The sequence below is a fragment of the Erinaceus europaeus genome, chromosome 1, assembly GCF_950295315.1.
Source record: "Erinaceus europaeus chromosome 1, mEriEur2.1, whole genome shotgun sequence".
Lineage (NCBI taxonomy): Eukaryota > Metazoa > Chordata > Mammalia > Eulipotyphla > Erinaceidae > Erinaceus > Erinaceus europaeus.
Window position 1 is genome coordinate 9,911,058 of NC_080162.1, and position 63,414 is coordinate 9,974,471.

Sequence of the window (63,414 nt, forward strand, 5' to 3'; positions counted from 1 at the left end):
TTATTATTATTTTTTACTATGATTTTTTTTATTGGGGAACTAATGTTTTACATTCAACAGTAAGTACAATAGTTTGTACATGCATAACATTCCCCAGTTTCCCATATAACAATACAACCCCCACTAGGTCCTCTGAATCCTTCTTGGACCTGTATTCTCCCCACCCACCCACCTCAGTATTATTATTATTTTTAATGGAGGGCAGGGAGATTCTTTATTTATGTTAAGGGGGTACAGGCTGATTCTTACCAGACCTGCACCCCTACTTATTTTTTTTATTATCTTTATTTATTTATTGGATAGAGACAGCCAGAAACTGAAAGGAAGGGGGAGATAGTGTATGAGAGAGACAGAGAGACACCTGCAGCTCTGTTTCACCACTTGCAAAGCTTTCCCCCTGAAGGTGGGCCTACTTATTTTTTTATTGGATAGAGACAGATAAAAACCGTGAAGGAGGGAGTCGGGCGGTAGCGCAGTGGGTTAAGCGCACGTTGCCCGAAGCTCAAGGACTGGCTCAAGGATCCTGGTTCGAGCCCCCGGCTCCCCACCTGTAGGGGGGGTCGCTTCACAGGTGGTGAAGCAGGTCTGCAGGGGTCTGTCTCTCCCCCTTTCTGTCTTCCCCTCCTCTCTCCATTTCTCTCTGTCCTATCCAACAACGACAACATCAATTACAACAATAACTACAACAACAAGAGCAACAAAAAGGGCAACTAAAATAAATAAATATAAAAAATTTAAAGATAAACAGAAACCTCGAAGGAAGGGAGAGAGTGAGAGAGAGGTGTGCACCTGCAGCCCTGCCCCGCCACTTGTAAAAAAAAAAAAAAAAGCTGACACTAGGAATTCCTCTAAGTGCCTTAGAAGCTCATTTGTTCCCCTCCACTCGGCACATTGGGAACCCTGATTTCAGCAACTGGATCCAAGACCCAACAGCTGCACATACCCAGTCCGGATCCCAGCCGCCGAAGACCAAGCTGCCCCGGCGGAGGTCAGCGGTCCTGTCTGTCTGTCCGCGGGGTCCCGGGAGGGTGGCGAGGAGGGGCTGGGACTACACTTCCCAGTGTGCCAGGCGGGCGAGGAGGGCGCAGGCTCCTTCCCAGAAGCAAAAGCGGAAACAAAAGAGCCTCGACGGCGTCCCCGCCCGCACACTCGCGCTCGCTCGGGCGCACTCGGAGCAGCCAGCGGCGCCGGGAGCAGCCAGCGGGCGGGGGGCGAGGCGCGGCCCCGCCGTGTCCACCGGGCGGAGCAGCCAGCCAGCCAGCCAGACAGACAGACAGACAGCCGGCCGGCCGGCCGCGCCCGGACCACCCCGCGCACCGCGCCCGCAGCCCGCAGCCCGCAGCCCCGCGCCGGCCTCTGTCCCCGCCGCCCTCCCTACCCCATGGCGCTGAAGCGGATCCAGAAAGTGAGTGCCGGGACCGGGCCTGGGGAGGTCGGGGGAGACCCGGCGAGGGAGCCGGGACCGGGACCGGGACCGGGAGGGCGGGGCCCCGGGGCCGGAGGGGGGACCCCGTGCAGGTGAGATCGGCGCTGGGGCCCCGATGCCCGGCTGCCCGGGAGGCTGGGGCCCCGCTGCGCCCCTAGTGCCCGGCTGCAGGGGTGAATCCTCCTCCTCGGCGCGCACACATCCTTGAAAGCCCTGCTTCATGCAGAACGTGCTCAGGGCTGCGTTTTTGCCTTGCCCGGGGCTGCTGTTGGCCCTGTCATGCGGTGGTGCCTCCACACTGATCTTTATACGCCCCCTTTTATGTCCTGGCTTCCCCCGGGAGGGCGACGAAGGTGGGGTGGGCCTGCAGCCTTCTCTCTCTCTCTCTCTCTCTCTCTCTCTCTCTCTCTCTCTCTCTGTCTCTCTCTCAGCAGTTGGGCTGGTTCTTTCTCTCTTTCTCACCCCTCTGTGCTGCGCTCTCACTTAGTTACCCAGAAGGGCTGGAAAAGCCTATTTGGGGCCGAGAAGCCTCCTGCCCCTTCTATTTTGGTGTCTCTGCTGCTGCCACTTCGGGTCACATAGCTGTAGTGAAAACATAGTTGCTGATACACAAGATGACCTCCTGGCTGTGATTCATGGTGAGTCAAGCCAAGCAGGTTTTGTTTTTTTTTTCCCTCTACCCCCCCCCTCCTTCCCATGATAAACTTCTATGTAAAGTTGGAGGAACAACAGAAACTACCACACATTAGATTGTTTGATGCTTTGACACATGGATTTAGAATGAGGAAACAAAATATATCTACTCAGGAAAACAATGTAGCCTCCCAATTCTGTGAGGAATTGACTTGTGTGTTTATTGCTACTGTTTCATATTGCAAACACTTGTGTGTTTATTGCTACTGTTTCATATTGCAAATTTGGGATCCAGACGTTTTCTTTCTGTTCATTTTAATTTCTTCCTTTTTTTTTTTAAAAAAAAAGATTTTATTTATTTATTAATGAGAAAGATAAGAGGAGAGAGAAAGAACCAGCCATCACTCTGATACATGTGCTGCCAGGGATTGAACTCAGGATCTCACGCTTGAGAGTCTAACTCATTATCCACTGCACCACCTCCTGGACCACTCACTTTAATTTCTTACTAAATTATTCTGATCACTGACAGAAGTGTTTGGTTTCACAGAGTTCAAGTTGGAGGGTTTTTTTTTTTTTTTTTAAGGGAAGGACATTTTGCAACAAGTTAAACCAATAATGATCATTGTAGTTTCTAAATGACTTCAGAATATATTGATGGCTACTGAAAATGTCTGTCAGCTCTTCTTAAGTTGTGAGTCAAAAGAGCAGTGATAAAGATATATACAGATATATACACACACACATATATATAATATTCTCAGTCACACTGGTGGCATCTTCTGGTACAAAGGACAGCAATTTTCATATCCAGTTCAATTTTTTGTTAGTGTTCAAATATTAAATTTGTACATAAATGTTATTTTTGTGCCACTTAAGTTCTCTTTCACTACAAGACACAGGTAACAATCAGCATTTATCAGTTTGTTTTTAGTTTTTAAAATAATGTAATCATGCCTTTTTTAAAAAATTTTTTTATTTATAAAAAGGAAACACTAAACGATAGGATAAGAGGGGCACAACTTCACACAATTATGCCTTTCTTAATATAGCTAAAATCCTGATTTTGAAACCTCAACCTGCATCTCCGCCATGCCTTGTATACACGTTAATGATAACACACTGCTGGCTCACATTTTTACTTTTCAGATTTGATTTACTTATTAATGGAGTAAAATAGGAGGAAAGACAGAAAGAACCAGACGTCACTCTGATTCATGTGCTTCTGGGACTTGAACTCAGGCCCTCACGCTTGAGAGTCCAGTGCTTTATCCACTGTGCCATCTCCCAGACCACTTGGCTTACATTTTTCCAAGGGAGTTTTGTAATAGTGTTTCTTTTCTACTGATGAGAGTTCTCCCCAAGACTTTGCACATACAATGGTTTTAAATAGTATAGAACTTGTCCACAGCAATCATCATGCCAAGGCAGTGTTATTTTTAGTAAGCAGATATTATTAGTTTCTAGTAACAGAGTAGTTCTGTAAAAAAAAAAAAGGAATAGAATTAATGTCAGATCTGTACTGTGTTGATTTTGTGTGTGTGTGTGTGTGTGAGTGGAAAAGTTGGGAATCATACTAGCACCTTTTCTGTGTCAGTCTTTGTCATTCTTTTCAACAGTAAAGTGGACTTTCATGCGTGCTCTCCGTTAGCTGTACTCCATGCTTCCATGCTATGGGAGGTGTTATTTACTTTGATCTCTTACTTTTTTTTTTTGGACAGAGAGAAATTGAGAGAGGAGGGGAAGATAGAGAGGCAGAGAGAAAGATAGACACCTGTAGACCTGCTTCACCGCTTGTATGGTGATTCCCCCCTGTAGGTGGGGAGCCATGTCTTGAACTGGGATCCTTGCACTTCATACTATGAGTGCTTGGCCCAGTGGAGATCCCTTACTTTTCCAGCTCCTTTACCCACTTCCCTGATTGGAAGCCAGCTCCAGATGAGGTATATTGTTTGCCTTCCGGGTCTTCATAGTCAGAACCCTCTTTGGTGTCATCTGTATACAGTGTGTGTGTGTGTCTGTCCCCATCCCCAATCTCATGCTATCTATTCTATCATGCCATCTAATCTATTTGCTTGCCAAGGCCTCTTACATGCACCATTTTTCCTGGGCTACTTTTTGTTATTTAGATAGAGAGACAGGACAGACAGACAGACAAGCATAGAAAGAGCGAGATACCACCACAGTGCTGCAGTTTCCCTGGATGACACAGCCCTTCCAAGTGGTGCTGACACCAGGGCTGTGTGTGTACCATGCCCCCAACTTGGTGAGCTCTCTCTACCCCAGTCTGCAAATTCTGATTTGAATCTGTACTGCTTCGATACAAAAAGATACAGGTTAATTTATGGCCTATACAAATATATACTAAGGCAACACTCAAGATTCCTTTCAGATCACTCACTGGGTGATGAGCTCCTCACAGTGCCCTACCTGGGAGCTGAGCAGAATCTCACAGAGCCCTGCAGGAGTAGAGTGGCATGGTCCAGAGGGCAGAACAACTCTAGGGGACTGCACCAGACTCACTTGTGGGACATTTCAGACTGCCCCCACAGCTGTAACTGGAGATAGGTTGACTCTCCCTCAGAAGGAACCTGGGGCCTGGAGGGAAGGGATATTTGGTCCAAGATAATCTCTTCAGGAGTGATTTGACATGTTTAAGGATGTCAAGTTTCTTCACTCCATAGGAAAAGATTAAAGGGAGTGGAATGAAAATTGTATGTGTATGCAAAGTCTGTGGGTATCATGCGTAAACATGCTTCTGTATCAGAGTGTGCTCAGTGATTTAATACTCCAGTTTCGACACCTAGTGCCAGGTTTGCATTTCAGCTCATAAATTTACACACCCAGGCCCTATTTTTAGATATGATAGAAGGTGTAATCATAGTCACCTAAATGACTGAAGGGGGAAAAAAATTGGATAGTCACGAGTAAGGATACCTGAAACGTTGCTGAAGAGGGCAGTTAGTTTTTCAGCTCAGCTATCTGTCATCCTTTCAAATTTATTTCAGAGCATTTCTTTCACCTGCACTATTTTTAATTCTTGACACATGTTTTGGAAATTTTTTTTTAAGTTTTTGCTTTAATTTATTTTCCCTTTTGTTGCCCTTGTTTTTCATTGTTGTAGTTGTTGTTGTTATTGATGTTATCATTGTTATATAAGACAGAAAGAAATGGAGAGAGGAGGGTAAGACAGAAGGGGGAGAGAAAGACAGACACCTGCAGACCTGCTTCATCGCTTGTGAAGCGACTCCCCTGCAGGTGGGGAGCTGGAGGCTCAAACCGGGATCCTTTCGCTGGTCCTTGCACTTTGTGCCATGTGCGCTTAACCTGCTGCGCTACCGCCCGACTCCTGGAAATTATTTTTTTATATTTATGTATTTAGTTGTCACCAAGGCTGACTTTTTTTGGTAGAGGTGGGAGACACTACAGCACTGAAGTGCCTCCCCCCACGTGCTGTACCGTTTCCACATAGAGTCCCAGGGACTCACATCTGCTTCCTCCTCATGACAGTGCAGACACTTGACCCAGTGAACTATTTGTCTGACCCCTAGAAATTATCTTAAAATAATAAGCTGTTATATTACAGTGCCAAATGTTCGGGAAAACTAGAAGGAAATTCTAATATGGTCAGGTGCTTTAAAAGTAAACAAAAACACTACTCAGTGTGGTCTGGGAGATGGCACAGCGGATAAAGCATCGGATTCTCAAGCATGAGGTCCTGAGTTCAGTCCCCTGCAGCACATGTACCAGAGTGATGTCTGGTTCTTTTTCTCTCCTTCTATCTTCATGAATAAATAAATAAATTAAAAAAAAAAAAACAGACACACACAGGGAGTCAGGCGGTAGCACAGTGGGTTAAGTGCAAGTGGCACAAAGCGCAAGGACCGGAATAAGGATCCTGGTTCGAGCCCCCAGCTCCTCACCTGCAGGGGAGTCGTTTCAAAAGCTGTGAAGCATGTCTGCAGGTGTCTGTCTTTCTCCCTCTCTGTCTTCCCCTCCTCTCTCCATTTCTCTCTGTCCTGTCCGACAACAACAATAACTACAACAATAAAACAAGGGCAACAAAAAGGGAATAAATAAATAAATATATTTTTAAAAACAACAACAACAACAACACTCCCCAACCCTCTGTGGGGGAAGCATCATTTAAATGGGAGAAGATCTGGTTTCTGCTCCTGGTCCTGTGAATTACTAACTTATTTCCTTATCCTCATAATGATACTCTTGAGAACTACAATCCATGTGCATAATATAGAGTAGTTAATCTGTGCTAGACATCGTCCTAAGTGTCTAATGTATGTCAACTGACTTAGTCCTTATTAAACTCAAGAGGTAGACATGGATATCCCTATTTTACAGCAGAGGCACAAAGTGTTGAGAAATGTATTCAGAATCACTAAGCTAGTAAGGGAATAGGCTATATGAAATCAGACGGCTGTATGAAATCAGACGGCTATATGAAGTCAGACAGCTATATGAAGTCAGACGGCTCTATGAAATCAGACTTTCAAACCAGATAGTTGGCTCCAGGCCAAACTTTAACAACCACTCCAGGACATTGCTTCCGTTACCCACATGGGCTCACAGATTCATTTCTGTTGAACTTAAAGGACATGAGGGAATCCAATGAGTTTATGGATGTAAGTGCTTTGAAACTGGAATGTTCTATACAAGTGTATTGTAATTAAGACCTTGGCATATCTAGACATTTTCCCTGCTGTAACACTCGGTGTGTTGGTTATGCGTTGTAAATTTCTGCTTTTAAGTGGTACATATTGGATTGCTTAGGGTGGTAAATGAATAATACAGTTTTGTTTCTCCTTATTCCAGCATGGACATTTTTTTCTATCTTCCAGAAGGAATCAGGAAAGAAATTGGTTGTACTTCAAAAACATTCTTTTTAAACTATTTTTTGGTTGTGGAGTTTTTGAAAAAAATGTTTTATGAATTGATATGACAACTTAGTTCCTATAGAAGTTTTGAATAGTTCAGATTAAAATCATTAGCACAGTTAGAAAGGCATTATGAGATGAAATCCAGGATTTCAGGTTCTTTAATAAAAGAAGATAAAAAATTTACAGATATATATTTAATGCAGTATTGTATTTCTTGGTAGGTAAATGGTTTGCCTTGAGATGAAAGGAAAGGGGAAAAAGTTGTTTTTTTTTCTTTATTGATATAATAATGGTAGACAAGACCATAGGATAAGAAGGATACAATTGGGGGGTCAGGCGGTAGCGCAGCAGGTTAAGCATACATGACGCAAAGCACAAGGACCAGAGTAAGGATCCTGGTTTGAGCCCCCGGCTCCCCACTTGCGGGGGGGGGTGTCGATTTACAAGTAGTGAAGGAGGTCTGCAGGTGTCTTTCTCTCCCCCCTCTGTCTTACTCTCCTCTCTAGATTTCTCTCTGTACTAGACAATAATAATGACATCAGTAACAACAATAAACACAACAACGATAAAAAACAAAAAAACAACCAGGGCAACATAAGGGGAAAAAAATAACCTCCAGAAGCAGTGGATTCATAGTACAAGCACTGAGCTTCAGCAATAACCCTGGAGGCAAAAAAAGGAAAAAAGGGTGGGGCCAAGTGGTGGCACACCTGGCTAAGTGCACAAATTACAGTGTGCAAGGTCCCGGGTTCAAGCCCCTGGTCCCCACCTTCAGGGGGAAAGCTTTACGAGTGTGAAGCAGGGCTGCAGGTGTCTCTGTCTCTCCCCTTTCTATCTCTCTCCCCTCTCAATTTCTCTGTATCAAATAAATAAATGAAAATAATTTTTAAAAAAAAGAGTAGCCCAGGAGGTGGCAGAGTGAATAAAGCATTGGATTTTCTTTTTTTTTTAAATTAATTAATTTTTTTTTATTTAAGAAAGGATTAATTAACAAAACCATAGGGTAGGAGGGGTACAACTCCACACAATTCCCACCGCCCAATCTCCATATCCCACCCCCTCCCCAGTAGCTTTCCCATTCTCTATCCCTCTGGGAGCATGGACCCAGGGTCATTGAGGGTTGCAGAAGGTAGAAGGTCTGGTTTCTGTAATTGCTTCCCAACTGAACATGGGCGTTGACTGGTCGGTCCATACTCCCAGTCTGCCTCTCTCTTTCCCTAGTAGGGTGGGTCTCTGGGGAAGCTGAGCTCCAGGACACATTGGTGGGGTCTTCAATCCAGGGAAGCCTGGCTAGCATCCTGATGACATCTGGAACCTGGTGACTGAAAAGAGAGTTAACATACAAAGCCAAACAAATTGTTGAGCAATCATGGACCCAAAGCTTGGAATAGTGGAGAGGAAGTGTTAGGGAGGGTACTCACTGCAAACTCTAGTATACTTCTGCTTTCTTACTTTGGTGCCATACTCCAAACTCAGTCAATTTCTGCTTAAGCATTGGATTTTCAACCATGAGATCCTGAGTTCGATCCCCGGCAGCACGTGTACCAGAGTGATGTCTGGTTATTTCTCTCCTCCTATTTTTCTCATGAATAAATAAATAGATAGCATAATGGTTAGATAGCATAATGGTTATGCAAACAGACTCTCATGCCTGAGGCTCCAAAGTCCCAGGTTCAATCCCCTACACCACCATAAGCCAGAGCTGAACAGTGCTCTGGTTAAAAAATTTTAAAAAATTAAAAATAAAAAAATAAACTTTTTTTTTTTTTTTTAAAAGGGTACAATTCCACACAATTCCCACCACCAGAGTTCCATATCCCATCCTCTCCAATGGAAGCTTTCCTATTCTTTATCCTCCTGAGAGCATGGACCCAGGACCATTATGGAGTGCGTAAGGTGGAGGCTCTGGCTTCTGTAATTGCTGGACATGGACATTGGCAGGTAGATCCATACCCTCAGCCTGTTTCTGTCTTTCCCTAGCGGGGCAGGGCTCTGGAGAGATGGGGTTTCAGATGGTGAGGTCATCTGGCCGGGGAAGTCAGGTTGGCATCATGGTAGTATCTGCAACTTGGTGGCTGAGAAGTATTAAGATATAAAGCAGAACAAATTGTTTAATAAAAAGTATTTTTAGAAAAAAAAAATAAATAAATAAAATTTTTAAAAAGTATTTTTAGGAGCCGGGCGGTGGCTCAGAGGGTTAAGCGCACATGGTGCAAAGGGCAAGGACCAGTATAGGAATCCTGGTTCGAGCCCCCGGCTCCCTACCTGCAGGGGAGTTGCTTCACTAGCAATGAAGCAGGTCTGCAGGTGTCTGTCTTTCTCTCCTCCTCTCTGTCTTCCCCATCTCTCTCCATTTCTCTCTGTCCTATCCAACAACGACAACAATAATAATAATAATAATAACAACGATGATGATAAGCAAGGGCAACAAAAGGGGGGTTGTTTTGGGGGGGTGGCCAGGATGGTGGCACATCAGGTTAAGCACACGTGACACAAAGCGCAAGGACCGGCGTAAGGATCCCGGTTTGAGCCCCCGGCTTCCCACCTGCAGAGGAGTCGCTTCACAGGCGGTGAAGCAGGTCTGCAGGTGTCTGTCTTTCTCTCCCCCTCTCTGTCTTCCCCTCCTCTCTCCATTTCTCTCTCTGTCCTATCCAGCAACAACAACAATGGAAGAATAATTGCCTCCAGGAGCAGTGGATTCATAGTGCAGGCACCTAACCTGCTTCAGGAATAACCCTGGAGGCAAGAAAAAGTTTTTTTCTTTTTTTTTTTTTTTAAATATTTATTCCCTTTTGTTGCCCTTGTTGTTTTATTGTTGTAGTTATTATTGTTGTTGTTGTTGTTGGATAGGACAGAGAGAAATGGAGAGAGGAGGGGAAGACAGAGGAGGAGAGAAAGACAGACAACTGCAGACCTGCTTCACCGCCTGTGAAGCGACGCCCCTGCAGCTGGGGAGCTGGGGTTTGAACCAGGATCCTTATGCCGGTCCTTGTGCTTTGCGCCACCTGCGCTTAACCCGCTGCGCTACAGCCCGACTCCCTTTCTTTTTTCTAAAAAGCCACCATGTGAAGTTTTTTGCCTTTAGATCATTGTGCTTAAGCTCAGCCTTTCTCTTGACCCAGCATCTTTCTTCATCACAATGGAAGTGTAAAAGATGAGATAGCCTGTAATAGCTAAAAAGTTCTGCTGTTACTTTCCTGAAGACATGAGTAGCCACATCTAAATAAAGCTCTTATTTTTTTTTAAGTTTATTTCTTTATTGGGGAATTAATGTTTTACATTCGACAGTAAATACAATAGTTTGTACATGCATAACATTCCCCAGTTTCCCATTTAACAATACAACTCCCACTATGTCATTTATCATCCTTCATGGACCTGTATTCTCCCCACCCACCCACCCCAGAGTCTTTTACTTGGGTGCAGTACTCCAATTCCACTTCAGGTTCTACTTGTGTTTTTTTTTCTGATCTTGGTTTTCAACTTCTGCCTGAGAGTGAGATCATCCCATATTCATCCTTCTGTTTCTGACTTAGTTCACTCAACATGATTTTTTCAAGGTCCATCCAAGATCGGCTGGAAACGGTGAAGTCACCATTTTTTTACAGCTGAGTAGTATTCCATTGTGTATATATACCACAACTTGTTCAGCCACTCATCTGTTGTTGGACACCTGGGTTGCTTCCAGGTTTTGGCTATTACAAATTGTGCTGCCAAGAACATGTGTACACAGATCTTTTTGGATGGATGTGTTGAGTTCCTTAAGATATATCCCAGGAGAGGAATTGCAGGATCATAGGGTAGGTCCATTTCTAGCCTTCTGAGAAAACTCCTATCTGATGTATGACGTGTAAAGATCTTCTCCTATTCTGTGAGGGGTCTCTTGGTTTGGGTAGTGGTTTCTTTTGCTTTGAAGAAGCTTTTTAATTTGATGTAGTCCCATAGGTTTATACTTGCCTCAGTCTTCTTTGTAATTGGATTCGTTTCATTGAAAATGTCTTTAAAATTTATGCAGAAAAGAGTTCTGTCAATATTTTCCTCTAAGTATCTGATAGTTTGTGGTCTAACATCCAAGTCCTTGATCCACTTGGAATTTACTTTTGTATTCGGTGAAATACAGTGGTTCAGTTTCATTCTTCTGCATGTTTCAACCCATTGTTTCCAACACCATTTGTTGAAGAGACTCTGCTTTCCCCATGTAATAGTCTGGGCCCCTTTGTCAAAGATTAGATGTCCGTAGGTGTGGGGCTCTTATTTTTTTATATTTACCCTTTTGTTGCCCTTGCTTTATTGTTGTTATTATTGTTGTCTTTGTTAGATAGGACAGAGAGAAATGGAGAGAGAAGGGGAAAACAGAAGGAGAGAGAAAGACAGACACCTGCAGACCTGCCTGTGAAGCGACTCCTCTGCAGGTGGAGAGCCAGGGGCTGGAACTGGGATCCTTACTCCTGTGCTTGGGCTCTGCGCCACGTGCACTTAACCCTCTGCGCTACCGCCCGACTCCCGGCTCTTCTTCTTCTTCTAGCGTTTGCCCTTCTTCCGTAGCCAGTCAACAGTGTCAGGTTGAAAGCTGTCAGGAGCTGCTTGTTGCTGGCTCTGAAAGTGACTGGGATCCATGTGGATTCAGTCGGCTAGGAAGGATCGTCAGTTTCCCCAATGAATGGGTACTCACGGGATGCACCACGAGAAGGTCGATCCAATGCACCACACTCCCGGCTCTTATACTTATCATAAGAAGGAAGGCACATATGAGCATCAAGCTAGCAGGATACAGAGTTGCCTCCAGTAAGTTGGCAGTCAGCTGAGGTAAAGCACAAACACCTCATCACAGACCCCTGCAAGCGTCAACCCGGCTTTGACCTGGCACGTTATGATTGGGCCCTCCTCAATCGCTATCGAACAGGCCATGGCCGGTGCGCCGCTATGTTCCATCGCTGGGGAGCCAGAGACGACCCGAACTGCCCCTGCGGCTCCAGACAGACTAGGACCCACATAGTCAACGACTGCCACCTCTCCAGATTCAAAGGAGGTCTCGAAACTTTACATCGGGCTCAACCTGACGCTGTTGACTGGCTACGGAAGAAGGGCAAACGCTAGAAGAAGAAGCCGAAGATCGAACAGCATCCTTGCTACACACAGAAGACGCTTAGCAACTGCTACTAACCTAAATACTCCATCATACTGAGTTAATGCCTACTCACAGTGTAATAGCTCCCCAACCCTGATTTTACATGGGATTAAAAGCAGGGACTGGGTGGTAGCACAGCGGATTAAGCGCACATGGTACCAAGCTCAAGGATGGGCTGAAGGATCCCAGTTCCGGCCCCGGCTCCCCACCTGCAGAGGAGAGGGGGAGGGAGGGTCACTTAGCAAGCAGTGAAGCAGGCTGCAGATGTCTGCCTTTGTCCTTTGTCTCCCCCTCCCTGCCTTCCCCTCCCTCCTCTCTCAGTTTCTCTCAGTCCTATCCAACAGCAACAGCAGCAGCAGTAACAATGAGGGGGAAAAAGGAGAGGAAAAAAAAAGGAAAAGCAGGTATTCAGATCCATGTCCTCTTTGTACTTACCTGAAATGCTAGTCTGAAAAGCTGTAGACTGTATAATACAACTCAGGTGCACACGGGTGGAGGGGTCCGCAGATCACCACACAACATCTGTCTGAAGGCAAGACAGTTTCTCTCTCTGGTCTTGGTTTAGATCGCCTCTGGAAAGCTGAATGAAGCTTTTCTGCATTTGGTTGTTGGCTGGACCTGGGAAGATTCAGTACACACAGCCGACAGTTTCAGGAGACTACTGCATGCTCGGAGTTTTCCTTAGTTTATGCAAGAAGCTGCCATCAAGCAGTAGTCCGCTGCTGCCTGTCCCATCACCACCATGCTCTGCGTTTCCTGTCTTTGTGGCTATTTCTCCCTCTGGTTATTCTTATTCTGTTGGCATGATCTCCTCCAGAGCCACCAAATTGCTTATTAGATTTTGGTTCTCCTGACAGACTTAAGAAAGTGTCTCCAACAGGAGGAAGGTAGGGGGTTGGTTTCTTCACCTTAATTTTTCTTAGTAGTAAAAATAATCTTGATTGTTTTCACTCCAGGTGGTTACACTCCTAGTGTGAGCAGAATTTGGATAGCGTCGAATAACTTGGGCTCCTTGTTCTCTAATCCATTAAAATTCTGCTCCTCCCAAATTTGGATGAATTTTCCAAAAATTTCACTAAGATATTTTCTGATTTTCTTTTTGAGTTATTCTTTAATCCTTGAGTTATTTCAAGAGAGATTTAAAAAAAAAACTTATTTCTTATTTAATTGTATAGTGACCAGAAAGCATGCATTATTATAATGACATCTTTGGTAATTTTGAAACTTGTTCTGTGACTCAGACTATAGTTTGTGTTTTTTGATTTTTTTATGTTTGTTTATTTTCCCTTTTGTTGTCCCTTTTTTATTGTTGTTGTAGTTATTGTTGTTGTCATCATTGTTAGATAGGACAGAGAGAAATGGAGAGAGGAGGGGAAGACAGAGGGGGAGAGAAAGATGGACACCCGCAGACCTGCTTCACCGCCTGTGGAGTGACTTGCCTCCAGGGTTATTGCTGGGGCTCAGTGTCTGTACCATGCATGAATTCACTGCTCCTGGAGGCCATTTTTCCCTTTTGTTGCCCTTGTTACTGTAGCCTTGTTGTGGTTATTATTGTTATTGTTGATGTCGTTCATTGTTAGATAGGACAGAGAGTAACGGAGAGAGGAGGGGAAGACAGAGGGGGAGAGAAAGATAGACACCTGCAGACCTGCCTCACCACCTGTGAAGTGACTCCCCTGCAGGTGGGGAGCCAGGGGCTCTAACCAGGATCCTTAGTCGGGTCCTTGGCGCTTTGTGCCATGTGTGGTTAACCCACTGTGCTACCGCCCGGCCCGCTAGTCTGTGTTATTTTAAGTACACAGTAATAAAGCTCTCTAGGTGTGCTGCATAGCTCCTGAATGAGCCGTGTTTGGTGATGTCTTGACTTCATTCTCGAACTAGACTTCCAATTTCTGGTAGGTGTCTGTTGAACTTAGGCAGTTTGTAAGGAATGAGTACCAAAGGAAAGTTTTTATCATTTCATTGTCTTCTTGCATTTAAAAAATTTTTTTAAGCTCATTTATTGGATAGAGACAGCGAGAAATCAAGAGGGGAAGAGACAGCTGCAGCCCTACCTACTTCACTGTTTGAGAAGCTTTCCTCCTACAGGTGAGGACTGAGGGGAGATAGCATAATGGTTATGCAAAGAGTCTAATGCCTGAGGCTCCAAAGACCCACGTTCAGTCCCCCACACCACCATAAACCAGAGCTGAGTAGTGCTCTGGTAAAAAAAAAAAAAAAAGTTTTAGGGGCCGGGTGGTGTACCTGGTTGAGTGCACAAGTTACAGTGTGTAAGAACTCAGGTTTGAGCCCCCAATCCCCATCTGCAGGGGGAAAGGAAAGCTTTGTGAGTGGTGAAGCAGTATTGCAGGTGTCTCTTTGTCTCTCCCCCTCTTTATCACTCCCTTCCCTCTTGATTTCTGGCTGTCTCCATCCAATAAATAGATAATGAATTAAAAAAAAAAATTTAAAGTACAGATAGCCTTAATTCAGTACTGGAGCATTTCAAGTCAAAGTTAATTAAGAATGATATCTTCCAGTTAGTGCAACCTGGAGTTGAGTATTATTGGGGATGAGGAAGCAGGAAGAATGCAGCAGTGGAAGTCAGCTGATCTGAGTCTTTGCCTAGCTTTGGCTTTGTGACATTGGCTTAAAAAAAACACACTCTTTATTAGATGTAAGAATGTTACGGATTAAACTAGGTGATTTATTTCCCTAACACTTATTTTATTTCATAGGAGATAGACTTTCATATGAGATTGAGAGAGAGAGAGTAAGATAGAAGCCAAAGGGAGTCAGGCGGTAGTGCTGCGGGTTAAGCGCACGTGGCACAAGGACCGGCATAAGGATCCCGGTTCGAGCCCCCGGCTCCCTGCCTGCAGGAGAGTCACTTCACAGGTGGTGAGGCAGGTCTGCAGGTGTCTGTCTTTCTCTCCTCCTCTGCCTTCCCCTCGTCTCTCCATTTCTCTCTGTCCTGTCGAACAACAACAACAATAACTACAACAATAAAACAACAAGGGCAAGAAAAAGGAAAATAAATAACAAAATCTTTAAAAATAAAAAATAAAAAAAGATAGAAGCCAAAGCACCCCTCTGGCACATGGCAGTGGCGTGGAACTCAGAGCTGCTGGCATGCAAGGCCTGTGCTCTACCCACTTGAGCTGTTTCCTTATCTGTAAGTTAGATACATTTAAAAAATATATATTTTATTCACTTCTATATTTACTTTGGACAGTGAAATTGTGCAGGCAGGGGAATTAGAGAGAGACAGAGAGAGAGACCTGCAGCTCAGCTTCATTACTTGTGAAGCTTTCCCCCCTCCCCAGCAGATAGGGAGGGGCCAGGGGCTTGAACCCAGGTCCTTGAACATTGTAATATGTGAGTTCTACTCAGTCTGTCACCACCCAGCTCCTAAGCTAGATAATTTCTAGGGTTATTTCAGGTTTATAATTTTTTTTCAGGTTTATAATTTTTAGTACACCTAAAGAATGTTATTTTGTTTGCTCTTGTTAAGCAAATAGGAAAAAAAAGAGGGCACAAAAATAAAGATTGTGCAGTGATAACTGTATTCTGCTGCTATGTGATATAACTTGCATTCTGTTTATGCTGGGGTTACCAGAATCAAAATAAACGGTGACATCTTAATACACGATGTAAAATCGGTGAGCCTCCAAGGGTCTGTCATTCTTTGATTAACGAGCAATTATTTATGATGCAGATGAGATATATTTCTGTCATTGTACTGGTAGCATAGATTGTTTTTTAAATTTCCATTTCCCTTCTATTTAACAGGTGTCTTTTGTAATTTAAAGACGACTTTATCCACATATTTAGACAGTGCCTTACACAACAGCCCTAACAGATTCTTTTAGACAGACAGGTAAATCTAATTTTTTTTTTTTTTTTAACCAGAGCACTGCTCAGCTTTGGTTTATGGTGGTGCAGGGGATTGAACCTGGGACTTTGGAGCCTCAGGCAAGAGAGTCTCTTTGCAACCATTATGCTATCTACCCTCCACCCCAGGTTAAAATATTTTTGGATCACCTCTCTCTATGACAGCACCTACATAAGAAGATATATAGAGAAATGAAGTACAACCACATTATCTAGAAACTTAAAACTAATAGAGGTTAGAAAAAAAAAATCCCATAACATCTAAATAGATGGGAAGCAGCCTAAAGAAGATCGGGGATGTTTGAGCAAGAAGGTGACCAAAAGCATGAGAAGTCATACTGTTGTTAAAATTCGGAGGCTCCAGCTGGCTGGGCTAGCTTCACGGTGGGTAACAGAGACGCAGAGACAACGGCTGGGCAGGGAAGCTGTATTTCTTTATTCAGGAACAACGATTAGTAAACTAAACCAAACTAATCACCAAACAGAACTCCGCTGTCTCTTTGCGGTGGCGCAAGCACTCTCTCCTACTCTGCCCCTCTGGAACTCTCGCCCTCTCTCGGGGTTCTTTGGGGCGGGGCCAAGCGGGCCCACAAAACTAACTGGACTGATCCAATTCTCTTGGCGGGGGAGAACTAGAACAACCCAGTGTAAAGCATACAATTCCCCCTTTTCTTTTTAACTAAATGACTACAGTATCAAGGGTGTGGGGTGAACAGAAACATATATCATACAGGCATTTTTAAAAAAGAAACTGGCACAAACATGGAGAAACATGTAAGCAAGTAACAAGAACCAGTGTGCTGCCAAGGGAAGGCCTGAGGGGGCCTTTTTTGTTTCTGTGGGCAAAACTTTATCAGCTTAAAAAAAAAAAACATTTTTTGTCTCTGGGGGGCGTACTTGCCTCGACGGGCATTTGCATGGGGGCAGGGAACGGCCTAGAGTCCCAAAGGCAGCTGGCTGCAATTTACTTACTATGAAACAAAACTTGTTATTAGCATATTTCTAATAGAGAAGGAATTTGAGACTTTTACATATTAACAACGTCTTTTAACCTTTTGTTACACCCATTCAAGATGGAGTCACACCCTAGTTGTACTCAGGAAAGGAAACCTCAGGCATGAGAATAATTAGCATAGCCATTGTGCGATCTACCATTTCTAATAGAGAAGGTAATGGAGAGTTTTACATATCAACAAGTCTATTTAACCTTTTGTTTAGACCAACTTAGTTAAAATATATTGATTGTTAACTAATTTTTACCTCAGACTTTAAATGTAAGTTAATTTTATCTTTATGAGAATTATGTTGAAAACTTTTTTCATTTAACTTTGTCTAGTAAGAATTTACCCTTAAAGTTACTGTTTACCAAACTTTAAACATACACATAAACATGGTCATTAATACACAAGGAGAGAAACCTTTGTTACGAAGACATGTCATTTTAAACACGAATTTAAATCTGTACTGTCTTAGTTGTTGGGGGGGTGCGTTGTCCAGTGGTGGTCTCTTGGGCAGCTTCACTTCTAGGAATTGCAGGTTGCGATCTCTGCACAAATCTCTGCAAAACAGTCTCGTGAAGAAAGAGCAGAGGCCTTTGGAGATCTCTTCACCAGCAGAAGAGAAGGCCATAGTGCATAGGTAGCCAAATTGTCTTTACTTATCTGAGAGATGCGCAGGTCAGGTCCACGTGGGCGCCATTTGTTGTTAAAATTCGGAGGCTCCAGCCGGCCGGGCTAGCTTCACGGGCGGGTAACAGAGACGCGGAGACAACGGCTGGGCAGGGAAGCTGTATTTCTTTATTCACGAACGACGATTCATAAACTAAACCAAACTAATCACCAAACAGAACTCCGCTGTCTCTTTGCGGCGGCGCAAGCACTCTCTCCTACTCTGCCCCTCTGGAACTCTCGCCCTCTCTCGGGGTTCTTTGGGGCGGGGCCAAGCGGGCCCACAAAACTAACTGGACTGATCCAATTCTCTTGGCGGGGGAGAACTAGAACAACCCAATGTAAAGCATACAACATCATACTGAGGAAAAATTCTGTGAGGAAGATGGGCTTGCATGTAGATTTAAAAGACTTTGTAGCTGGGGAGTTGGGTGGTGGCTCAGTGGGTTAAGCACACATGGCACAAAGCGCAAGGACCAGCATAAGGGTCCTGGTTCGAGCCCCTGGCTCCACACCTGCAGGGGAGTCGCTTCACAGGTGGTGAAGCAGGTCTGCAGGTGTCTGTCTTTTTCTCCCCCTCTGTCTTCCCCTCCTCTCTCCATTTCTCTCTGTCTTATCTAATAACAACAGTAACTACCACAACAATAATAAAAAAAAAACATAACAAGGGCAACAAAAGGGAAAATAAATAAATAAATAAATAAATAAATAAATAAATAAATGAGTACCTGGGGTGGGTGGTGGCACACCAGTTTAAGTTCACATAGAATGAAGCACAAGGACCTGCACAAGGATCTTCAAGCCCCCGGCTCCCCACCTGCAGGGGAGTCGCTTCACAGGCGGTGAAGCAGGTCTGCAGGTGTCTGTCTTTCTCTCCCCCTGTTGGTCTTCCCCTCCTCTCTCCATTTCTCTCTGTCCTATCCAACAACAATGGACAAAAGATGACCGCTAGGAGCAGTGGATTCATAGTGCAGACACCTAGCCCAAGCAATAACCCTGGTAGCAAAAAAGATACTTTAAAAATGCGTAAGGACCCAGGTTCGAGCCCCCGGTCCCCACCTACGGGGGGAAAGCTTTGCGAGTGGTGAAGCAGGGCTGCAGGTGTCTCTCTGTCTCTCTCCCTCTCTTATCTCCCCCTTCCTTCTCTATTTCTGGCTGTCTCTATCCAATGAATAAATAATTTTTAAAAAATAAAGAAACTAAAAAATAAAGGAAATTCATTAGAAATGGTCTGAAGGGGGCGCTAGATAGCATATGGTTGTGCAGAGAGATTGACAGTCCTCACCTGCAGGGAAGAAGCTTCGCAAGTGTTGGAACTGTGCTGCAGGTGCCCTGCCCCGTCCCAGTCCCCATCTCACCCTCCATCAAAGAAAATATAAACAGTTTTAAAAAGGTCACCAGGAGCGGTAGAGTCATCATGCAGGCACCAAGCCCCAGTAATCAATCCTGGTGGAAAAAGAAAAGAAGAGAGGGAAAAGGAAAGGAAAGTGGAGAGAAGGAAAGAAAAGGAGGGTCTAAATGGTTTATCGCAGCAGACCCAGGGCCTCTAAAATAGGGTGGGTGGGAGTGGTGGTGGAGGAGGAGGAGAGCAAGTCCGAGCGTGTGTGCTGGTCACCTACACGAGGAGAGGTGAAGTCACACAGGATGACAGCAGTCTTACGAATGAGCATTCCCCCCAGTGAAAATACTGGGTAGCATTTCTAAAGACTTAGAGAAGCCAGGTTTGCGGAGGAACCTACAGAAATGAAGGTATGTGACTTGTTTGGGAAGGAAGATGGAGACTCTTACTTGGGAAGCATTCAGGGACTAGTCACAAACAATTCATATTCTGGATGACCTGGAAGGTCCATGCTGAGAAATAGGACCTTCCTGCACAAGTTTGGGGAAGCCACCGACGATTTCTTTTTATATCTGTAGCTATATAATTTTTATTTCTTATTAATAGTAGGTTACAAGATTGGAGGATTGCAATGTATAGTGCCACCCCACATCGCCCTCTCCCCACCAAAGCTCTGTATCCCCACCCTCGCACCTGCCAGAGATAACCACAGGCCGGAGAAGCAGTTTGTTTGCCGGCTGGGGGTAGATAGCATAATGGTTATGCAAATAAACTGTCATGCTTGAGGCTCCGAAGTCCAAGGTTCGATCCCCTGCACCACTGTAAGCCAGAGCTGAGCAGTGCTCTGGTTAATTAAAAAAGAAAGAAAGAAAGAAAGAAAGAAAGAAAGAAAGAAAGAAAGAAAGAAAGGAAGGAAGAAAAAGAAAGAAACAGTTTGCTTCTGTTTTGTTTGGATTTTTTTTTTTTGGCAAGTTCATGTAACTCAGAGCTCTAGATTCCACATAGCAATCAAACCATCTGGAGTTGTCTTTCATCCCTTGACGTACTTCACTAAGCAATATCACCTTCAGTTCTATCCATTTTGTCCCAGTGAGCCAATACTATCTCCTCTGACTGCAGACTATATATATCATAGCTTTAGCCAGTCATCTGTTGAGGGGCAGTTAGGCTGATTTCACTCTTTGGCTGTTGTGAGCAATGCTGCTATGAACATAAGAGTGTATATGTTCTTCAGATTAGTGGGGTTTTTTTTTTCCTTTGGTTGCCCTTGTTGTTTTTTATTGTTGTTGTAGTTATTATTATTGTTGTTACTGATGTCATCATTGTTAGATAGGACAGAGAGAAATGAGGAGGGGAGAGAAAGACACCTCTGCAGACCTGCATCACCGCCTGTGAAGTGACTTCCTGCAGGTGGGGAGCCAGGGACTTGAACCGGCATCCTTACGCCGGTCCCTGCACTTTGTGCCACATGCGCTTAGCCCGCTGCGCTACCGCCCAACTCCCCAAATTAGTGTTTGTGTCCACTAGATGAATATCTAAGAATGGTATTGCTGGATCATAAGGTACTTCTGTTTTTATTTTTTAAATTTTTTAATATTTATTTATTTTCCCTTTTGTTGCCCTTGTTGTTTGACACTGTTGTGGTTATTGATGTTGTTTTTGGTGGATAGGACAGAGAGAAATGGAGAGAGGAGAGGAAGACAGACACCCGCACTCCCCTGCAGGTGGGGAGCCAGGGCTCGAACCAGGATCCTTATGCCGGACCTTGCGCTTTGCACCACATGCGCTTAACCCGCTACGTCACCACCCGCCACCCGAATCCCGGTACTTCTGTTTTATTTATTTAGAGTCACTGAAGATTTCCAGATAAGGAAATAACATTCATATTCAGCTATAGTTGTAAATATGCATTCTTGGTCTCATAAAACACAAGACCGTTTATTATTGTACATTTAATGGGCGTCACAGAAAGGAAAGTATAGTGTACTCTGGGAATATAGCAGTGGTCCTTTGATGGGTTCTGCCTAGACTTCCTTAAGGCATTGTTTTGTTTTACTTTATTTAATTGGGTAGATACAGAGAGACATTGAGAGGGGAGGGGGAGATAAAGAGGGAAAGAGAGAGACACCTGCAGCCCTGCTTCACCACTTGTGAAGCTTCCCCCCTGCAGATGGAGACCGGGGCTTGAACCGGGGTCCTTGCGCACTGTAGTGTGTGTGCGCTTAACCAGGTGCATCACCACTCAGCCCCCTTAAGGCATTGTTTAAGAGGGGTTTGGAAGAAAAAGAAAGTAGGTAGGGGGCCAAGTAGTGGCACACCTGGTTGAGTGCACATGTTACAGTGCACAAAAGACCCAGGTTCAAGCCCCCAGTCCCCACCTGCAGGGGAAAAGCTTTGCGAGTGGTGAAGCAGTGCTGCAGGTGTCTCTCTGTCTGTCTCCCTCTCTGTCTCCCCCTACCCTCTCAACTTATGGCTGTTTCTATCCAATAAATAAAGATGAAAGAAAAAAAGAAAGAAGGAAGGAGAGAGAGAAAGAAAGAAAAGAAAGAGAAAGGAAAAAAGTAGTAGGGTTAGTGAAACTGCCCACTTGGATAATGTGCTCCTTTGCCAGGCGGGTGACCCAGGTGCCAGCCCAGCCCAGCCCCCAGGGGAAGCGTAGAAAGGGCTTGGCACTGTATATAAGGATGATTTTGACTTCCAGCTGTGGAAGAGTAGTAGGACAATAGGTCAGTTAAGACATTATTGCATTTGGTTAGATACTGTCCAAGGGCATGGTGGGTGGCAGAGGATGCTTGATGTTTCCCAAACTGCCGTCAGGACATTTGAAAAGATGGGTACGTGAATAGCCCAGGGGGCACAGTAGATCACGTGTTGGATTCTCAAGCGTAAGGTCCCGGGTTCGACTCTGTAGTATTGCATGTGTCCATCTTGCTCCCCCATTCCCTCCATTGGAAACTGTGGTTTTCTCCCAAGGTCACAGATACGGGCTGACGGTTTTCCATGTCAAGTTTTAAACTCAGTGGCGTAAGCAATATTTCCAGACGTCTCCTTTTCTACTTAGAAAAGAAGTTTCCAGATACTTTAATAGTGTCTCCCTCTCTCAAACATTTGGCTTCTTATCCTGAAATACCTCCCCACTGACTTTTTCTGCTCTTTGGACCCACCCACGCTTTTCTTTTTGATTGGTCTAGGTCTGGAACCCTTTTAGTGGGAGGGGCCTGAAGTAATGGAAATCTCAATTTTTTAAAAACTATTGATTTATTCCTTTTTGTTGCCCTTGTTGTTTTATTGTTGTAGTTATTATTGATGTCGTCCTTGTTGGATAGGACAGAGAGAAACGGAGAGAGGAGGGGAAGACAGAGAGAGGGAGAGAAAGATAGACACCTGCAAACCACCTGTGAAGCGACTCCCCTGCAGGTGGGGAGCCGGGGGCTCCAACCAGGACCCTTACGCAGGTCCTTGCGCTTTGCGCCACCTGTGGTTAACCCCCTGCGCTACTGCCCAACTCCCTGGAAAATCTCAATTTATGTGGGACTGATTCCTGGGGGCTTAGGGGCATGGAGGGAAGAAGGAATTAGGATAATTACAAGATTTAGAGGTTGGGTTATTGGAATGAATAAGTGTGTTTTCATCATAGATTTCACAGAGTAGATCTGAATACAGTTGCTATTGTGATATCTTGGACTTACCTGAGATTTATTTTTGTCATTCTTATAAATGGGAATATGTATAAAAGGAGATATTCAAGAGACTCCTCTTTAAAAGGAAGTCATGTTTCAGAAATAGAGACAAGGTAGTATTTTGGGGAATCAAGAGACATTATGGGCACAGCAAGAATTTGGAGAAGGTGGTTGCCGATCTGAGACATGAATAACGTCTCTTAACCTAACCTCAGGACATTTATCCTAAGTTTATTCTCAACACTGTGTCAAAGTCAGTAACAGCAGTGTTTTCATCCTTTTCCTTTTGTATGGAATTTGGCATTTAAAACATTTTAATTAAAAAAAAAAAAGACTGTTGCAGAGATAACCAGCCTAAATAGCAAAATAGAACTAACTTTTTGTTAAAGTTATGTGGTCCTTATAATTTAGTCAATTGCATCTTGTCAGCATTTTTTAAGTCTTCCAGGAAGAATCTACATAGTTGAAAATAAAGATGTTCTTTAATTTACAGACTTCAAGAGATTCTGTACTCAGAGCCACTTCTGACGCTTGGCGTCTCGATTGAAATAGCTCTAGTCAACTGGATAAGGAGATCAGAGTCTGAATTGTGAGCCCAGGAAATGTTTATTTACAGACAAACCAAATATAGCTCTTCTGCCCCTCTAGAGACAACATCAGAAATGCAATTCAGTAAGAACCAGCGTCTTGTTTTAGGAATGTGGAGGACACGGTGGTTATCTCCCAATAATTGATTGCCTGTTGAGCCGGGATTTTGAAATAATGCCTTCATGTGCTTTCTCGTCAGTAATTTCAATTTAGGACTATAAATCAGTTCTTCTGCAGAGGCTTGTTGGATGTCCATTCCGCACACTCAGTGGGGTATATATTAGCTCCTTTCTAGAGATTTAGACCTTCCAGGTGTTGGAGCTAGAGAACTCCCAAGCACTTTCATGTGGTAAGCGTAATTTTTTTTTATTTCTTTATTGGGGAATTAATGTTTTACATTCAACAGTAAATACAATAGTTTGTACATGCATAACATTCCCCAGTTTCCCATATAACAATACAACCCCCGCTAGGTCCTCTATCATCCTTCATGGACCTGTATTCTCCCCACCCACCCACCCACCCCAGAGTCTTTGACTTCGTTGCGATTTTTTTTTCTTTTTTTTAGGGATCTTTTACTGCTGTAGTGTCATATTCAGCCAGATGACCAATAAAACGGTTCTGACTTGTTAGCTTCCATTCTCCACTGTTGAGATTGGACTGTTACCCTTCTGGGAGCTGTGAGATTAATGCAGGCTTCTTCTCTTATATTGCCTTCTTTGTTTCCTTTTATTTGCTTACTTTCTCTGAATTAGACCGCCTCCTCTACTTTTAGATTTTAAGTCCCCTAGAGGCAGGGGCTGTGTCTAGGTTGGTTTTTATGGAGAACACTCAGCACATTGTGGGGGTGTCACAAACATGCCATCTGCGCCAATTTAAAATTCAGTTCCAGACCTTTCAGTACTTTTCTTTGTGTCTGGCTGGTTATAGAAAGCTGAACTGGAATGGAGATACTTAGCAATTTGAGACTCTGTAAGTCTAAGTACAAGTCTTGTGAACTCGCAGTGTTCTTATATAGTTGGTGTCAAAATATCTTGAAGTCTGCCTTTACTATAGCTTAAATTTTCATTTTGAGTTCTACGTATTTGAGCATTGTAACCGAAACGGCTTCATTGACACAGACTTTTTTACTAGTAAATTTTCTCTTTTATTTATCTCTCTCTCTCTCTCTAATTAGTGATTTACAAGATTGCAGGGTAACGCGCCGAAGCTCCTCACCACACTCACCGCTGCAGCTCTGTGTCCCAACCTCCCCACCTCCCCAGCAACTAACCACACACAGTAGCTGTCACTAGATCTCAGAGATAGGTCAACACGGGCTTCTTTTTTAGGTGTCAAGTTGGTTGATTTTAAACTTACTTTTTCTCAAGGAAATTAAATCCACTCTGTATACCAGTATAAGATTTTAATCCACAGAAGTGAAATTGAAGGATCTATATACACATTCTGTGTGTGTGTGTGTGTGTGTGTGTTTTCAGTGTGCTTACTATAATGATTTTCATCCATAAATGAACAACTAGTCTCATTATTTGACAGTTATCTTTTACATTATAAAAAAGTTGGGCCAGGGGAGTCAGTTGGTAGCGCAGCGGGTTAAGCGCATGTGACACAAAGCACAAGGACCAGCGTAAGGATCCCAGTTCGAGCCCCTGGCTCCCCACCTGCAGGGCAGTCGCTTCACAGGCGGTGAAGCAGGTCTGCAGGTGTCTGTCTTTCTCTTCCCCTCTCTGTCTTCCCCTCCTCTCTCCACTTCTCTCTGTCCTATCCAACAACAACAACAACAACAACAATAACGACATCAATAAAACAATAAGGGCAACAAAAGGGAATAAATAAATAAAATAAATATTAAATATATATATATATATATATATATATATCAGCCAGTAGTGGTGACGCCCCAGTGATGATAATTTTTTTCAATATGCCTCTGTTTGGAATATTCTTGGTGATCAGATTATCGGGCTTTTGAGTACTCTTGGAATCCTCTTTCAGTTTTACTGTTTTTATTTTTCCTCTTCTACCAGAAGCCTGTGAGAGTTTGTTATTTCATGTCTTTGCCAACACTTCTGCTATATTCTGACTTTGTAATTTTAACCGCTCTTTTGGTGTGCACAGTTTCTTGTTTTATTATTTATTTATTTATTTTTAAAAATATTTATTTATTTATTCCCTTTTGTTGCCCTTGTTGTTTTATTGTTGTAGTCGTTGTTGGATAGGACAGAGAGAAACGGAGAGAAGAGGAGAGAGATAGACACCTGCAGACCTGCTTCACCGCCTGTGAAGCGAACCCCCTTGCAGGGGGGGAGCCAGGGGGCTCGAACCGGGATCCTTATGCCGATCCTTGCACTTTGCGCCACATACGCTTAACCCGCTGTGCTACAGCCCGACTCCCTTTATTTTTTATTTTATTGCCAAGAGGTAGGTGTTCGTGGGTTTTATACCTGCAAGATGCTGAAGCTCCCTTTGATTCTTTCTATTTTTTTTTAATTCATTTCCCAAAAAGAGAGAGACAAAGAGGGAAAAAGAGTCAGAGAGAAGGAGGAACACCGTAGCGCCTCTCCCCTTCCTGAAGCTTCCCTCCTGTGTGGTGCTCCCACCTGGTGGCAGGGGCCATCCATAAACCTGGCTCCTCACACTTGGGAAAGTGTTCCCTGTACCTGATAAGCTATTGCCAGGTCCTAGCTCTTTCTTTTCATTTCCTCGATGATTAGTGAAGCTGAACCCCTTCTCTTTTTAAAGTTCTTTTATATTTATTTATTTTTCCTTTTGTTCTTGTAGTTATTATTGTTATTTATGTCGTTGTTAGTGAAATGGAGAGAGGAGGGGAAGACAGAGAGGGGGAGAGAAAGACAGACAACCTCAGACCTGCTTCACCGTCTGTAAAGCTACTCTCCTGCAGGTGGGGAGCCGGGGGCTCGAACCGGGATCCCTGAGCCAGTCCTTGCGCTTTGCACCACTTGCGCTTAACCCACTGTGCTACCGCCCGACTCCCGCTGAACCCCTTCTTATGCACGTGTGAGCCTTTTATCGATAGTCTCATTTGCAAAGTGCCTGCTCAAGTCTGCCTTTAAAAAAAGTGATCTGGTCCCTACACCTATGGGCATCTAATTTTGACAAGGGAGCCCAAACTATTAAGTGGAGAAAGTCGCTTCAACAAATGGTTTTGGGAAAATTGGGTTGAAACGTGCAGAAAAATGAAACTGAATCACTACTTTTTACTGTACACAAAGTAAACTCCAGATGGATTACAGACTTGGATGTTAGGCCAGAAACTTTCAAATACTTAGAGGAAAATATTAGCAGAACTCTTTCCCATCTAAATTTTACAGGCATCTTCAGTGGTACAAATTCAGTTGCCAGGAAGAGTAAAACAAGAATAAACCAATGGGGTGACATCAAATTTAAAAGCATCTGTACGGGGGCCAGGTGTTAGCTTAGCAGGTTAAGCACACATGGCGTGAAATGCAAGGACCCGCATAAGGGTCTGCAGGTGTCTATCTTTCTCTCTCCCTCTCTGTCTTCCCCTCTCCTCTCTCGATTTCTCTCTGTCCTATCCAACAACGACAGCAATAACAACAACAATAACGATAAACTCCCAGGGCAACAAAAGGGAAAAAAATAGCCCCCAGGAGCAGTCGATTCAAAGTGCAAGCGCCATATCCAGCAATAACCCTGGAAGCAAAAAAAAAAAAGCATCCGCACAGTAAAAGAAACCACCATCCAAACAAAGAGACCCCTCACAGAATGGGAGAAGATCTTTACATACCAGATATCAGACAAGAGGTTAATAACCAAAATATATAAAGAGCTCGCCAAACTTAGCAACAAAAAAACAAATGACCCCACTCATTAATGAGATAGTATGAATAGAATATTCAGCAAAAAGAGATCTAAAAGGCCAACAAACAAATGAAAAAATGTTCGAGTCGTTGATTGTCAGAGAAATGGAAATAGAAACAACAGTGAGATACCACTTAACTCCTAAGAGAATGTCATATATCAGAAAAGGTAGCAGCAACAAATGCTGGAGAGGTTGTGGGGACAAAGGAACCCTCCTGCACTTGCTGGTGGTAATGTAAATAGTTCCAACCCCTGTGGAGAGCAGTCTGGAGAACTCGGAAAGCTAGAAATGGACCTACCCTATGACCTGGAATTTTTAAAAAAAAAATTTTTGTATTTATTTATTCTCTTTTTTTGCCCTTGTTGTTTTATTGTTGCAGTTATTATTGTTGCTGTTACTGATGTCATTGTTGGATAGGACAGAGAGAAATGGAGAGAGGAGGGGAAGACAGTGAGGGGGAGAGAAAGATAGACACCTGCAGACCTGCTTCTCCGCCTGCGAAGCGACTCTCCTGCAGGTGGGGAGCCGGGGACCCGAACCGTGATCCTTCCACCGGTCCTTGTGCTTTGCGCCACATGCGCTTAACCCACTGCACCACTGCCGGACTCTCGACCTGGAAATTTCTGTCCTGTGGGTAAACCGTTAGATATCAAACACGAGGGAGTTGGGTGGTAGTGCAGCAGGTTAAGCACAGCTGGTTAAGCGCAACTGACACAAAGCGCCAAGGACCAGTTTATTGATCCTGGTTCGAGCCCCCAGCTCCCCACCTGCAGGGGAGTAGCTTCATAAGCGGTGAAGTAGGTCTGCAGGTGTCTATCTTTCCTCTTCTGTCTTCCCCTCCTCTCTCCATTTCTCTCTGTCCTGTCCAACAATGGTGATATCAATAACAAGAATAATAATAACTATAACAATAAAACAACAAGGGCAACAAAAGGGAATAAATAAATAAATATTTTTTAAAAAATCAAACACGGTCATAGCTGCAATATTTGTAATAGCCAAAACCTGGAAGCAGCCTAGGTGTCCAACAAAAGATGAGTACCTGAGTAAATTGTGATATATATATATATATATATATCACAATTTACTCTATATTATATATTTAATAAATATATATATACACACACACAGTGGAATACTACTCAGCTGTTAAAAATGATGAATTCACCTTCACACCATTTTCTGAATGGAGCCTGAGGGATCATGGTAAGTGAGATAAGCTAGAAAGAGAAAGATGAATGTGGGGTGATCTCACTCATAGATAGATTTGGGAAATAGGAACAGAAGGAGAGGCACAAAGTAGAACTTGGACCCGGTTTGGTGTACTGCAGCAAAGTAAAAGACCGGTAATAGGGGCTTTCAGATCCTGGTGCTTGCTGGTGGAGGAGGACCGAGGCGGAGGGTTAGAATGCTTTGCAGAGGGAGTCGGGTAGTAGCACAGCGGGCTAAGTGCACGTGGCGCAGAGCTCAAGGACCGGCATGAGGAACCCGGTTCCAGCCCCCGGCTTCTCAGGCGGTGAAGCAGGTCTGCAGGTGTCTATCTTTCTCTCCCCCTCTCTGTCTTCCCCTCCTCTCTCCATTTCTCTCTGTCCTATTCAAAAACAACGGCATCAATAACTATAATAATAACTACAACAACAATTTAAAAAAAGACAACAAGGGCAACAAAAGGGAAAATAAATAAATAATTTTTTTTTTTAAAGAATGCTTTGCAGAAAACAGAAATTTTATACATGTACCAACAATGGTATTTACTGTTGACTGTGAACCATTAATCCCCCCCAATAAAAAATGATCTGCAGAAATACTTCGTACATTTTATTTATATATCCTGGGTGTGAGTCTTGTTAGATTTTCATATTGCAATGCCTTCTGTTTGGTGACCTGTCTTGTCACCTTTTTTAGATATCTCTTGATGAGCTGGTGTCAGTGTTGATCAAGCCCAGTTTTTCTGTTCTTTATGTCCTGTGGAAGATGGTGTTAGCCTCCCCCAGGGCTGTAGAGACATTTATGTAATTTCTTAAAAGCTTTATTTTACATTTCATATTTAAACCTACAAGATATATGGAATTGATTTTTGTGTATGGTTTGTGGTAGAGAGAGTAGGGCTCATATTTTCTTCTTTTTTTTAAATTTTTTTATTTATAAAAAGGAAACATTGACTAAACCATAGGATAAGAGGGGTACAACTCCACACAATTCCCACCCTCAGAACTCCATATCCCCTCCCCTCCCTTGACAGATTTCCTATTCTTTATCCCTCTGGGAGTATGGACCCAGGGTCGTTGTTATGAGGTGCAGCAGGTGGAAGGAAAGTCTGGCTTCTGTAATTGCTTCCCCGTTGAACATGAGCATTGACAGGTTGATCCATACTCCCAGCCTGTCTCTCTCTTTCCCTCGTGGGGAAGGGCTCTGGGGAAGCAGGGCTCCAGGACACATTGGTGGGGTCGTCTGTCCAGGGAAGTCTGGTCGGCATCATGCTAGCATCTGGAACCTGGTGGTTGAAAAGAGTTAACATACAAAGCCAAACAAATTGTTGAACAATCATGGACCTAAAGGCTGGAATAGTGCAGATGAAGAGTTGGGGGGTCCTCCATTTTGTAGATAGCTAATAGGCACATTTTAGTTATATTCCACAGGGCCTGTGACTATACTATGTTTTTTTCCCCCCCTTTTCTTTTTTCCCCCCCGAGCCTGAAATCTGATATGCAGGTGGATCCTAGTTATTGTCTGGGAAGATGATGTCATGGCTGGAAAATGACCAGAAAGCTGGATCAGGGAAGAGAGTAGCTCCCTAATATGGGAAAGGTATATAAATGTTGTTGACTGTAAGCCCCATCAATTTGATGTGATCTGGGGCCCATATTCAGCTTAGGAGCCTGTGTGACCTCTGCAACCCTGTAGATCTGAGCTCACATTCTGTGGCCATGAGTAGGAACATTCAGGCTGCCCCAATATCAGGACCCATCTTCCTCAGGTGTAGCATAGAGTCTGTTGTCCATCCTCCCTTCAGAGGATGGAACATTCTCTACCATTGTTGATCAAGTTGAGGGCAAGGTCCTATGGGGAGCCCACAAAGGGGTCTATTTTGTTGTTCCTGATAGAGATGACTGGTAACAATGGAGAGAGAGATTTATTTGAGGTCTAGGCCCATCATGTCTTTTTGGGAATCTCAGGACTCCCCAAGTAGGGCCCCCTCTTATGGGGTGGCCTGATAGTGACTAAAGAGTCATCATTAAAGTCTGCCAGTCTCTTGTCCTTATTCAGCTTTTGCAGTCCTTGCTTTGCTGAGGTTAGCTTTCTCCCTTCAGGTGAGCACCAGGCACTTGAACCTGAGTCTTTATGCCTTGTGACATGTGCGCTCAACCAGATGCGCCGCCGCCTGGCCCCTTATACCAGTTCTTTATTAGGACACACAATTCTGTCCTAGGAGAAGCTTTCTGTTTTTTTTTTTTTAAATATTCTGTTTCTGTATTTATTTTAATTAGATACAGAGAAAAATATAGAGACCAGAGCACAGCTCTGGTTTATGGTGGTGCAGGGATTGAAGCTGAATCCCCAGAGCCTCAGGCATGAGAGTCCGTTCGCATAACTATCATGCTGTTCTCCCAGCCAAAGAGAGGGAAAGAGAGACATCACATCACCAGCCAAGGCTCTAGTGCTGTGGGAGCAAAGTAGGTACGCTACCCAGATGAGCTATTTTGCCAGGTTAAATTTAAGTCATATATATATATATATATATATATATTTACTTATTTTCCCTTTTGTTGCCCTTGTTTTTTTTATTGTTGTGGTTATTATTGTTGTTGTCATTGATGTCATCGTTGTTGGATAGGACAGAGAAAAATGGAGAGAGGAGGGGGAGAGAAAGACAGACACCTGCAGACCTGCTTCATCGCCTGGGAAGTGACCCCCCTGCAGGTGGGGATCCGGGGGACTCGAACAGGGATCCTTACTCCTTGCTTTTTGCACCACATGCGCTTAACCCACTGAGCTACTGCCTGTCCCCCAAGTCTTTTTTTTTTTTCTTTTCCTTAACCACAGCCCTGCTCAACTCCGGCTTTGGTGGTGTACCTGTGACCTTTGAACCTGTGACCTTGGTATGGCAGGCACGAAAGCCTTTTTGCATGACCATTATGCTATCTCCCCCACCTTCCCTCAAACTTAAATTTTTAAAAACATTTGGAGAAAGGGCCAGGTGTGTCACACTTGGTTTAGTGCACAAGGACCTGGGTTCGAGCCCCTGGTTCCAACCTGCAGGAGGAAAACTTCACAAGTGGTAAAGCAGGGTTGCAGGTGTCACTGTCTTTATCTTGCCTCTCCTGTCAATTTCTCTGCCTCTCTCCCACTAATACATAAATTTAAAAAATTAAAAATAATTTGGGGATTGAGCAGGCGAGTTTAAAATCAGAATCATGACTCCGTATAAAGTGCTTAGGAATCTTCATCTATAAGTAGTCTGGTTGGTTAAACTGAGTGTGAGACAACATCAAAACAAAGACTTTTTTTGTCTGGGCTGAAATTCCGTCTTTGGATATCACTGCCCCCAAGGGGGTACCAGTAGTTGGAAGACAACTAACATGGAGACTAGTTTGGCTAAGTAAAACCCACCAATTTCCTTGGGAAAAGCAACCAAAAACCAGTCCTGAAAGAGGGTCAGTAGCATCCTAAATAAGCAGCACAGTTAGAATATTTACATAAAGGACTGAGGTCTTCGTAACTAGAATAAGCAAAACAAAATATTCTAACAAGAGTTTTGTGTGGCTCTGGACACCTGACTAGAATATCATACATTCTGTAGATCAAAAATAGCCATGGTGGGGGTCGGGCAGTAGCGCAGTGTGTTAAGCACACAAAGCACAAGGACCGGTGTAAGGATCCTGGTTCGAGCCCCGGCTCCACACCTTCAAGGGAATCACTTCACAGGCGGTGAAGCAGGTCTGCAGGTGTCTGTCTTTCTCTCCCCCTCTCTGTCTTCCCCTCCTCTCTCCATTTCTCTCTGCCTTATCTAACAACGACAACATCAGTAACAACAGCAATAATAGCTACAACAATAAAAAACAACAAGGGCAACAAGGGAAAATAAATAAATAAATATATTTTTTTAAATAGACATGGCAGGGAGTCAGGCTGTAGCGCAGCGGGTTAAGCGCAGGTGGCGCTAAGCACAAGGACCAGAGGAAGGATCCCGGTTCGACCCCCCGGCTCCCCACCTGCAGGGGAGTCACTTCACAGGCGGTGAAGCAGGTCTGCAGGTGTCTGTCTTTCTCTCCCCCTCTCTGTCTTCCCCTCCTCTCTCCATTTCTCTCTGTCCTATCCAACAACAATGACATCAATAGTAACTACAACAACAAAAACAAGGGCAACAAAAGGAATAAATAAATAAATTAATTAATTAAAAAAATAGATATGGCAATGGAATGTGACCTCACACCTTACTGAATATTATTCTTTTGAGATTCACTTCCAGGTGTTGTGTATTATTTCAGAGACCATCCTAGTACTTTTGAGTGGCCTGACCTTGTATTTTTTAATCATGTGTAATCTGTGTATCCCCATAAGGAGTGAGTGATTGTCATTAAATCTAATCCTTTGTGTTTCTGAATGATTGAAATTTGAGATAGCTGTGCTCTGCTGGTCACATTATTCCTTAATGGTTCTTTGGTTTTTTAGTTTTACTTACTTATTTATTTATTTTCCCTTTTGTTGCCCCTGTTTTTCATTGTTGTTGTAGTTACTGTTGTTATTGATGTTGTCATTGTTGGATAGGAGAGAGAGAAATGGATTGGGGGGGGACAGAGAGGGAGAGAGAAAGACACCTGCAAACCTGCTTCACCGCCTGTGAAGTGACTCCCCTGCAGGTGGGGAGCCGGGGGCTCGAACCGGGATCCTTCCGCTTTGCACCATCTGCGCTTAACCCACTGCACCTGACTCCCGGTAAGAATTTTTAAGTATTTATTAATAAAGAGAGAATGAGAACCACAGTTACATGCACTACCAGGGATTTAACTTGGGACCTCAGGCTTGAGAGTCTAGTGCTTTATCCATTGTGCCTCTACCTGGCCCACTTAAGTCAAGATTTGATCCAAGTTTGACCCCACAGCTCAGATTTGGTGTTTGAGGAGATGCTCCTTGTTAAGGAGAATGGTTCAGTCTGGGTGTGGGACATTGAGAGGGGAGTGGGGGATAGAGTGGGAGCAAGAAAGAGATATACCCTCAGCACTGCTTCCCCATTCTTTCCCCCTGCAGGTGGAGATTAGGCACTTGACCCTGGGTCCTTGCACATGGTAATGTGTGAACTCTATTCGGCATGCCACTGAAGATTAATGAGAGGGAGAGAGATGAGGCCGGGGAGAGAACCAGAAGTGACACATGTAATGGCAAGAGTCAAGCGTAGTATCTCATGCTTGAGAGTTCCAACACTTTATCCACTCTGCCACCTCCTGGGCAGCCTAGTTTTATTTTCAAATTAATTTTGACAGTTGACAGACTAGCTCACTTAATAACATACTGCTTGCCATGTGCACAATACAGGCTTCATCCTCACCACACTGAAGAAAATTTCCTTGCTCTGGTCTCTGTCTGTAGCTCTGTATCTAGCTTGGAGTGGTGAAGCCCCAGAGATGGACCCCCCCCCACACACACACACACACAGCCCCCAAAAATGAATTTTGACTTTATAGGACTCCTGAAGATGATTTTAGGGGGTTAAAAAAAAAAAAAGCTCAAAAGAAAGGATTATCTGGAGAATTACTGGACAGGTTTGTTAAAGGGGAAATCCCACTGAGAGTGTAAGGCTGGGGCTAGCTAGTGCAAAGACATTCATTGGGTCGAATTTGCTCTTGAAGACAAAATAAGAAGGTGCTAACATTCACTAACAGAAGAATTAAACAATTAGCTGTGACTCTACGAGGATTATGCAAGTAATAGTGGAGTATTGAAACTGAATATAAGTGAACTGTAATTGTTTTCGGTGGGAAACTGGTAAGCATTGTAAGTTATTGAAATAGAATATTTTATACTCTCCCTCTTAAATGTGAGAGACAAGAGAAAGAAGAGTCAAAACGGTGCTGTGATTTTGAGCTGGTGTTTGGTAAACTAAAGCTTTATTAATGGGCTTAAGAATACAAGTCGCTATATTGGAGGAAATAATGATTTACAAGATACTTGTGAGGAGTACAGTTTTGTACCTCACCGTGATAGTGATCCGAGTACCACGTCTACCGTCAACTGAGGTCTTCATCAATGTCCACTGGGTCCCCCACAAGGGACAGAGTTCTTATTCAAATAAATATTAGTCAAGAATTTCTCCCAAATTGAGGGAGATACACTATCACATTCAGGAAGCTCTTAGAGCTCCAAGAACAATGAATCCAGACCTAAGCTTACCAGGATACAAAGATCAAGAGAGAATTTTAATTTAATTATTTATAAAATGGAAACGCTGACAAAACTATAGGATAAGAGGGGTACAGTTCTGGCATAAAGCACAAGGACTGGCATAAGGATCCCGGTTCGAGCCCCCAGCTCCCCACCTGCAGGGGAGTCGCTTCACAAGCAGTAAAGCAGGTCTGCAGGTGTCTTTCTCTCCCCTTCTCTGTCTCCCCCTCCTCTCTCCATTTCTCTCTGTTGTCAGCAATGATGACATCAATAACTACAACAATAAAAAACAACAAGGGCAACAAAAGGGAATAAATAAATATTGTTGGTCAAAATATTAGAAAATATATATTAAAAAATAGGGGTACAATTCCCACCACCAGAGCTCTGTATCCCATCCCCTCCCCTGATAGCTTTCCTATTCTTTATCCCTCTGGGAGTATGGACCCAGGCTCATTATGGGGTGTGGAACGTGGAAGGTCTGGCCTCTGTAATTGCTTCCCCGCTGAACATGGTCGTTGACAGGTTGATATATACTCCCAGCCTGTTCAAGAGAGCATTTTGAAAGCAACTGGAGAATAGCAGAGAGTCATGTATCTGGGGACTTGTATACCACTTAACTGATAGCTCAACGGAAACTGCAAAGGACTGGCAAGGAATGGGAAAGACATTCTTCCCAAAATCAACCAATCCATCAAATATGAAAGAGTGATGCAGAGCTCTTCAGACCAGCAGTAGCTCTGTTTTTCTGTCTCTATCCAGTAAACAAATAACATGCCCTTTGTTTTGGTGCAGTACACTGTACCTAGACCAAGTTTTACTATGTTCCCCTTGGATGGCTTTGTTTCTTATGTTCCCCTTATGAGCGAGAACTTGGTATCCCTCCTTCTCTTTGTGGTTTATTTCACCTGATGTGACTACTTCAGGCTCTGTGCAACGTGAGGCAGAGGTGATGCCCTCATCATTTCAAACAGCAGAGTAGTATTCTATTGTGTACATATACAGCTTTTTAAATAAAAGGTTGATTTATTTGTGAGAGAGGGCGAGAACCAGAGTATATCACTCTGACCCATGTGATGCCAGGGATCAAACTTGGGATCTCAGGTAAGAGACTGCAACACTTTTTTTTTTTTTTTTTGGTCACCAGGGTTATTGTTGGGGTTCGGTGCCTGCACTACGAATCTACTGCTCCTGGAAGCTATTTTTTTTTCCCTTTTATTGCCCTTGTTGTTTTATTGTTATTGTTGTCGTGGTCATCGTTGGATGGGACAGAGAGAAATGGAGAGAGGAAGGGAGACAGAGAGGAGGAGAGAAAGATAGACACTGCAGACCTGCTTCACCGCCTGTGAAGCGACTCCCCTGCAGGTGGGGAGCCGGGGGCTCAAACTGGGATCCTTACGCCGGTCCTTGCACTTGGCGCCACCTGCGCTTAACCCGCTGCGCTACCGCCTGACTCCCGATACTGCAACACTTTTATCCATCCCACCTCCCAGCCCACACCACGCCTTCCACTGGGTACCTGGGTTGCTTCCGAGTTTGGAATATCACAAATTGTGCTGTTGTTTTATATTTTTACTTCATTTGCACATCTTAGATATATTTTTCCAGATATAGCATCTGTATTCCTGTGTATGATGATCTATACATAGATATCCTACCTTCTGTTTTCTTTTTTTTTTTTTTTTTTTGTTACTCATTCTGTCCGTACATAGGCAGCACAGTTCCACTTACATATTTCCAAACAGTACAGCAAGGCCTATTGACAGACACGTGATTCATCAGAGAAAAGGGACACTGGAAATTTAGACATTCCCAACAAATCCCGGCTATAAGTGTCCTCACCAGTGTGTTAGTGTGACTGTCTGTATAAACTGACTGATGTGACTGTTAAGAACTTTTAAGGTTGTCAACTGCTTCTTTTTGGTCAACGGTCTTTACATAGACAACTAAGAAACTTGTAAGAATTTAGTTGTTGGACTTTTCTTTGCTCTAACTTCTCTCCCAGTAGGAGAGAAGGAGGAGAGAGGAGGTAAGATCAAGACACAAAACTATGGAAACTAGTGAGCCTTAACTTTTCTCTAATATTTTTGTTGTATTTATTTATTTATTTATTTATTCGCTTTTGTTGTCCTTGTTGTTTTTTATTGTTGTGGTTATTATCGTTGTTGCTATTGATGTCGTCATGGTGGATAGGACAGAGAGAAATGGAGAGAGGAGGGGAAGACAGAGGGGGAGAGAAAGACAGACACCTGCAGACCTGCTTCACTGTTTGTGAAGCGACTCCGCTACAGATGGGGAGCCGGGGCCTCGAACCGGGATCCTTATGCAGGTCCTTGGACTTTGCACCACGTGCACTTAACCCGCTACGCTACCACCCAATTCCCTTTCTTTAATATTTTAAAGGGATTTGACAACAGTCTGACATTTGAATGTTGGACATGATTCAAGCGTATTTCAAGTCAAGTATGGTTTGGGATCTTTCTGTTATTGTTAGTAAACAGTGTGTATGTACTGGTGTAATCTAGCGCTTATTTACATGTAGTTTTTTTTCCTTTCAGTTTTTACCTTTTAGTAGCAATTCACTCATAGGTTGCCAAGATTATAAGATTACAGGAGTACAGTTCCACATCGACATCACTGCTACCGTTCTGTGCCTCCCCCTCAGTAATATATATATATTTTATATATATATATATATATATATATATATATATATATATATATATATATATATATAATCAGGGAGATGTGGTGTATTGGACAAAAGTGAAAGACTCTGAGGTGGGGAGGAGGGCTCAGGACCTGGAACTTGACGGCAGAGGAGGCCCTAGAGGGGGTTGAATTGTTATGTGGGAAACTGAGACATGTTATGCATGCACAAGCTATTGTGTTTCACTGATAACTGTAAAGCATTAATCCCCCCAATAGAAAGTCATGGAGATGCTCAGTCTCATCACAGTTTTTTTTGTTTGTTTGTTTTAGCCGGAACCCAGGAGTCTGGAGAGATAGCTCACTGTGTAGGCCATGTGCTTTGCCCTGCATGTGGCCTAGACTCAGACGGGAGGTGCCACGGGGCCAGCGCATGCTTTGGTGCTGTGCTTCACTGTGTGTCTGTCAGAACACCAGAGGGAGGGAGTCGGGCTGTAGCGCAGCGGGTTAAGCACAGGTGGAGCAAAGTGCAAGGACCAGCGTAAGGATCCCAGTTCGAGCCCCCCCGGCTCTCCACCTGCAGGGGAGTCGCTTCACAGGCGGTGAAGCAGGTCTGCAGGTGTCTGTCTTTCTCTCTCCCTCTCTGTCTTCCCCTCCTCTCTCCAGTTCTCTCTGTCCTGTCCAACAACAACTACAACAATAAAACAAGGGTAACCAAAGGGAATAAATCAATTAAATATATTTTTTAAATGCCAGAGGGAGTGGGGAAGCTGTGTGTGTGTGTGGGGGAAGCACCATCTACTCATTTAGACAGTTCAGTGGGATGAATGTTTCCACACTCAGTTGCTCCTACAAACCCCAATTTGAAAACTATTAAATAAAACACATTCTGAGATAGGGCTGGATCGGCTCCTCCTTTTTTTTTTCCCCCACCAGTGTCATCACTGGAGCTTCGTGCCTGCTCTCCTTCAGTGCTCTCAGTGACCATTTTTTAAAGGGTGAGGGACAGAAAGAAGAGCTATACATCACTGCTCACCCCCACCCCCCACCCCTACCGCAGGCAGCTCCAAGTAGTGGCCAGGGACTCAAACCCAGGCCCTTCCTTACACATGCAAGGTAATACCTGTGCCCTCCTTAGTGAGCCACCTCTGGCTTCTGCCTCTCTTATTATTATTTTTTTTTTATAAGGCAAGTGCCTTTTCTTTTTTTTATATTTATTCCCTTTTGTTGCCCTTGTTGTTTATTGTAGTTAGTATTATTATTTTTTATTTTATTTTCCTTTTATTTCCCTTGTTGTCTTTTTATTGTTGCTGTTGTTGTTATTGATGTTGTCATTGTTGGATAGGACAGAGAGAAATGGAGAGAGGTGGGGAAGACAGAGAGGGGGAGAGAAAGGCAGACACCTACAGACCTGCTTCACTGCCTGTGAAGCGACTCCCCTTCAGGTGGGGAGCCGGGGCTTGAACCGGGATCCTTACGCCGGTCCTTGGGCTTTGTGCCACGTGTGCTTAACCCGCTGCGCTACCGCCCGACTCCCGTCTTTCTATCTTTTAAACTAAGTAATTCATTCTGCTGCCACAAAACAAGGTGGCATTATTAATTCCTTAACATCTTCACATTGTTTGAATGCTTAGTGCGGACCAGGATCACTGTCATGCCACGTGCGTCTTTTCATTTGTTCATTTTCTGGAACCTGAAGATGAAGTTTGTGATTCTACTTTACACTAATAAAAACTCAAGTTGGGGGAGAAAGATGTGATTTGTTTAAGGTCATGTGCCAAGTGAGAGGTCGTACCCAGGCCTGAGATTCAGTCCTTGGCTCATTACCATTATTGCCAAGCTGGAGATCGGCTGTTTCTTCTTGACAGCTGCAGTATTCCTAGGCCAGAGAAGCTGCTGGTTAATTATCATCAGGAAGCAAAGCCCCAGCAGTGAAAAATAAAAATGAAGAACTGAAGTGTAGTGGGAAAGAGTGAAAGAAGGCTTAGAAGGAGACCTGAGTATTTACTTGGCTCAGTTACATCGTTCGTCTGTCCCTTTCTTCGGAGAGCCTTGTACTTTTCCTTACCACATCCTTTCTTCCCTGGTTGTCTTTAATATTTATTTATTGATTTATTCCCTTTTTGCTACCCTTGTTTTTTTTCATTGTTGTAGTTATTGTTGTTGTTACTGACGTCATCGTTGTTGGATAGGACAGAGAGAATTGGAGAGAGGGGGAGAGAAAGACAGACACCTGCAGACCTGCTTCACCGCCTGTGAAGCGACCCCCCTGCAGGTGGGGAGCCGGGGGCTGGAACCGGGATCCTTGCGCGGGTCCTTGTGCTTTGCACCAAGTTCGCTTAACCTGTTGCACTACCGCCAGACTCTGCCCTGGTTGTCTTTATTAAAGCACTACAGAACTCGTGATGATTTCTGTGTTGCAGTGATTCAAAGATACGCATTTTTTACATTTGAACATTTCTAAAAATCTGGAGTGGGCAGGGAACGTTCTTTTTTTTTAAAATTTATTTCTTTATTGGGGAATTAATGTTTTACATTCAACAGTAAATACAATAGTTTGTACATGCATAACATACCCCAGTTTCCCATTTAACAATAAAACCCCCACTATGTCATTTATCATCCTTCATGGACCTGTATTCTCCCCACCCAGCCACTCCGGAGTCTTTGACTTTGGTGCAATACGCCAATTCCATTTCAGGTTCTACTTGTGTTTTCTTTTCTGATCTTGTTTTTCAACTTCTGCCTGAGAGTGAGATCATCCCATATTCATCCTTCCATTTCTGACTTATTTCACTGAACGTGAGTTTTTCAAGGTCCATCCAAGATGGGCTGAAAACAGTGAAGTCACCATTTTTTTATAGCCGAGTAGTATTCCATGGTGTATCTATATAGACCACAACTTGTTCAGCCACTCATCTGTTGTTGGACACCTGGGTTGCTTCCAGGTTTTGGCTATTACAAATTGTGCTGCCAAGAACATATGTGTACACAGATCTTTTTGGATGGGTGTGTTGGGTTCCTTAGGATATATCCCCAGGAGAGGAATTGCAGGATCATAGGGTAGGTCCATTTCTAGCTTTCTGCGAGTTTAGACTGTTCTCCACAGAGGTTGGACCAATTTACATTCCCTCCAGCAGTGCAGGAGGGTTCCTTTGACCCCACACCTCTCCAGCATTTGCTGTTACCTTTTTTGATGTATGACAACATATTAAGATACTAAGAAGTTTTGTTATTAGAGATGTTAAAGGACAAGAATTTTAATCCACTGGGGAGTCGGGCGTTAGTGCAGCGGGTTAAGTGCATGTGGCGTGAAGCGCAAGGACCAGTGTAAGGATCTCGGTTTGAGCCCCTGGCTCCCCACCTGCGGGGGAATCATTTCACAAGTGGTGAAGCAGGTCTGCAGGTGTCTGTCTTTCTTTCCCCCTCTCTGTCATCCCCTCCTTTCTCCATTTCTCTCTGTCCTATCTAACAACAACAATAATAACTACAACAACAATAAAAAAACAAGGGCAACAAAAGGGAAAATAAATTAAAAAAAAAACAATTTTAATTCACTTAAATGGTTTAAGGTTTAGAATAGTCTCTTGAAAGATTTTCTGACCTTATTTCATATCCTTCACACCTCAGTGAAGAGTGTATTTTCAAATTTGGAAATGGTTTTAAATTGAAGCTAACCAGTTTATGCCTTTGTGAATTAGGACGCTTGTGTTACTTGAGAAAGAATTAACCTTGATGTTTTTCTTTGGCTTCAGGAACTAAGTGATCTCCAACGTGACCCACCTGCTCACTGTTCAGCTGGACCTGTGGGAGATGACTGTAAGTGTGGCTTTGTTGCTTGAATTTTGCCATTAGTATGGATTTGAATATTTGCTAATGATCCCATAACTCCTTTGTTGTTTCAGTGTTCCATTGGCAAGCAACCATTATGGGGCCTGTAAGTATGACTCCTCTGTATATATATATATATATATGTGAAATTGATAGCCCCAACCGTCCTCCATTCCTGTGTTCCACCTTTGATCAGATGTTTGTGGATAAGGTCTAATTTCTGTGTACTCTGAATCATTCAGGAAGTAAAATATGAGTAAAGAATTTATGATTTGCTAAGAGTACTAGTAATGCCAAATACTTGCTAGAATCACTGTGATGTTTTCCTTTGCCAAATCCTTGATCATTACACATAATAATGGGCCATAAATGACAAACAAACTATGTGTTTGCTTTATTTAAAACACACACACACACTCAGGAAATAAGTATAATTACTCTCAGATCAGCAGTTTTAGTAGGTTACAAATAAATCTAATTAATCCAGGGATGGAATTCTTGCAACAAGCACTAGTTTGCAAGAAGTTTTCATCGTTATCCTGTCTGTACAACTGAACTAATAAAATTTGCAGTGGGCCTGTTTTTGACACCTAAGAAATTTGCAGCTTTCTGTTTTGTTACATCATCCTGAACTCAGAATTATCCGCTATTTTCTGACTAGCTTTTCTTAACACTTTATCTTTGCTAAGATTGGTGACTTAAAACAGACTTTTCTTCCTGAGTGAGTGAAAACCTTTACAGCAATCTGCACTAACTCTCTGGTAGCATATGTGCCAGAGTGATATCTGGTTCTTTCTCTCTCCTGTCTTTCTCTTTAAGTAAAATCTTATAAAGAAAATGGGGTGGGGGGAGACGGGCATAGTGCAGCGGGTTAAGCGCATGTGGTGCAAAGCACAAGCACCGCGTTAGGAACACGGTTCAAGCCCCAGATCCCCACCTACAGGGGAGTCGCTTCACAGACGGTGAAGCAGGTCTGCAGGTGTCTGTCTTTCTCTTCCCCTCTCTGTCTTCCCCTCCTCTCTCCATTTCTCTCTGTCCTGTCCAACAACAATGACATCAATAACAACAACAACAATAACTACAACAAGGGCATCTTTTATAGATTATAACTAAGTGAAGATCTGAGATCTTAGTTGTAGTGCTATTACCCTTTACTTTTTAGTTGTTTATTTTATTATTTATTTATTCCCTTTTATTGCCCTTGTTATTTTATTGTTGTAGTTATTATTGTTGTTGTCGTTGTTGGATAGGACAGAGAAATGGAGAGAGGAGGGGAAGACAGAGAGGAGAAGAGAAAGATAGATACCTGCAGACCTGCTTCACCGCTTGTGAAGCGACTCCCCTGCAGGTGGGGAGCCGGGGTTCGAACCAGGATCCTTATGCCGGTCCTTGTGCTTTGCGCCACCTGCGCTTAACCCGCTGCGCTACAGCCCGACTCCCTACCCTTTACTTTTTATGACCCATCATCTTCTTCTGTTTGTTCTTATTCTTTTTCTTTAAAGGACCATCAAAACTGAAGTTCCGTAAAATGCAAATGTTAGTCCCAGTCCTTTTTTCTGTACTGACTGCTGTTGCAGAAGATTCTTTTCTCACTGCTACCTTGAATATGTTCTATTCTGTAAATTTTTCTGTACTTATAATCAAGTCTATTCAGGTAACCCCACTGTGTGTATCCTATTGTTGTTGTGTTTAAATTCTGTGATTATTGGGAAATCCTCCTTCCTAAACCTCTATTGATGGTAAATGGTTTGAACTTCATGATGAAATGTTTACTTTTTATTTCAAACAAAGAACTTGGGGCAGGAGCAGTTTAGGTAAATGCACGCGCACGCGCACACGGTCATCAGACACTAACGCGAATATTTTGTCATTTCAGCCTGACAGTGCATATCAAGGTGGGGTCTTCTTTCTCACCGTACATTTTCCAACAGACTATCCCTTTAAGCCACCAAAGGTATTTTCTTTTTATGAGATTTTCATGATGTCAAAGATCATCGAATTGTTGTATAACATTACTGAACCGTAAAATAATGCTATTTCTTTCTCACTTAAATGCTGTATGTATCTAAAGCAAAAGGCAGTATATTTGGTCCAAGGACATAGGTCAGCCTGGTAGAGTACAGAGCTTGCATTCTTGAGGCTCTAGAGGCTTCAGATTCAACCCAAAGCGGAGCTGTGCTCTGGTCTTTCTGTTTTGTTTTGTTTTTAATTTTTTTTACTATCTTTATTTATTGGATAGAGAAAGCCAGAAATCAAGAGGGAAATGGATGATAGAAAGAGAGAGAGAGAGAGAGAGAGAGACCTGCAACTCTGCTTCATTACTGGTAAAGCTTTCCCTCTGCAGATGAGACCGGGGGCTTGAACCTGGGTCCTATTGCACTGTAACATGTGCGCTCAGCTAGGTGCGCCACCACCCGGCTCCCTGGTCTCTCTTTTTGTCCTGTTTAATTTTCTCTTTCTCATAATAAGTCTTTTTTATTTTGTTTTGCCAGAGCACTGCTCAGCTCTGGCTTATGGAGGTGTGGGGGATTGAACCTGGGACTTGGGAGCCTCAGGCATGAGACTTTCTTTGCCGAACCTTTATGCTATCTGCTCCTGCTCTATAACAACTTGATAAATAAGTGAATCTTTTAAAATGCAATGATTTGGATTTCCTGTCTTTTATCCTTCCTTAGTAGATTATAAGTAATTTGGAATATAATTTTAAAAGGAACCAAACTTTTCTACTCGGGATTATCCAAAATTGCCCCTTCTTTCTCAGTTTTTAAGTATTCAGTTTACTGAACACTTAATAAATTCTAGTACACTGGGGAATACGAAAGTAAATATGACACAGCACATATTTGGTGTGGTAGGAGAAATAAAAATATTTTAACAATAGACCTACAGAGGAAGCAAGCATATGGTGGAAATATTGAAGGAGAAAATTATTAACAAACTATGTTAACTTAGAAGATCATACATTTTGTGGTCCGGGAGGTGGTGCAGTGGATAAAGCATCGGACTTTCAAGCATGAGGTCCTGAGTTCAGTCCCCGGCAGCACATGTACCAGAGTGCTGTCTGGTTCTTTCTCTCTCTCCTCCTATCTTTCTCATTAATAAATAAATAAAATCTTTAAAAAAAAAAGAAGAAAATTATATGTTTTGCATATGAGATAATAATAACTCTTGTGGAAGATTAATTTTTGGTTTGTTTTTGTTAACTTTTCACGAGAGCATTGATCAGCTCTGGCTTGTGGTGGTGCTGTGGATGAAATCTGGGGCCTTGTAGTCTCAGGCATGAAAATCTTTAGCATCTTCCCTTTCCTCCCTTCCCCTTTTCCTCCCTTCCTCTCTCCTCTCCCTCCTTCCTTCCTTCATTCCTTCTTTCAGATATGTGCTATCTCCCCATCGTGGAAAATTTCTTAGGGCAGGTGATAAAACTGAGGCCCCTGGAGCAAGAACCCATGCCTGATTTTCATCATCATCGATAGTCAGATTAAATAAAAAAGATTACTGGGTTGAGAGATGATATGGAAGTTTTTGCAACATAATGCCTGAGAATATGATGCCCCAGGTTTAATCCCCGGCACCACCATAAACTAGAGCTGACTGGTGCTTTGGTGGGAATGGGGGGTGGGAATGGTGGGGAGACAAATATAAGAAAAAGGGAAAAGATTACTTTGGACTGTGAAGGTAAAACATTCGTTTTTGCATAAATAGGCCCTGGGTTCAATTTCCAACATGAGTATCAACGAGGTAGAAACTTAGAACTCCATGATGAGAGTGTGGTGCTTTATAAAAAGAACAAAAGAAAAGAAAGGGAGGGAGGCAGGGATGAGAAGAGATGGGAAGAAGGTGAGGAAAGGAATGAAAGAGGGAGGAAGGGAAAAGGAGGAGGAGGGAGAGGAGAGAGGAAAGGAAACCTTTGAGGAATAGTGGCCACTTTGTTAACTCAGATACTACTCAGCCAGTTACAACGTCGACTGTGGACTTTACTGCAGTCTGTAGAATATTTCTCAGTTCCTTGGGAGGGGTGGGGAGAATGGGAAACTGGCTTTCTATGACATGTTCTTTCACATTCCCACCTGCTAAAACTTCATATGCGCAAAATAAATGTTGATTCAGTTTATACTTAACATATTTCTCCAATTAAGTCACATAAAATCTAGAACATTTTACTCTGAAAAGATTGATTCTGTCTTGCCCATAATTCATGCACTATCATCTTTTTGTTTATGTTTAGATTGCTTTCACAACAAAAATTTACCATCCAAACATAAACAGTAATGGAAGTATTTGTCTCGATATCCTGAGGTCACAGTGGTCACCAGCTCTGACAGTATCAAAAGGTAATTTAATTCCACTTACCGGTTTTCTGACAGTTGATAAAAGCAATACAAGAAAACACAGAAGCGTTAAGGCACCAAAGTTGTTTCTAGTTTTTGTTTTTAGTGAATTGACTACTGTGTTTTCTTTCTTTCTTATTATTGTTTTAGATTTTAATTATTTATTAATAAGAAAGATAGGAGGATAGAGAGAAAGAACCAGGCATCACTCTGATACATGTGCTGCCAGGGATTGAACTCAAGACCTCATGATAGCCCAGTGCTTTATCCACTGTGCCACCTCCCAGACCACCTGCTTTTTCTTCTGTTTTTATTTTGGGCTGCTTTCATGGCTCTTACATTACTTTTTGGCTTTTAGCAGTTGGTTTGGGGTGGGTGGCTTCATGAGTAACTTTGAAATGAGAGAAATTTAAACTACTAGAGATTTGAACATTAAGCCTATTGACATTTATCCTTTTAGTTGGGTATTGTCTTCAGAGAGAAAAGAAGGGGATTGGGGATTTAGCCCAGCGGTAGAGTGTATGCTTCATATAATGAGGCCCTGAATTTGATCCTTGGCACCAAACACTAGAGAAAAGGAATAGAGATGGAGAGATAGCATGATGGTTATGCAAAAAGACTTTCATGCCTGATATGCCCACGGTACCTAGTTCAATCCCCAACACCACCCTCAGATGAGCAGTGATAATGGTTAAGAAAAGGAATAGAGGACCAATTAGCTTGCCTGCATAGCATATCTGTCTTGTCAGGGGTGTAACCCAGGTTTGAACCTGATTCCTACCACACTGGGGGAAGCTTTGGCATTGTAGTAACATTCCCTCTTGGGTCAGTGAAGCCCTGGTGACAATAAGTAAGTAAAAATTAGATTTTAGAACTAGCTGTTCCATTTATTAAATCGAATTGACATAGAAAACTTTTTCCCCCTCTCCCCAACTTTAATGGGGTTTTTTTGTTCGTTTTAGTGATTTACGAAGTAACAGGGTTACAAATCCTCACTGTCCCCACCACCAGAGTTCAGTGTCCCCATTCCCTCCATTGAAAACTGCAATGGTTCTCCCAAGGTCACAGCTATGGATTGACTATTAGATAATAGATCTAATAGTCTAATATTAGATCTCTTACTCTCTCTCTCTCTCTCTCTCTCACACACACACACTCTCTCTCTCTCTCCCTCCCCCTCTCCCTCCCTCTCTCGCCCCCTCTCTATATACGCATATATATATTTATATGTTGCGGTTGTTTTTGCCCATTTCCCCCCTATGATTCTGTGCTCTTCCCTTTTAAGTCACACCTACACCTATTACTACTTCTGAAGCCTTTCCTTTTTCCCTCTCCTCTCTCTGGGTCCTGGTGGAACTGGGTTTCAGAGCCCTCTCGTCATCTTCCCCTAACATTTCTCCTCCTCTGGGAGTATGGATCAAAATAAAGAGAAAAGTTTAGGAGTCTGGCTGTAGCGCAGCGGTTTAAGCACACGTGGCACAAAGCGCAAGGACCGGCGTAAGGATCCCGGTTGGAGCCCCCAGCTTCCCACCTGCAGGGGAGTCACTTCACAGGCAGTGAAGCAGGTCTGCAGGTGTCTGTCTTTCTCTCCTCCTCTCTGTCTTCCCCTCCTCTCTCCATTTCTCTCTGTCCTATCCAACAACGAATGACAACAATAATAACTACAACAATAAAGCAACAAGGGCAACAAAAGGGAATAAATCAATAAAATAGGTCATTAGAAAACAAAACAAAAATAAAGAGAAAAGCTTTACATCTGTTTTTCTTCACCTGTGAGGATATCTCAAAGAAAATTAAAAGTTTGTAAATGAAACAAACTTCACACTTTTACTACGAGCGCTATTACGACAAGCGATGGATGATCTCCTCAGATCCTCAGTGTCCACAGGTGTGTGGCATTGTTCTCCGCTACATTTTCAGGTGTGTAGATTGGGCACCTGAGGCCGTTTTTGTTTCACTAGCCAACTCTCTTCATTTACATCATGCTTCTCCTGGAGAAGTGAACCTGACAGCAGAAAATACGGTTTGAAGTTAGCAGCATCTACCCCTGAAGTAATATAATTACTACTTTTTATGAAATTGAAGAAAATTGATTCTCTTAAAGCAGTCAGGAAGATATGCGTAACCATAAAAAAAATTTTTTTAAGATAAATGCTACCTGAATATGTGGAAAAGAAAAAAAAAAAGACCAACCTCTGTTGGTTCAACTTCTGTGGAGAACAGTCTGGAGAACTCTTGGAAGGCTAGAAATGGACGTACCCTATGACCCTGCAATTCCTCTCCTGGGGATATATCGTAAGGAACCCAACATATCCATCCAAAAAGATCTGTGTACACATATGTTCTTGGCAGCACAATTTGTAATAGCCAAAACCTGGAAGCAACCCAGGTGCCAACAACAGATTAGTGGCTGAGCAAGTTGTGGTCTATATAGATACACCATGGAATACTACTCAGCTATAAAAAATGGTGACTTCACTGTTTTCAGCCCATCTTGGATGGACCTTGAAAAATTCATGTTAAGTGAAATAAGTCAGAAACAGAAGGATGAATATGGGATGATCTCACTCTCAGGCAAAAGTTGAAAACAAGATCAGAAAAAAAAAAAAAAAAAAACCACAAGTAGAACCTGAAATGGAATTGGCATATCACACCAAAGTCAAAGACTCTGGGGTGGGTGGGTGGGTGGGGAGAATAAAGGTCCAAGAAGGATGACAGAGGATGTAGTGGGGGTTGAATTGTTATGGAAAACTGGGAAATGTTATGCATGTACAAACTACTGTATTTACTGTTGAATGTAAAACATTAATTCCCCAATAGAGAAATTTAAAAAAAAATGAAAGGGGCCAGGTGGTGGCACACCTGGCCAAGCACTCATATTATAATGCTCAAAGATCCAGGTTCAAGCCCCTGGTCCCCACCTGCAGGAGGGAAGCCTCATGAGTGGTGAAGTAGGGCTGCAGGTGTCCCTCTCAGTCTCCCCCTCCCCTCTCAATTTCTCTCTGTCTCTATCCAATAATAAATTTAAAAATATATTTTAAAAAGATAGAAAAAAACAAATGATAAAGGTTAAAGATCCACAGTTAGAATTATGTCAAGCAGTAGCTCTGTGGGTCAGTTATTTATGAATAGCAGATTTTCTAGCATAAAATACTCCTATAGATTCTAGCGTTCCTTTAAAAAGGTACATGGTGGTCCGGGAGGTGACACAGCGGATAAAGCATTGGATTCTCAAGCATGAGGTCCTGAGTTCGATCCCCAGCAGCACATGTGCCAGAGTGACGGCTGGTTCTTTCTCTCCTCCTATCTTCCTCATGAATAGACAAATTCTTTTTTTTTTTTTTTAAGGTACATAGTGTATAGTGATGCACTAGATATGGAAAGTTCCACATAAGCAGGTTATTCAATTAATAAACTCCAGGAATGGTATCACAAACTGAATGTTGTTGTTACAATGCGGTAGAGCCAGGGTTCGAGTCCCCAGTCCCCACCTGCAGGGGGAAAGCTTCGCGAGTGGTAAAGCAGGGGTGTAGGTGTCTTTCTGTGTCTGTCTCTCTCCCTATCATCCCCTTCCCTCTTGATTTCTGGCTATCTCTATCCAATAAATAAATAAAGATAATAAAATTTTTTTTAAATAAATGTTGTCTGGCAGTGTAGCTAAGTACTATACCTAAAGGGAATGGCAGTCTGTCGGGTGTCCACACTTGCCTTCTGACATTGATAGTTGTTTTTTGTTGTTGTCTTTCTTTTTAGATTTTATTATTTTTTTATAATATTTATTGATTGCCTTTTGTTGCCCTTGCTGTTTTATTGTTGTAGTTATTATTGTTGTTGTTATTGATGTCATTGTTGTTGGATAGGACAGAGAGAAATGGAGAGAGGAGGGGAAGACAGAGAGGGGGAGAGAAAGACAGACACCTGCAGACCTGCTTCACCTCCTGCGAGCGACTCCCCTGCAGGTGGGGATCCGGGGCGCTCGAACTTGGATCCTTCCGCCGGTCCTTGTACTTAACCTGCTGTGCTACCACCCTGCCCCTGTTTGTGTACTTTTTTATTTGCACTTATCTTAAATTCTTGTTTTTATTTATTCCTTTTTTGGTGCCCTTGTTGTGTTATCGTTGTAGTTATTGATGTTGGATAGGACAGAGAGAAATGGAGAGAGGAGGGGAAGACAGAGAGGGGGAGAGAAAGACAGACACCTGCAGACCTGCTTCACTGCCTGTGAAGCGACTCCCCTGCAGGTGGGGAGCCGGGTGTTCCAACCAGGATCCTTACGCCGCCGGTCCTTGTGCTTTGCGCCAGGTGCGCTTAACCCACTGCACAGCTGCCCAACTCCCTTATCTTAAATTCTTAAGTGCCTTATTTGTGCTTTTTTTGTTTGTTTGTTTGTTTGTTTTCTTGGAGCCTGGTCCTCAACACATTCACAATTTCATCCCTTTGGATCATCTTTTCATTTAGTTGGAGGGGCGGGGGAGGGAGAGAGAAAGGCAGAGATGCCATAGCACCTCCCTTGTGTGCAGTGCTGGAACTTGAACTTGGGTTGCATGACAAGACATGCGCCCTATTTAATGAGCTATTTTTTTATGTTTATTTATTCCCTTTTGTTGCCCTTGTTGTTTTTATTATTGTAGTTATTGTTGTTGCTATTGATGTCATCATTGTTGGATAGGACAGAGAGAAATGGAGAGAGCAGGGGATGACAGAGAGCGGAAGAGAAAGAGAGACACCTGCAGACCTGCTTCACCGCCTGTGAAGCGACTTCCCTGCAGGTGAGGAGCCAGGGGCTCGAACTGGGATCCTTACGCAGGTCCTTGGGCTTTGAGACACTTGTGCTTAACTCGCTGCGCTACCGCCCAATACCGCCCAATTCCCAGTGAGCTATTTTTCTATTTTGCTATTTTTCTTTATTTTGCTTTTTATCGTAAATTTAACCAGGGAGCTTTCTGACGATGTGAGACTAGATCAGTCTCTTCTAGAGGTTTAGTGTACAGACCTGAAATTTCACTGGACAGATAAAAGGTTTATACGGTATTAGTTCCCCTGAGAGGACCAGGGGTGCAGCCCAATGTAGTGTTTGTGCTCCTTGTGGATAAGACCCTGGTACCATCCTTGGCAACACTTAAAAAAAAAAAAGAAGGAGAAGGAGAAATGGAGTAGAAGGGAGAGAAGAGAAAGAAAAAGATTCAACTTTTCCTTATAAATTCAGTTTTCTATTTGGAAGAACAGCAAAGATAATGGAACATGGTGTTAGGGATGGAGTTGGAAAGTTTTTCTAAGAATTCTGTGAACTCCTTCAGAAGGGGTAGCCTGTAATCGGAGCACATGAGGAGCCAGAGTTAAGTGTTCCTAGTGTTACTTCCTTTTTCAGATACCAGGGTGTTTTTTTTTTTTTAAGTGTAGCTACTTGCATTAATATTTCAATATAATGTGGTATGAAACACTTCCAATTTTCACTGGCATTTTCAAATATACCAACTGTATAATGATAACAGTTCACATTATTGTTTTTTAAATTTTATTTTTTATTTATTTTCCCTTTTGTTGCCCTTGTTTTTCATTGTTGTTATAGTTATTGTTGTTATTGATGTTGTCATTGTTGGGTAGGACAGAGAGAAATCAAGAGAGGAAGGGAAGACAGAGAGGGGAGAGAAAGATAGACACCTGCAGACCTGCTTCACCACCTGTGAAGCGACTTCCCTGCAAGGGGGAGCCGGGAGTTCAAACCTGGATCCTTAGACGGGTCCTTGCACTTTGCGCCCTTGCGCTTAACCCGCTGCACTACCGCCTGACTCCCCAGTTCACGTCATTTTTAAATACACGTAGTAAAAAAATGGACAGGAAATTAAAGACTCATTGATTCTTAAAATCTTTCATCTCTGTGGGTCATATGTACCACTTCCTCTTTTGTAGATAATGTATAGCACTAAGCTGGAGTGAAAAATACACACTATCGCAAATAATTTGGCCGTTACCTATAATTTGCTTCGCCTTGAGTTGATTAGAACACAGGATTTTTGCACTAAAATAGAATTTTAAAATCAATGGTTTTTCTCATTAAAGGTCTCTCTAGGGCGAGAGTAGATAGCATAATGTTTATGGAAAGAGACTCTCATGCTTAAGGCTCCAAAAGTCCCAGGTTCAATCCCAAGCACCACAATAAGCCAGAGCTGAGCAGTGCTCTGGTTAATTAAAAAAGGGGAGGGGGGCATCGGGCGTTAGTGTAGTGGGTTAATCGCATGTGGCGCAAAGCCCAAGGACCGACTTAAGGATCCCGGTTCGAGTCCCCAGCTCCCCACCTGTAAGGGAGTCGCTTCACAGGTAGTGAAGAAGGTCTGCAGGTGTCTTATCTTTCCCTCCCCGTCTCTGTCTTCCCCTCCTCTCTCCATTTCTCTCTGTCCTATCCAGACACGAACGACATCAACAACAACAATAATAACCACAACAAGGGCAGCAAAAGGGGGGGGGGGGGAAATGGCCTTCAGGAGTGGTGTATTTATGGTGCAGACACCAAGTCTGAGCAATAACCCTGGAGGCAAAAAAAAGAAAGAAAAAAGCATCTCTAGGAAACATCTAAAATTAGAATGTCTTTCTAAACTATTTTTGAAGACAAACCATTTGGGATATGTATGGGTAACCAGAAAATATTTTTCTACGGGGGTTTTGATTATAGAGATTGCTGGTAGCTACTTTGAAATTCACATATTTAATACAGATTCAGAGCCTCACAAATTATGGTAATTTCCTGTTAGATATTGTCTGGCAATCTATAATTAAAAAATAAAAAGAAATTTGCTACTCACCAGAATTTAGTCTAAAAGGTAATTGAATGTATGCATATTGTGTTGCATTTTCTTTATAACTTCATTGTCTATATCAGTAAAAATCTTCTCAGGTAGTTTGCATAATGTAGAGAGACCATGATCTAACGTGACGTTCTCTTTTCAACCTAGTTTTATTGTCCATATGTTCTCTGCTTTGTGATCCTAATCCAGATGACCCCTTAGTACCAGATATTGCACAAATCTATAAATCAGACAAAGAAAAGTAAGTATTTGGTTTTCATTTGTTTCTCTTGGAGCCTAGCAAAATATAAGTATGTCCCATGTGTTTAACTGCATTGTACTTATCTTTTCGATGGAGATTTCTCTCTTTTGTCTGTTTACTTATTTATTTTTCTTTTTTGAGGGATTAATGGCTTACAGTAGTCGGTACATGTGTAACATTTCTTTGTTTTCCACATAACACTCTAAGCCCCACTAGGTCCTCCTCTACCATCATGTTCCAGGACCTGAAACCCACCCACCCACCACCCCCACCCCAGAGTCTTTTACTTTGGTGCAATACACCAACTCCAGTCCAAGTTCTGCTTCATGTTTTCAACTCCTGTCTATGAGTGGGATCATCCCATATTCATCCTTCTGTTTCTGGCTCATCTCACTTAACACGATCCTTTCAAGCTCCATCCAAGATGAGGAAAGTGAATTCGCGATTTTTGATAGCTGAGTAGTATTTCAGTATATATGTCTATGTAGACCACAACTTGCTCAGCCACTTTTCTGTTGGTGGACACCTGGGTTGCTTCCAGGTTTTGGCTATTACACATTGTGCTGCTATGAACAGAGGTCTACACAGATCTAGGATATATCCCCCAATGGGGATTTCTTACTAAATTCCTGTTAGTCAGTCGTGTTCCTTCTGTTTCCTGTTTAGTCCATTAATACTGAGATATACACATTTTGCATATGCACAATATGTCATGTTTTGATAAGGGAAAAAAAAAGCATGTTTAATTGTAGCTAGTACATTTTAATAAAATAAGGCAGGGGAAGGGCCCAGTTGGTGGTGCACCTGATTGAGAGCTCATGTTATAGTGTGCAAGGATCCTAGTTCAAAGCCCCCGGTCCCCACCTGCAGGGGGAAAGCTTTGTGATAATGAAGCAGAACTGCAGGTGTCTCTCTGTCTCTGTCTTTCTTTCTCTCTCCCCCTTCCCTCTTGATTGCTGGCTGTCTCTATCCAATAAATAAAGATAATAAGAAAAGAAAATAAATAAGGTAAGGGAGATACCATAATGGTTATGTAAGTAGACTGTTAAGCCTGTGTCTCCTAAGTCCCAGGTTCAATCCACCATTCCACCATAAGCCAGAGCTGAGCAGTGCTCTGGTAAAATTAAAAAAAAAAAATCCAATTAATAAAACAATTTGATAATTGGAAAGTATTGAATATTGCATTCGTTATCTTCTATTAGGAAAGTAACTTATCCCTAAACTCTCTTCAGCTCATATAATTTTCAGGCTTTTTCATCTTGATGGTACAATTGATTCATTTGCAATATGCAGTCTGTTTAGAATTGCCTTCATAGATTTCTTTTAGAAATGATTTATTTTGTTACTGAAATTTGGGTGTCTTTTCATATAGGTTGCAGAGAAATACACTCGTTTAAAGATCTTTCTGTTTTATTTACGTGAGTGTTAAGTCATGTTGACTCAATAATTGGTGTGCATGATTGTTGCGATCAATCCTAAAAAGGTAGTATATAATTTTACACAGACAGGTCTTCTGAAAAGTGTTTTTTTCTTTTCATGTTTTCATTCTTTCCCTTTTGTCTGCCTGCAGATACAACAGACATGCAAGAGAATGGACTCAGAAATATGCCATGTAAAAGTTCAAGGAAAAAAATCCATATATACCAGAGTACTGTAAGATCTAGGTTCTTTCCAGCACTAGCAGTAAATTGAGCACTGTTTACTGTCCCATTCATTGTCCCATGAAATCTTTTGGTTTTTACCCATTTTAAATGTATTTCTGAAGCAAGACAAAACTCAGCTTCCAAAAATACCCTTAAGACTGTGATGAGAGCATTTATTATTTTGTGTGCATTGAGAAAGACATTTATTATGGTTTTTAAGATACCTGGACACCTGCGTCTTCAGCTTACAGGATCTGCAATGCATCTGAAAAGCAACCAAATTATTTTTTGCTGAAACTAGATGTTTTTACATGAGGAAGACTGTACGTGTTGTCTGAAGATGTCAGTTTTATAAATCTGCATTCAGATTTCACCCTTTGTTAGCTCACTTTATAATTTGTATTTTTTTATTGTATAGACTAAATATATTCTATTTACATGTATGTCAACTCATTACTTTTTTCCTATGAACAGTATTGAAAAAGCCCAACAGCTGATAATTAATGAATTAACTGTCTGTCTCCCTTGTTTTAAGGGATTCTGTATATCAATTACAGATTCTTAAACCTGAAATGATCTGTACACTGTAATTCTCAGTCTATTGATTATGGATAAACACTTGTTTTGATTTTGTTATACTTGACTTAACTTTATTGCAATGTGAATTAATTGCACTGCTAAGTAGGAAGATGTGTAACTTTTATTTGATGCTATTCACATTTGAATTTTTTTTTTCTGTATAGGCGATATTATATTGACACCTTTTACAGACCTTAATGTAGCTTTTTCCATACAAATAAAATGCTTTTTCTACTATTTGTCTTGATTACTTAAAAAGATATCAATTACATTATCTGTGATGATTTAAGCTATAACCTTTTGCATGAGAATTAATTTCAAAATAAGAGGCTGAGGATTGTTGTATTTGACATTGATCACACGTGATTAGAGAAATCTTACTGCTTTCGATTTTACGTATTTACAAAATTGTCAGTCCAAAGGATGAGACACATTGTTTCCTTGTTACTGAAGAGAATTTAGAATAAATTGGGGCTTTTCATGGATCAACTAAAATGCTAAAGTAGTGATGAAAGCTCTTTATAGACCTTAAGAATAATTATTATTGTTCATGAAAATGACCTTCTAGGTAGAACTTACATTGTATTTCTTAACATTTTAAAACCTACAGTTTTAATATAAAATTTTAATGTCATCACAATTTGAAAGAGGATATCCATTTTTTACTATAGAAGTTATAAAAAAATCTTAATGCTTTCCTCTTTTTATAAATTGCCAATTAAAAGTGATTTAAATAAACAAGGTTATCTGTACAAATTTTAAAGAAAGCGAGAAAGACCTGATGTTTTAATATGAAAAAAAAAAATACATCTCTTTATTAGCATGATTACCAAACTTGAGTGAGTGTCATTTTTGAGCACGAGTTGTAGCTCTTCTGGTTATTGCCGTAGCTATGTAAGTGTGCAAGAATCTGTGGTGGGTGTGTAGTCACTAGAAAAGCATATATGAGTCACGGAGATATTTTATCATGCTTCAGGATTATAATTAAAGCACAAATTAACCCATTGTTAGAAAATATGTGTTTTTAAATGAATGTGAAACCACTGAGTTGTGAAATGGATGGTTAAGAAAATAGAGACAGAAATATTATATGAAGTGATGTCTTGAAACAGCCATATCATGAAGAACACTACTTTACTAGCTCCATTATTCTAAGCTACTTTTTTTTTGCCCAGGATTTGAACACTCAACATGAGATTTAAGTAGTATATTTTGATAGTAAAGGGTTTTCTTGAATATCACTTTTTTTTTTAAACTTTAATGTGTGGCATTTATTTTTAAAAGTGTCTCTCTTTTCTTCTTCTTCTTTATTAAAATTTTTTGAAACTTGCCTAACTCTTGTTTGCCTTTGCTTGCATCTGAATTGTTTAACTCCCCAGGAGTGAACTTTAGTTTCCGTCATTCACTGAGAAATTTAAAGAGTTAAATGGTGGCGTGATCAGTCAAACCCACATTTTCAGTAAGTTGGTTTTGCTTACATCTAACGGGAAATGCCTGGGTTCCTTCTTGTAGCTGCAAGTATAAAAGCTGAAGCGAGGAGCTTTCCTTATAAATGAACCACTACCGAGACCACACTGGTGTGAGAGAACTGGGTTTTCTTGGAGCTTTTTCCCAGCTTGGGACATAACTGGAAACTATATTCAAATTGGATTCTGAACACTTAGACGGTAGGTCAGCAAATGCACTTGTTCTGGCAGGCTGGCTTCACGGGTGGGTAACAGACGACCCAGGGACTCATGGTTGAGCTGTAGGCAGTATCTCTTTATTCATGCAGGACGCAGTGCAATCTATACCAAGCTAGGCTAAACTAAACACTACAAACAATCTTATCCTTATAAATATACTAGCCCAGTAGGGTGGGAACAGGATGCAACACAGAGAGGGTGGAGAGAAAAGTGACTGGTGAAAATCAGGGTATGACAAGGAGAGGGGGCAGAGCAGGCGAGAATTTTACCACTAAACCACCAATGCCCTGGAGGGAGGGTGGTGCTTGTTAATAGCGGTTATGTAAATAGAATGAAGTGGTTATGTAAATAGAATAGTGTTAAGCAGGGGAGATTAAACCAAATGACACAAGAGGTTTTTAGAAGCATACCAACACAGGCAACCTCTCCTATGTCCCCAAACTAGATCAAAAGTAGGCTTCCTCTAAAAGGCTTTGCACGGGTCCATTTTAAACCACGTGTAACAATATACTTAAGTTATACAACTATCTCCCTGTGTAGTGTATGGGGAAATGAAAGTTCACTTTTCAAATCAACTACTTACCTTTTTTTTTTTTTAACACTTATTAGTTTCTCAAGATCAAAGGACATTGGCTGGGAGTCAGGCGCTAGCGCAGCGGCTAAAGCGCAGGTGGCACAAAGCGCAAGGACCAGAGTGAGGATCCTGGTTCGAACCCCGGAAGCAGTGAAGCAGGTCTGCAGGTGTCTTTCCCCCTCTCTGTCTTCCCCTCTTCTCTCCGTTTCTCTCTCTGTTCTATCCAACAAAGACGACATCAATAATAACAATAATAATTACAACAATAAAACAAGGGCAACAAAAGGGAATAAATATTTTTTAAAAACATTAGCTGAGGAAAACACAAAGCACAAGAAAAGTACTATATAATAATAGTAACTTTTAATTAGTCTTAATTTCCCTTAAATATTTAGTTATTGCCTCCAGGGTCATCGCTGGGGCTCGGTGCCTGCACCACGAATCCACTGCTCCTGGAGGCTATTTTCTCCCCTTTTTGTTGCCCTTGTTTTATTGTCGTTGTGGTTATTATTGTTGTTGTTGTTATTGATGTCGTCGCTGCTGAATAGGACAGAGAGAATATGGAGAGAGGAGGGGAAGACGGGGTGGGGGGGGAGAGAAAGACACCTGCAGACTTGCTTCACCACCTGTGAAGCTACTCCCCTGCAGGTGGGGAGCCGGGGTTCGAACCGGGATCCTTATGCTGGTTCCGGCACTTTGTGCTCCATGTGCTTAACCCGCTGCGCCATCTTCTGACCCCCCCCCCCCATATTTATTTTATAAGAGATCAGCGCATCACTGCTCTGACATCTATAGTGTCAAGAGATCAAACCTAGTTTCCCCCAAGTGAAAATCCTGCTTTGTACCCACTGAGCCACCGCCGTGGTTTCAAGAGTAACTTTTTCAAAAACTTAGTAAGAATAGTATCATGGGCTGAGGAGACAGCACAATGGTTATGCAAAAAACACTTATAGTTGGGGTTCCAGATTCCCAGGTTCAGTCCCAGCACCATCATAAGCCAGAGACCAGCGGTGCTCTGGCAAAACAAAACAAACAAACAAAAAAAACCACCTATTTATCCTTGTAGACGGTCATTGATATTTAGCAGGATCTCCGAAATTGCTCTCAAAATTATTTCTAATATGGAATTATTAGGGAAGTTGATTTTACTGTCAGACTAAAAGCAGTTCTTGGTCGCGAAGCTATTAGGATCTATAGGGAGTCTGGCGGTAGCGCAGCGGGTTAAGTGCACATGGCGCCAAGCGCAAGGACCTGTAAGGATCCCAGTTGGAGCACCCCGGCTCCCCACCTGCAGGGGAATTGCTTCACAAGCAGTGAAGCAAGTATAAAGGTGTCTATCTTTCTCTCCCCCTCTGTCTTCCCCTCCTCTCTCCATTTCTCTGTCCTATCCAACAACGACATCAATAACTACAACAAAATAAGGGTAACAAAAGGAAATAAAAAATATATAGTTTATTATATTTATAAAATATATACATATAGTGTCTATTTAGTGGATAGCCAGTTGACCTAGACTCAAAAATCCAGTTGTCAATGATTTTTAAATTTTGATTTCTGGGGGGACATGTGGTGGTACATCCGGTTAAGCGCACATAGAACTATGCTTGAGGATCCAGGTTCAAGCCCCATTCTCCACCTGCAGGGGATGATGCTTCACAAGCAGTGAAACAGGTTTGCAGGTGTCTCCCTCTCTATCTCCTCTCCTCTCAATTTCTCTCCATCCTAAAATGGGGCGGGGGGGGGGTGAGCTCTGTAATAAAATGATCAGTCTCATTAAGTTTAGTTATGGCAAATGTAGTAAATATTTCAGCTATGGGCACAAAAATAGAACTTCCGTATGTTCAACACTTAAATTCAGTTTATTAAGATGCAACAGCACTAAAAACTTTTATAGTTTAAGTCTTATTCATTTTTGACTGCTAGAACCTCATATATGTTCTCAGTGAACTTTTCTTGTATTTTATCTCAGAGCTAGACAAAGAGGGTGGGGGCTGGGCAGTAGCGCTGTGGGTTAAGCATACATGGCTCAAAGTGCAAGGACCAGTATAAGGATCTGGGTTCAAGTCCCCGGCTCCCTACCTGCAGGGGAGTCACATCACAGGCACTGAAGCAGGTCTGTAGGTGTCTGTCTTTTCTTTCCTCCTCTCTGTCTTCCCCTCCTCTCTCGATTTCTTCCTGTCTTATCCAGCAGCAACAACAGATATAACAACCACAAGGACAACAAAATGGGGAAAATGGCCTCCAGGAGCAGAGGATTCATAGTGGTGGCACCAAGCCCTGATAACCCTGGGGGGGGGGGGGGAAACAGCACTACTTCACTGCTCATGAAGCTTCCCCTACAGGTGGGGGACCAGGGACTTAAACTGTAGTCCTTGCACTTGGTAATGTAGGCCTGCAACTAAGTGCGCCATTAGATAAAAAGAAAGGGGAAGGTGTTGGGATATTGTACAGATGTGGTTGAGTTAGGCAGGACCCACAAACTACCATGTTTCCATGCCAGCGTTATTATTTACATATCCATCTTCTGCCTTGTTTTAAAGTGACTCCTCCGCCACCATGTTACCCCCTCTGGGTATGGCCCATTCCTGCTAGAGCTGAAACCCCGGCAAGGAGTGCTACGGAAGCTTTCTCCCTTCTGGAATTTCTCCCATAAAAGCCCTCCTACTTCCACTTTTCTCTTGCTCCCTTTTTCTCCTCTGTGATCTGACCCAGAGAAGGGCTGCTAGGTATAGTGGGAGGCGGCCAGAGGCAGGAGATGCCCCCAGAGGCAGAACCCCCTCCTTGTTACTAGGCCCTACCCCCAGAGAGGCAGGAGATGCCCCCAGAGGTAGGAAATGCCCCTTTGCACACCAGGCCTCCCCTTGGCATCACACTGGCTCTTGCTGCTCCCCTACTTGCCTCATCCTGTCCTATTCCAGTTCTTTTGAAAATGCCTGCATGATATCATTCAGGCTTATGCCCAGAAGGTTTCTGTTCACCCCTGCACTACTATTCCTCTGTCAAAGATGGAGTCTTTTATAGACATTGATCCATTTTTATGTGACGACTAGATAGAAAGATAGGGAAAGATGTAGAAAAATTGTGAAGAGATGGTGAAGCCTGGCAGAGCTTAACCTATGAGATGAGTCCCTCCAGGTCTCTCTACAGAGGGGTTGAGCACAGGGGGGACACATACATCTCACAAGGTTGGCGGCTATGTAAGTCTTCCCTCCCCCACAGAAACATCCTACATCTTCCCACCAGAGCTTGGCATTCCTTAAAAGACATTTAAGCCTGCTCCACTCTAAATGTCCTATACTGTGGTCTGGGAGGTGGCGCAGTGGTAAAGCTTTCGCCTCTCAAACATGAGGTCCTGAGTTTGATCCCCAGCAGCACACATGCCAGAATGATGTCTGGTTCTTTCTCTCTCCTCCTATCTTTCTCATAAATAAAACCTTAATAAATAAATAAATTTCTTTATAAAAAAATAATAAAAATAAATGTCCTATACTATGGCCATTAGATTAAAAAAAAGGAAGGAGGTGTTGGGAAATTGTGCAGATGTGGTAGAACATTGGCAGGGCCCACAAAATATATTTCCATGCAAGTTTTATTTACAGATGTCCACCATGGACATAATACCTCAGGGTATTGCTAGCTTAGTTGAAACCATTGCAACAGTTGCTATGATGCTTCCACCTTCCCAGCATGCCTTTTGCCTCTCTCCACCCCTTTCCTAGCCAGTCCCGTCCCAACTCGTCACTTCCAGTTTCTACCCCATAAAGCCCACTGCCTTCCTGGTTTCTTCTCTTCCTTTTTTTCCCTCTCTTTGGCAACTCAGTGAAGGGCTGCAAGGCATAGTGGGAGGCAGTCATTTTGCTAGCTCCACATGGCCTAAACCACCCTGCCCTTGCCCATTTCTGGGGCGTCCGTGTGAATAAAGATTTGTGTCCCCACTCCAGTCTCTTCTCGCTCCACGATACAACCCAACACCAGGCCCCTTAATCCTTGGTTCCTTTCTCTCTTTCTTTTTATGAATTATAAGTTAATAACCTTAAAATGTAGTGAAATGATAGTGTTTCTACTGTTCTAATAGTTGGATTTGATAATACAGTATGTAGCAATACATCTAGTTGCACTTTGTTCTCACAGTGAGTAAAGTTTGAAAACTTGTTTTTTTGAAGCCATGAAGATGAAGCTTTTTTTTTTTTTTTTGAACCCAGGTCCTTACTTATCAGGATACACCATCACCTGGTCCCACTGAATTTTTTTTTTTACCAAAGAAGTTTTTTTTTTTAATTTCTTTATTGGGGAATTAATGTTTTACATTCAATAGTAAATACAATAGTTTGTACATGTGAAAACTCTTAAAATTTGCTGGATAGAGACAGCCAGAAATCCAGAAGGGAGAGGGTGATTATGTATATATATATATATTTTTTTTTTCAATAGCAAGAGCCTTTATTAGCAAGCTTAAGTGTTGTATGCTTTACATTGGGTTCTAGTCCCCCCCCCCCAAGAGAATTGGATCAGGCCAGTTAGTTTTCGCGGGCCGCTTGGCCCCGCCCCTAGGAACCCCGCCAGAGTTCCAGGGTTCCTGAGTGCCAGAGTTTCAGAGTTACAGAGGAAGAGAGGGTTCCTGAGTTCCTGAGTTGCAGAGTGAGAGACAGTGCTTGCGCCGCTGCAAAGAGACAGCGGAGTTCTGTTTGGTGATTAGTTTGGTTTAGTTTATGAATCGTTGTTCCTGAATAAAGAAATACAGCTTCCCTGCCCAGCCGTTGTCTCCGCGTCTCTGTTACCCGCCCGTGAAGCTAGCCCGCCCGGCTAGAGCCTCCAAATTTAACAACACTCAAGCTTGTGCATGTCCTTTCCTAGTAAAAGCATCCTCACTGGTGGCTCCTGTGTGGCTTAGAGGGTTGTGATGCTTGTGGTTGTGATTCCTTTCTTTGTTCATGCAATGTTAATAGACAGTTTATAAGGGGGGAGAATAGGGCAGACTTGGGTCTAATCACCAACACGTTGTTAGTGTGGTGTTCTCTCTTTCTCTCTCATAAAATGATCTTTAAAAATAAACGAGGGGGGAGTTGGGTGGTAGCACAGCGGGTTAAGCGCACGTGGCACAAAGTGCAAGGAACGACATAAGGATCCTGGTTCCAGCCCCCCGCTGCCCACCTGCAGGGGAGTCACTTCACAGGCGGTGAAGCAGGTCTGCAGGAGTTTATCTTTCTCTCCTCCTCTGTCTTCCCCTCCTCTCTCCAGTTCTCTCTGTTCTATCCAACAACGATGACATCAACAACAATAAAACAACAAGGATAACAAAAGGGAATAAATAAATATTAAAAAAACAGGAACATTAATTAAACTATATGTTAAAAAATAAACGAGGGGCTGGGAGATAGAGCACTTTTTTTTCCCCCAATTTTATTTATCTGGATAGAGACAGAGAGAAATTAAGAGGGGAGATGGAGGGAGGGAGAAACTGGCATCAGCTTGTCCCTATTGTGAAGCATTTCCCCCTTAGGTGGAGACGGTGGGCTTGAACCTGGGCTCTGCGCTGTCACACATGCGCTCACTGGGTGCACCAGCAGCCGGCCCTAGTAGATAGAGCCCTTGTTAGAACGTGCTTATTTTCATGCTCAGTCACTGGGTGTACCTTGCTGAGTGCACATACTACCATGCACAAGGACCCAGGTTCAAGTCTCCACTCCCCATCTCAAAGCTTCACAATCAGTGATGCAGTGCTACAAGTGTCTCTCTCTCTCTTTCTTTCTCTATCCCTCCCTCCCTGGAATATTTGTGTCCGCCCCCCCCCCCTTTTTTAAACAGAACACTGCTCAGCTCTGGTGGTATGGGGGATTGAACCTGGAACCTCAGAGCTTCAGTCCGATGTCTTTTTGCATAACCATTATGTTATCTCCCTTATCTTATAGTTTTAAGAAGAGAGCAAAAAGCAAAAACACTGATTGGCTGTCCTTAGGAATTCTTGTTCTTTTTTTTTTTTTTTTTTTTTTTTACCAGAGCACTGCTCAGCTCTGGCTTATGGTGATGCAGGGGATTGAACCTGGGATTTTGCAATCTCAGGCATGAAAGTCTCTTTGCATAACCATTATGCTATCTACCCCTGGCCCTGGGAGTTCCTGTTCTTAATCGGTGCCTGGGTTCAAAAGTCTAGCATCATGGTCCAGGAGGTGGTGCAGTAGATAAAGCATTGGACTCTCAAGCATGAGGTCCTGAGTTCAGTCCCCGGCAGTACATGTACCAGAGTGATGCCTGATTCTTTCTCTCTCTCCTCTAATCTTTCTCATGAATAAGTAAATAAAATCTTTAAAAAAAAAAAGTCTGGCATCATGCATGCAAGGTGGGCACTGCTCTGCTGAACTCCCTCCCTGGCAATGGAGATGGAAATGTTTATCAAGAAGAGGAAATTCAATCCTTCCTATAAATCTTGCTCTGAATTCCAAGTTTCCTATCAGTATAACAGAAAAGAAAAACTACATTGTAAGATTTATGAAAGGATTAGAGATGATATATGTAAAATGTCTGGCACATAGTTGAACTACAAATTGTAATGATAGCCATTTCCATTCACCAGGGGTTTTATGCAAAGACAGCCTAGTATGCCTAGTATGTTATTCTATTTTTTAATAGT

General features: G+C 42.6%; 1 protein-coding gene across 2 annotated transcripts; it reads left to right on the forward strand.

The window, feature by feature from the left end:
* The first annotated feature begins 1,064 nt into the window (after positions 1–1,064).
* Positions 1,065–54,764, forward strand: UBE2D1 (ubiquitin conjugating enzyme E2 D1). 2 transcript variants are annotated; one of them, XM_007537519.3, is made up of 7 exons: positions 1,065–1,405; positions 40,858–40,921; positions 41,008–41,039; positions 42,810–42,887; positions 45,159–45,264; positions 52,212–52,305; positions 53,876–54,764. In XM_007537519.3, the coding sequence occupies exons 1-7, from the start codon at positions 1,382–1,384 to the stop codon at positions 53,919–53,921; spliced, it is 444 nt and encodes a 147-aa protein (XP_007537581.1). In that variant the 5' UTR covers positions 1,065–1,381; the 3' UTR covers positions 53,922–54,764. The 2 variants fall into 2 exon arrangements, with proteins under 2 accessions (XP_007537581.1, XP_060045478.1); XM_060189495.1 differs by lacking the exon at positions 52,212–52,305 and having other exon boundaries at positions 1,277–1,405.
* The last annotated feature ends 8,650 nt before the right edge of the window (positions 54,765–63,414 follow it).

What these genes read in the sequence shown, in the direction of transcription:
- UBE2D1 (XM_007537519.3), top strand. Translation starts at nt 1,382, where the DNA reads ATGGCGCTGAAGCGGATCCAGAAA. An exon ending in TGGACCTGTGGGAGATGACT is followed by an intron (nt 40,922 to 41,007) that starts GTAAGTGTGGCT and finishes TTGTTGTTTCAG; the next exon opens with TGTTCCATTGGCAAGCAACC. An exon ending in TATAAATCAGACAAAGAAAA is followed by an intron (nt 52,306 to 53,875) that starts GTAAGTATTTGG and finishes GTCTGCCTGCAG; the next exon opens with ATACAACAGACATGCAAGAG.